Source organism: Alligator mississippiensis, chromosome 5, assembly GCF_030867095.1.
Source record: "Alligator mississippiensis isolate rAllMis1 chromosome 5, rAllMis1, whole genome shotgun sequence".
NCBI lineage: Eukaryota > Metazoa > Chordata > Crocodylia > Alligatoridae > Alligator > Alligator mississippiensis.
In genome coordinates this window covers 155,839,332-155,911,420 of record NC_081828.1, presented here as the reverse complement: position 1 = coordinate 155,911,420, position 72,089 = coordinate 155,839,332, and the positions used below count along the sequence as shown (strand labels likewise).

At 41.5% G+C, this 72,089-nt stretch overlaps 1 long non-coding RNA gene across 2 annotated transcripts; it reads right to left on the bottom strand.

Moving 5' to 3' along the window:
- Positions 1–55,571: 55,571 nt before the first annotated feature.
- Positions 55,572–70,676, bottom strand: LOC109285782 (uncharacterized). Of its 2 annotated transcripts, none has more exons than XR_002093617.2 (3): positions 70,591–70,676; positions 67,139–67,268; positions 55,572–57,789 (listed from the first exon to the last, which is right to left on the bottom strand). It is a non-coding gene; the product is annotated as an uncharacterized LOC109285782 (long non-coding RNA). The 2 variants fall into 2 exon arrangements; XR_009462605.1 differs by lacking the exon at positions 55,572–57,789 and adding an exon at positions 57,798–64,113.
- Between the last annotated feature and the right edge of the window lie 1,413 nt (positions 70,677–72,089).

Genomic DNA, 72,089 nt, shown 5'->3' with positions numbered 1-72,089 from the left:
ATATGAAAGCAAAAATGAGCTGGGATATATCTTTGACTTAGGGAATGAAAAACTGAAGTTTTACTTCTAGGATGTACAGGGTAGGCATCTCTAAATTAATAAATATGCAAAAGAGGATAGAAAGAGAGCCAGAGTGATGCAAGAAGGACAGTTTATAATAGCTAGAGCCAAATTAAGAACACAGTTCTAGACTTTCATTAGTTAGTACTTAAGAGCCAAACCCTGAGGTCCTTCCAGTCTTCATTGTACAGGGGATAGAAGTAATGTTCCTGGTATATTTTTGACTTTCACTACTGTGAAGACTTTCATTTACTGTTGTAGTAAAGGAAAGTAAAAGAGATGATAAGACTTATAACCATAAAAGATCATGACATAGTCTTATTAATTAATATGGCATATTAACATTCACATATAGCATCTAAAATTAATACCAATGGATGAAGGACCAAAAGGAGTTGAATTTGAAGAAGACAGAGGTTGAGGGAAAGACGTGATCTGAAAAAATGTGGGAGAAAACAAAATCCACTTTTATAAGGTGACAAAAGACCTGATCCAGCACCCATTGAACTTAATGAGAAGTTCTCTGTTGATTTCTAGGGGCAGTAGCCTAGGCCCAAAAGACACCATCCTGTGACTGCACCATTTGCAAAAGACGGAATAGTAGAAGACAGAAGGTAGGGGTATGGTTGTAATAAGCCTTGATATTTCAGGAAAGGTTTGATCGTTCATATGAGTTTATGCAAGATAAGCATATTTTCCTACAATGTTTTCAACTGCTATCTATGTACAGAAGTATGGGTGTATATCTTCTCTATTCACTTATGACAAGTGTTTGTTTTCAAATAGAAGCACATTGAATTTTTCTGGCTTTTGCAGATAATGGAGTTGGCTAGGAGTATAACAGCAAGAATTAAACATATCTGTGTGGAAAGAGACAGGCATTTGACTACAAAGTGATGATGCAGATATTTTAGTGATAATTATTTAATTAAACAGAGGAGTTGAGGGTATCAAATGACTCCAGTAATTTATCAAGAGTCAGCACAGAAGGAAGTGTTCTCTGAATCACCCATGTGATAATTATCACTGACATTTCCCAAAGGGAACCACATTTAAAAATTTTTAAAAAATATAATCACCCATTTACAAGGAGGTCTAAAAGGAATAATTTTCAAGTAAATTTCTGGAGATAAAAATGGTGAATCTGCAAAAACTTTGTGGTAAGACGTTGTTGGGTACATTTGAACAACTATGTCATTGCAAAAGTTAACTGAAATACCAGCTACTGTAATCTAATTTCTGCAAATACACTTAATAAGGATCTATGGGCCAAATCCTGTACCTGATATATTTGTAGTATGATGGCCAATCCCAGTTATGCAACCCAACCAGTTCCTTGCCACAGAGGGTATACTAATACATAACCTTTTCTACCTGGCTGCAACACACCCCTACCTGCCAACTCCACCCCATATAAAATTTAACTCCCATGCATCTTGTAGATGACCACATGGTGGGAGCCTGTTAGCCTGAAGTCTGTCCTCTTAGACTTTACTATTGGAAGAGTTTCCTTTCTTGCTGGCTGACATTTAAGATAAGATACCATAAAAAAGATGACCTTAGATGACAACTCCAAAATAATCAATCACTCACAAATACTTTTAGAAGATTTACATAGGAGATCATCATGACAAACCAACACCATTTCACAGCTCTCTTAGGGCAAAAAGCCTTGCTTTCAAATGCATGCCCTTTATTTCTCATGTAGCCAATAGGTGCTTGTTTGTGACAATCCTGCTAGAAGGACAACAGATGATCTTTAGCGAGGATGTTAACTTTTCATATGTAAAGGTGAGGTATGATCAAGTGAAATAAGCTTAATGGATACTTCATTTTGTTAAGCAATATGGACATTATCTGAGACAGCATTGTCTATCAGTTACAGACACCTAACTTGTCATATTCACAGCTAGTAAACAGGTCCAAGCCAGGTATATGAAGCTGTTTTAGCCTTGAATATGAAGCGCGAGTTATAGAATGTTGCACTATGCCTATTTAAAAGCTTTGATTTAGTTATTTAAAAAAATGACCAGTAGTCGAGAACAATTTCTTTATAAGCAATCTATCTAGTTTAAGATTGCAGTCTGTGCACTTACAGAACAACCACTTGGCTAAAGGCTATTTGATCTTACTATTTTACATTAAAGACCTGTTCCTTCTTCAGTTGTGATTCAATTCGGGGTGAGCAGACACAACTTAGTGACATCAACAGTTGTGCCTATGTAGCTAGGCTGAATTTGTCTCAGTATCATAACATTTTATCCCATTTATGGATAAAAATCAGCTGGGATATTTCAGTAGATAAGGAGCAAAGTAGGGGAGAGAAATTAAAATCATATCACCTTCTTTAATTAGTTAAGGGAGAATGTATATTTTAAAGAGCTGTATGGAGTTTAGAATACTGCAGTTAATCCTCTTGGCAGGGGCCTGATTTGCTCTGGCTATTCCCTTCAGCCCTAGGCCCACTCAGTCCAGCCTCAGTTCTCCAGTAACAGCAGCACAGCTGGGAATTAGGCACCACAATACAGATCAACAAAACTCACTCGCCCATCTGGAGTTACATACAGTATCCATTTGGGCCTTCTCTCCCTCTGGCAGGGACCATCCTGTCCTCTCCATGGTAGGGCTCCACTGCCCCTATAGCAGAGGTGTCCAAACTTTTTGAATGTGGGGCCGGATCACAAACTTTTTATCACCCAGTGGGCCAGCGAGCCATATTCAAAGACATCACAGGAAGTGGTATCATATCAGGAAGTGATGTCACGTGACCTTTGACACCAATGAAGTTGCAGGGGTTGATATGGTGCTGGTTGACATGGCATGCATGCCCGGGTTGACATGGTGCTGCAGGAGCCGCTTGGCTACAACTGGGTTGACCTGGTGCTGGAGAAGCCGTGGGGCCAGGCCGGGGTTAACCTGGGGCCTGCCCAGCCTGCCGGTGCCCTGCCCAGGTTGACATGGTGCTGCATGACCCACCTGGGCAGAACCGGGTCAGCACTGGCCAGGAAAAGCAGCATGCAGCTGAAGCTGGCTTCCCATGTGCTGCTGGAGACGGGAGGAGGCCAGCCAGGTCTGCATTGGCCAGCAGAAGCGGCGGCGGAGCCGTGTGCTGCTCAGGACTGACTGGTGCAGGCTCGTCCTGTCCCAAGCGGCACACAGCTCCACTGCCACTTCTGCTGGCCGTTGCAGACCCAGCCAGGCTCCTCTTGCCCCAGCAGCACATGAGAAGCGGCCCCCTTGGGGCCTCGTGCGCGGGTGGCTGGGCCCAGAGAGCCGCAGCGCCCGGGGGGAAGACTGGGCGGTGGAGCAGGTGCTGCCTTGTTGTGGGGCAGGGCAGGGCAGCAGGGCTGGCTTGAAGCGGGCGAGTGAGGAGGCAGGCCGGCAGTGCCAGAGGCCGCTGCTTGGCCTCCCGCGTGGGGCCACTCCCCCAGGCCCTGCGGGGGTAAGCAGCTCCCTTCCCCTCGCTGCCGGCTGGGGCCCGTGGGCCGGCCCTGCCCGTCTCACCGTGGCCCTGCTGGCTCCGCACTCCGCTGCTGTGGCTCCGCACTCTGCTGCCACTGCCGCAGCTCCATGCTCCGCACTGCCACCCTGTGCTCTGCAGTGGCAGTTCCGCGCTCCGCACCACTGGCCCACGCTCTGCCACGGCGGCTCTGTGCTCCACCGTGGCTCTGCGTTCCACCGCTGCCATGGCTCTGCGATCTGCCATGGCAGCTCTGCACTGCCGCCACCGCAGGCCAGATAAAATGGCTTGGCGGGCCGCGTGGCGGCCTGTGGCCCATATGTTGAAAGCCTGCCCTATAACCTAAGGGCAAGCCTATTTACCCCCTGAGCCCTACTCTTTCCAGCCAGCTTGGTATATTAGCTGGCCACAGCACAGGAGATACTAATTAATTCCAGACCTGCCAGTTGCCTTTGCCCAGGCCACAAAAACCCTTCCCTTAAAGTGCCCTCACCAGTTCTGTTGGCTTCGTAGCTCTCCCCCATTAACAGGGAAAGGGTTCCCTGTTACACAGGCCTTATAGTCATATTTTCATAAAAATGCATGTGAAATTATAAAATGTGGCCACAAGTGGCAAGCTATCACAATAATTACATTGTAAATGACCCATTGGACATTTAATGTATTTTGCACATGCTTCTGTGTGTGTGCGCATCATCTTGGAAACTGCATACACGCTTCAGGGGTCAGATTCTATTTCATTTAAGTGGACTTGGGCATCTAATGTGATTCCATTCCATTATGCAAAAAATGGGTTGGTCCTCCTTGCTACTTTTTTGTAAGTCAGTCTTATGGGGAAGGTAATGGTGAGTTACAAAAATAGAAGTATTCCTTGATCAAGATCCTAAAGAAAGGAAGAAAAGAGAACAGCATAATAAAAGCAGTGCACTTGAGAAGAGTCCAGCGGATTGGCTGCCAGGATTCCAATGGAGGCAAGTTAAAGGTGGGAAAAGTTGTCCAGGACACTGCTTCTGAAAAGGCCACATTATGGGCAGAAGAGCAGCATATCTTGATGCAAAGAAAGGATAGAAAGTACAGCAAGAGACCTAACCTGACTAATCAACTCCTCAATAAGTTACAACTCAGACTGGAATCTTACAAAAAGTGGAAACTTGGTGATGTTACTAGGATGGCTATAAAAGTATCACATGGGCATGAAGGGAAAAAATCAGGAAAGCTAAGGCACTAATTTAGATACAAATAGCAAGAGATGTAAAAGATTCAAGGGCAATTCCTACTTTATCAGCCTGATTTCCTTCTGTGACAAGGTGACAGATGGGGGGAGAGCAACAGATGTGATATACTTCAACTTTAGCAAGGCTTTAAACACTGTCTGCCATGATATCCTCATTTGTAAGTTAAATAAATACATGGGTAAGCAAGATATGGACTGAGGGATGAATCCAGCCTGTGGAGCTATCTAATCCAGCAGTAGCATAACACAGCAAGGCAACCAGGGCATCAGCCTGGGGTGCCAACCCCAGGAAGTGGGCAGGGACATGAAAAGATAGAAGCAGCTGTGTTGCCAGGCCCGCTGTATCCGTGTGGTTGGCAGTGCACCTAGTGAGGCTTCCCCTTCCTGTGTGTTGCTGTCACCCAGAGTTTCATAGATGCAGGGTCAGAAGGGACCTTGCAGATCTTCTAGTCCAACCCCCTGCCCTGGGCAGGAGACAAAACTGGGCTCAAATGACCCCAGCTAGGTAATTGTCAAGCCTCCTCTTAAACACCCCCAAGGTAGGAATCAGCACTACTTCCCTTGGAAGTTGGTTCCAGATCCTAGCTGCCCTGACAGTGAAGTAGTGCTTTCTAATGTCTAGTCTGAGCCTACTCTCTAACAACTTATGGCCGTTATTCCTTGTTACTCTGGGAGGCGCTCGGGGGAACAGGGTCTCTCCCATTCCCCACTGGTTCCCCCGCTAAGTTTATAGACGGCCACCAAGTCCCCCCTTAGCCTTCTCTTGTGAAGGCTGAACAGGTTAAGGTCCTGTAGACTCTCCTCGTAGGATCTGCCCTGCAGTCCCCGGATCATGTGAGTGGCCCTCCTCTGGACCCTCTCCATGCTGTCCACATCCCTCCTGAAGTGTGGCACACAGAACTGGATGCAATACTCCAACTGTGGCCTGACCAGTGTTGCATAGAGGGGGAGGATCACCTCCTTGGCCCTGCTTGTGTGCATCTGTGGATGCACGACAAGGTACGGTTAGCCCTACTGACTGTGTCCTTGCATTGGCAGCCTGTGTTCATCTTGGAATCGATAATGACTCCAAGATCTCTTTCTGCCACTGTGCTTTTGAGAAGGGAGTTCCCCAGCCTATAGGTATGCTGCTGGTTCTTACTGCCCAAGTGCAGCACCCTGCACTTGTCAGTATTGAATCCCTTCCTATTCTCATTTGCCCACCCCTGTAACCTGTCCAGGTTCAGCTGTATCCTGTCCCTCCCTTCTAGCGTGCCCACCTCACCCCAAATCTTGGTGTCGTCCACTAATTTAAACAGTGCTTTTCACCCCCTCGTCCAAGCTGCTAATAAAGAAATTGAACACCGCAGGCCCAAGGACCGAGCCCTGGGGGACTCCACTGCTTACATACCTCCAGGTCGAATATGACCCATCCACCACCACTCCCTGAGTGCAGCCCCTCAGCCAATTTGCGATCCATCTGACTGTGTAGGCATCAATGCCACAGTCGCCTAGCTTCTTAATGATAATGGGGTGGGAGACAGTGTCAAAGGCCTTCTTGAAGTCCAGAAAGACTACATCCACCATGACACCTGTGTCCAATGATTTTGTGACCTGATCATAGAAGGCAATCAGGTTGGTCTGACAGGACCGGCCCCTAATGAAACCATGCTGGTTGCTCCTGAGCATCATCCCTGCTTCTGGCCCTTCACAGATGCACTCCTTGATAATCTTCTCAAAGAGCTTCCCCAGGATCAAAGTAAAACTAATGGGCCTAGTTTCCCGGGTCCTCCCTTCTCCCTTTTTTGAAGGTGGGAACCACACTGGCCCTCTTCCAGTCATCTGGCACCTGGCCAGAGCACCACGAGTGCTTGTAAAGCTGTGCTGGGGCCCCACGATAACCCCTGCCAATTCCCTCAACACCCTGGGGTGGAGAGCATCTGGACCTGCTGATTTGAACATATCCAGCCCCTCCAGAAGTTCTCCAACTTGGAATTCCCTGACCCTAGGCCTGGTGGAGTCTATCCTGAGTCCATCCCGAATCTCGGTGGGGGAGTCCTAGTCCCTCCACAAAAAAATGGAGGCACAGAAATTGTTAAAAAGGTCTGCTTTTTCCTCTGGTGCAACCACCAGATTGCCAAGCGTATCCTGCAGGGGCCCCACATTACCCAGTGCATTTTTCATACTCCCTATGTATTTGAAAAAGGACTTTTTGTTATCCTTGATCCTTGATGCTAGCCCTAGTTCCATATCTGCCTTAGCTTTCTTAACAGACCCCCTATAGACCCGAGAGATGGAGGTATACTCCTCTTTGGTGATAGCCCCTCCCTTCCACCGGGTGTATGCCTCCTTTTTAGTAATCAGGCGAATGCCCTTGGTGAGCCTGGGGGGCTTTTGAGCACTCTTGCCCCCTTTGATTCTCGTTGGGATTGTCACCCCTTGGGCTCTGAGTATTGTCTTCTTGAGGAACAACCACTCATCTTGGGCACCCAGTTCCCCTACTCTCCAGGACCCCAGTGCCTCTCCTACCAATCTTCTCAACTCATTGAAGTTGGCGCTCTTGAAGTCAAGGGCTACTGCCTTGCTGCAGGCCCTTGGCACCCTGCCCTGGATGGTGAATTCCAGCAGGTGACGATCACTATCACCCAGGTGGTCAAGAACTTGGACTCCCCTCACCAGGTCATCACCTGTGGCCAAGACCAGGTCCAGCAGGTCATTTCCCCTGGTGAACTGTGCACCTCCTGGGTTAAGTGGAGGTCCTGTATCTCATCAAGGAACCTTTGTGAGCGGTCCGACCTGGCTGACTGCTCTTACCAGCAGATGTCCAGGTAATTTAGATCACCCATGACAACTACATCCCTTGCCTTAAGTGCCTGCACAAGTTGACCCGAGAATTCGCAGTCCAGGTCTTCCCCTTGGCTGGGAAGTCTGTAGTAGACCTGTTAAGTGTTAAGTCCCTTTCCCCATGACCCCCTGTATTCTGAGGTGTCATGTTTCTCAGGTGTCATGTTATGCCTCTGTTGTCCAGGTTGTGGGGCTCTCCATGTGTTCAGAAAGTTGGTGGATCAATTAGAAAGAGGCCAGTGGAGGGATAAAAAATTATTAGTGGGCTAAGAAACATGACATGACAAAATATTGGAAGAACTTGCCTTATTTAGTTTGGAGAAGAGAAAACTGATGGTGGATTTGATAACTGCCTTCAAATACCTGAAGAAGGATTATAAAGAGGGTGGCTGTATACTATTCTTTGTGGCCTCAAGGAACAGGACAAGAAGAAATGGTCTTAAAATGCAGAAAGAGAAATTTAGATTGGAATTTAGAAGAACTTTCTCATTATAAGGCTAGTTAAGCATTGTAACAGATTACCTACAGAAGTTGTGGAATTTCTATTCTTGGAAGTTTTAAAGAGTGGGTTAGACAAGCTCTTGTTTGGAATAGTTCTGACAGGGATGTTTTTGCACTGAACAGGACATTGGACTAGATGACCTCTTAAGTCCCTGGCAACCCCATTTTCTATGATTCTATGGTTTTGTGATACTGCCTGAGGCCAGGAGGCTCTCCTAATCAGCCACTCATAGCAGTATCAGAGCTGAAAGATAGGTCCTCACTAGCCTCCTCCATTTAAATGAGCACTGGTCACACTTTGACCTTCTGTAAAACTGTACAGTATCTAATATAGAGTAAAATATTATCTAGACATTTTCTTTTAAATTATTGCAGAGAATTATTTTTATGGTGACAAGTAGCTGTTAATATAATTCTGAAAGAAATTACATGCTGAAATATTTGGCAGAAACTTACCTACATCAGACTTGAGATAGCTGCCAACTTTTAACATCCCCTGTACTGGATACCTAAGGTCTTGTTTCAAGTGGAAAAGTTTTAGAGCTGTGAGATCATGCTCTTAAGGGGGAAAAGAAAAAGACTTCACGCAGTCTGTATGATGTCAGCTGACCTGGTCATTGACTCGATTTGATTTGACACATCAGAGTGGTGTGATACGTAAGCTGAAAGATAGGAGAGACTTTTAGCACTTTGTCCCCACTTATGATGTGACATCAGCTTCTTCAGAGCTAATCTAAGGTATATGTCCCATTGTCTAAAGAACCATCACCATTTCTACAGTTACGCTGTTAATATTTCTTAGTAAGATTCTGGTTTGCTTAAAATTAAGATGTCTTTTTCTCTTAGAATTATAACATTTGTCTCTCATAAGAGAAGATAAGTTCCCCTTAGATGGGACATGAGAAAGATTTGTGCGATCTGAGAGACTTGCACAGGAAAATCATGACAGTTATTTCTTTCATAATAGAAAAATCCTGAGAAAGATCATTCTTTAGAATACAGATGAGTTTACTACGTTAGCAGATGTTCAACTTTAAATAAAAATGTGCTTTTAAAAGCTCCTCTGAAATGGCAAAATTAATGTCATTATTAAAAGGTATTTTGATATATATTATTCCAGTTGTTAAAATTTCCCTCAGCAATAGGTTCTGAAAGAGCTGCTTTAGCTGCAACACGTGAATTCAGGTTCTTCCTTTTAAACATTGCAATTAAAATATTTCTTGAATACCTTGTGGAATTTTAAACATTTTCAAGAAATGAATTCAATCCAAGACAGTTTGTGTGCAGTTCTGCAACCATGTCTCTCAGCTGTGCAATAAATTGGTGGTGGAAACAATTAGTGTAGAGTAATTTGTTAGGAAGGAACCAAAAATGTAGCTAAAAATGCCAGTACTAAATGTGCTGACAATTAAGAGCAAATTACTTGGCAAAGATGCCATGTGTTCATATGTTGCTTCAGCTAATTTTCTATGATTCTATAGAAAACTGATGTCTAACACCACATTTCATTTAAAAAGTAATTGCCCATTTTGATCAAGGCAGTATCTTTCCTGAAACATGGTGATCCAATGCCATCAGTTTTTAGGCAGAACCCGCCCAACAACTTCCATTATCACAATATCACTTTTTCCAGGGAAAAATATATTTTGGAATTAAACATGACATATGCAATAATTGTTCACTGGTTTTATTTCTCCTGTCCCTCAGAGAGTTCTAGAGGGACATCAGGAGAAGCCAGTAGAAATTGCTACAGGAGAAGTTTCTATTTCATACAATTGGTCAGGAATGCTCGAGGGATAAGGACCATGCTTCAGGTATAATCCTGCATTGATGTACAGCTATTTGGAGCATTAAAGGGAAAGTGTTCTATGACTGAAAGAACAGACATTTAAGCAAGACAATAATCCATGTTGCATAGAATTGAGATCCAGAGAATTTTCAGAGCAAATTTATTTTCCCAGAAAATATAAATGTTTTTGCTATATTCAAAAGAATATCTTTCAGTGTTCTAAGTGATTTCTTTTAATGTTGGTATTGTTTAGGAATAGATTTAAATTTTTCAGAAATAACTAAGTGGTCACGAACTGGATGCCTCTTCCCCGTTGGGGAATTCTTTAGCATAAACCAGATAAAGAGCATGAAGGGCTGGTATAACAGGCTCCTAAACCACTCTTGCTGCCACTCCCTGAACAAGGGACACAGGGCAAGGGAGAAGTATGGGTTTAACAACATTATTTACTGAGCCTTTGCCTGGTTTTGTATACATCAGGGCTGAATGATTTTTTTTTAGGTGGAAATCACGTGAAATGCAATGTTTTGCATGTTTTAGCTTGGAGATTTGGAATTCTTTGAAGCTGAAATTTGAAGTGAAATTCAGAAGCATACAGCAAGAAAAAAAAATGTACAACCTCTTATCATAAAGCCAATCCAAAAGCCCAAAGCTACAACTTAGTGTTCCAAAGAGCATTAAATACATCACAAATGTGTGCTTTGAATCAAGGGAACCATATTGTAACCAGAAAACCTCAAAATCTATTCCTACACTTACATTTCTATAACTCTATTTCATTTGGTTTTAATTCTTTCCTTCTAAGTATGTTTCTGATAAGTATAAATGAAAACTGTGCAGGCACAGTAGAATCAAAGAGCATCACACGTTAGTAGTGTATTCTACACAGCAAGCTCTAGTCAGGAGGGTATACGTGGAAACTCAGTAGCATAACTAGGTTGGGGCAAGCAGGGTACGAGCCCTGGGTGCTGACTTAAAGGGGGTGCCAGTATGACTCCCTCCAAACAGGAGCCTTCCCATAGCATGCACAGCCCTGTACAGCCTGGCCACAGTGAGCTGGACAAGGGTAGTGCCATACCCAGCAGTGTATGTGGGGGAGGGAGGTATGGAAAGGGGATGGAACGATGCCCTTTCCCCACAAGGGGCTTTGTCATGGGAGGCTTATTCCTGTGCCATGGGATGCGGGGTAAAAAGTTTACTAGGGACCTATGGGGAGTCTGTTCTGCTGCCTGTTCCTTAGCAGCAGCAGCCCAGTCTGTCGTGTTACAGCAGCAGCAGTAGCAGCTGCCACTTAAATAAGGACAGCCTGGGCAGGTATGACTCCTCTCCTTCTTCCCCTTCCACTCCTCTCCAGTGGTCACTATACTTCCTTCCCTCACTCCAGGCACTGAAAAAGCCTCTGCCATAGAGGTGTAAGGAATAACATGCCTGATCTGCTCAGGCAAACTGTGTCTCCTCTTCCGGGCCACCAGCCTGTCAAACTGGTAATTTGTGTCTGGAAAGCTGCTTCTTTTACAAATGTGAATCAGGCTAACAGATCCACAGTAGCTATTAGAAATGGGCTGAGTCACATTTGGATCCAGATCAAAGCTACTGTGAAGTTCTGAGCTGTTCAAATCTGAATGCTTACTTTTTGACCTACTTCTCTATCCCTATCTACCATATTGGACACATTTACATGAGATGCTTGATGAGGAGTAGCCTAATAACACTGTGCAGTAGCATGCTGGGCAAAAAACCACGCTAATCTGCTACTGCTCTTAGGCTACTGCACAGTAAGCATCACTAAAAAACTGTGCACCAGTGCTACTGCACAGTAACTATAGTTACTGTGCATTTAGTTACTGCTTCACTAGCAAGTACTAAAGTAAATGTGCAGTAACTACGGTGCATTAATGAATGTGTAGTCGTGCCCACTGAGCCCTATACAGGAAGCATCTATATATTTGTATCTGTACATGCATGTTCAGTCCTTCTGACAAAGCTTTTATGCCCAAATTTAACTCCACCTTAGATGGGTAGGTAGCACTTGCACAGCTAAAGTTACCTGCCTACATAGAATTTCAGTCCACTTACATAGCTACTCCCCCTAGGAAGAAACTTAACTCAATGTAAGTCACAGGAAGAAAGGGAAAGTCACTTCTACATTTTAGCTCAATAGCTTAATGGTTAGACTACTTGCATAAGGAATGGGACACCCAGGTTGTTGGTTTCTCTTATCTAGAGGGCATATAAACCTACAGCATCTGCTTCCAGCAAAGTGCCCTAACCACCAGGCCAGGGGCTATGCAGGGTTAAGAGCACCCTTTACACATCCTGTTCAAGCTTGCCTGCTGGGTGGTCAAGAGGGGAAGAGTTATGAAGGTTGAGTGTCAGGCACTACCATGGAAAAGACTGGGCCCTGGGTTTGGCGCTTGCTTTGCCCCAACTTCTGCCTATCCTTTTTATCCAATGACTATTAAATGCAAAAATCAGAAATATTGGTAGGAGCAGGAGAGAGGGCAGGAACTAGATGAGTAATATAATTTGTGTAGGGGCAACCAGGTTTGAATACCTAAGTAGCTCAAAATGTGACTTATGCAGCTAACCTCAGTTGCATAAATTTTATGGGCCCCTAAAAGAGAAATGGATTTAGATCCTAGTTTGTGTCCCTCTGGTTGTCTCCTATCAAACTCCATTTCATATGGAATTCACAAATACCATATATTTGCAGGGCTAACCATTGTTTATATATTTCCTGAATTATTATCATCCCATACAATATTTTCTGATTACATTTTATCAGAGACTAAATTATAGAAAAGTTAAACCATTCTATACCTTAACGGATGAGTTGTGGACATCACTTGCATATAATAGTAATTTCAATTTTCATAGCAGCATCCACCTGAGGATTTCAAAGCTTATTTACATCCAAACTCTAAAACTCTTTCTGGAAAAGATCTAACAGCATTATAGTTAGTGAAATTCTGTCTGTCCATTAATTCATGGTTAAATAAACACAGTTCATAATTCAATAAAAAATCACCATTCCAAAACTTTCTCCCTTCTCTCTCTTGCTTGAGTCCTTCCAGTCCCATTTTAACCAGTTTCAAAGTCAATCTGACCAACATTATTTATTTAGCTAAATTAAAGTGTTACTTCTCTATCCTTATGTCCTGATCTGAATGCTGCCTTTGTCCTGTTGTTCACTCTCTCCTCTTCCACCTCCTTAGCTTCCATTTTCTCTGCTCTTTCACAGTATTGACTGCTCCTCTGCACATCCTTGGTGGGTCTCTATTCCCCCATTCTGCTTGCTTGCCCTTTGGTATCTTGTCTAAACACTCCCATGGTTTCATCTACCATTTCTATGCAGACAATTCCCAAACTCCTATTTCAGAACCCTGCCTACCCCCAGCAACCCAAAGCATTTTCTCTCTCTCATGTTTCTCCCTTCAATATCCTGTTTTCATTTTAAATTAAATCTCTCAAAAATATCTTTGCCACCTCTTCCATTACCCTTTTTATCTCTATTTACACCTCCATTTTCTTTCCTGACTCCCAGCCCTGCAACCATTTGTGTCATTTTAAAACCTTCTTACCCCTTTATTGTTTATATCAACCCTTTCAGAGCCCTGTTTTTTCATTCTTAATGTCACCTAGATACTTCTTGCTAAGTTCTTGTCCACCTTGTTATTTTTTACCTGGACTGTAATCAATCTTCTCCTCTCCTCTCTTCTTCTATCCTCTAGCCTTACCAGTTCTTATTGCTTCCAAAGCCAGCCTTTGCTATACTCTGCTGTAAAAGCATTAAAAGAGAATTTTCATAGAATAAGGCTTCTTTATCTAGCAGATAAATAGCATCGTAGCATCCAGTAGTGGGAATCTGAAGATAAGCAAACTGAATGTGGAAATAAATCATGCATTTTTAACAGTGAGAGTAATTAATCACTGGAATAACTTATGCAGGATGGGATGAGTACTCCATCATCTGAAGTCTTTAGATCAAGCCAAGCTATCTTCCTAAAAGATAAGTTCTAGCTCAACTGGAAGTTAAAATCTTAACATATGATTTTTTTAATGAAAATCTCTGATTTGTGTTTTGTAGAAAGTCAGGCACAATGATCAGACTGGTTCATCTTGAAGAAATCTTAGCTGGTTGACAAGGTCAGGAGTTTTTTGTTGGTGGGCCAGTAAAGGAGAGGGATCGGATTTTGTTTCTGATGATTTTAAATGTTGTTTGTGACTAATTTTTTCTAAGAAGATGCTACATATGAAAGATGTGCTTCAATTGTCTCATAATGTAAGCAGGATTTGAGCCAGTAATCTTCTCACACAAAAGAGAAACATGACTAAAACTACCACCCACCCACTAAAATCATGAAGCCTGCTGGCTCTAGAGCTGAAGTTCTGTATTAAATCATTGTTCTGTGAATGCACCTCAATCCTGACCTGAAGAAATCACTTTAAGAGATCACTATTCAGCTGCTGGCCTCTCAAGTAATCCTTCCAGCCAGGTCCCCATATCAAGCGAAACTCATGATGGCTTGGAAGTTTTGCACACTTAGGCCACATCCAGATGGGTACAGCTGTGCAGTATGTGGTGCCGCAGACCCTGCACTCCTACCTTGCAGCGGGATGGGGTGGTGGGGTTCAGACCCCAGGAGATACCAGGGTCAAAAAACCCCACACAACAAAAAAGCATGGAGGTACACATGGCGACAGTGCACCCCACCCAAAAATGGAGCCTGGCCTGCTGTAGCCATGCTCTAGCTGCTGACCAGGCTCCAAGCTGCAGGAGTGACACAGCTGCAGCTTTCCAAGGCCCCCACTACCCCAGGTAAGGCTTCTGGGGCCAGCTCACCTTACCCATGGTAAACTGCCATGTGCCAGAAGGTGCATGGCATGGGCATTCCCCAGGGACAAGAAGTGGCGGCACAAGGTATGCCACTAGTTCTTGTCTCCAGGGAACCAAATGCCCATGCTTATGTGGATGTGGCCTTATTATCTGGGAGCTGGTCTCAGGGTACCAAACAACTCATTTTACATAGGTGCTCCTGAATAGTCATTAGATGGTAGCATTATGGATTGTCCTGTCATTAAAAATAAATACAGACAATGTAAGTTCTTCCAAAAATAAATTTGAATGATTTATAATAAATTATGCAGGTTTCTTTTTATGTAGATGCTCATCTGCCAGAGGTTAGACTGAGCCCATCACTCATTTCAATTGTGACCCGTCAGGCCATATTTCAATCCAAGTATCTAGTAGTAAAAGGATAATGCCTTAAACTACAGGAACCTTTTCACCTTCCAGCTACTCTGAATTTACCAAATGAAATACCAGTTTAATTCCAATTATGATCACACAATCAAACCATCAAGTATAATTAAAAAGAGAGATTCATCATCTGATTTTTGCCTGCATCTGCATTCTTGCTCAAATATTGTCCACATGCCACTGTGCAATTAAGCGCCTAACTGCCAAGTAGTCTTTCTGAATCCAGCATCTCTCTCTCACCATCCTGACTTGCATATTAACATCACATCGAAAAACTGCAGAGAATTAGAATATGCAAGAGCCTGTCACACTGGAGTCAACGGCTAAACTCACTCTGACTCCAGTGAAAGTGGTATCAGACACATAATCTGCCACTTTCTTTCCTGTGTTCATACATACTTATCTGTCATTTTAAGGAAGATATTTTCAGATTTGTAGTTAAGGTTAATATTGTTTTAGCTACAGCTTAATTATAGCTAATTAAAAAAAACCCTGAATCAATGTTACTACGCTGTTTGTTACATACTAATACACATGGTAATCTACACTATCCAGAAAATTAAATCCCATTAACCTAATGCTGTCAAGTCTCATCCAGAAAAACAGTGCCTAATGCTAAAAGCTGGCATATAAAGCATGGGTGGACAGATCAACTATCCTTTCCCCTGGGTTCTCTCTCTTTTTTTCCAACTACCCTTCCCAAATAATAGAACAGTGTTTTATGTTTCAAATGTACCATATGGCATGATGTGAGTGCAATTTAATTACATATTAGCATATTCTTATAACAAGGGTTGGCTGGTTAAAGCAGCTTGACAAAATGTGAATTGAAAATATTTGCATTAACACTTCTGAAGTAAACCTGGCTTTGTTACTATGATCATTTTTTTCACTAGTGAATGTGTGATGATTTCATTGAACTTTCACAGCTGGGTCTTGTGAAACAGATATAACATTAGTAGCCTGTTTATCACTATGATTTAAATTGTTGTGCTAAACCATCTTGGAGACATTTGAATGGACTCCAATCTACAATTCTCTATAACTGCATGGTTTTCACCCTCCCTGAAATTTTGTAGGTTAAAAATAAATTTTGTGTAAAAATAAATTTGAATAAATAATAAATTCATTTTATGAATTTTATTTATTTAATACATTTCCTTTAATTTATAAATGGGAACATCTTTTCTGGTTAAGAATGACACATCTTTTGGTCTCATTAAGAATATTTCTTGACTGATACATTTATCTATCGTTATGCTATTCTCAGCTTTTAGGAATGATCAGGCAGGCCGTTTTTGAATTATGAGGCTTTGTTTCCCTCCTTTTGTTTTCTCCCCCTTTTTTTTTCTCCTGATTTGTTTCTCTTCCAGTTTCCTTCTCCTTCTGCCACACAAACACACAAGCAGATTGCCAGAACTCTTGCCTCCAACTCTTGATCCTAGCAGTCAGCATATTCATCCCTATCCACTTGCAAGGGGGCCCAAAGACAGTAAAATCGCCCCTCCTTGAGTCTTCTACTCAGGTTCTTGTTCTCAGTTTTAGTAGCTTCCTCAAAAGTGACACAGGAAGAAACCAATGCCATGTCCTCATTATATGAACAACTGCAATTTTCCAAAAAAAATGGCTTCCTTTTTAGACAACTACTGGGAAGGTTTCCTGGCTGCTCCATCCAGGCTGTGCCATTATATACTACCTGGAGAAGAGAGTACAGATGTGCTCAGCTTCTTTTCATCATGGATTTCCAGCCCCAAAGGAGAGAATATCTATTTAACCTAACCTATCCTACATATATACCAATCACATATATGTGTGTGTATCAGTTGATCCAGTGCGACTGTTTTGTATGTCCACTTCTATCCCAAATAGAACCTAAACCAGGGAGGTTTACACCAGAGTGAAATAGTCCTATACTGCTGTTTAGCTTCCACTTCATGTGAAACACAGCAGACACATGAAACAGTTGTAACAGATCAGCTTAGAAGAGGATAATTTCCACCAGCCACCTAAATTGGCATAAATGTTTCATTTTTTCTAGATCTTTAACTCTCAGCCAGGATATTGGGTATTACCAGATCCTTTGAAAGGTGTCCTGAGCTGCTAGGTGTGAAGAGGTATACGGATAAAGTAAGTACATAAAGGCAGGCTCAGGCTTGTTTCTGCCCAAATGATTGCTGCCCACTTCAATGCCTAGCCTCTCTGTAAGGAGGTAAGCACCAGAATATATAAATTAGTTTTTAAAACTGGGTATCACTCAATTCATAAAAAGTTATGGAGTGGTGCCTCAAAACCAATGAGGGGTGCTTCATATCCAAAAAGGTTGAGAACTACTGCTCTATATCCTTATACATAGTAGAGACTTTCTAGTACCCAGTATGGGAAGGCTTAGGCAGATGTAATGTTTGTAGCACTTCAGAGCTGCTTACAGAGATTAAAAAACCCAAAACATCAGTGCTTTATTTTAAACTTGGCACATCCCTGTGCAAGCCCACCGCATGCCCAGAAGAGGCATCAAGTTAATTGGACTTGGTTTGCCTAATGTCTATATAGATCGAGCACTTCAGCAGGGCTTTTTGATGCTTTTATCTAGTAGCTGATTAAAGCAAATGTTAGATAAAGCACCAAAGAGCACCACAGAAGTTTGGCACACATAGACAGGTTTAAAAATGGTAGAACCCTGTTTAAGGTTTGCCCCCACCCCCAACCAAACTGCAAAAGAGTGTCCTGTTTGCTATTGATCTATACTATGCTGTTTACTAAAAAATAAATAATTTAGATCAATTCTTCCTCAGGCTTTTTGAATCTAGCATTAAAATTTATATAAAAAGTGAAAGGAAAAATGACACATGACACTAAACTGCTACAAATCAGCCTAAACTGTGGAAGACTATTGAGAGGATTATAACACCACAGCCAAAGCTGTCAGCATTCAGGACTCCAAGGCTCAGGACAGATGTTCAAAAAGCCTGAGCCTGAATTGATTCAATCTTTGCAGGTTGGTCTAACCTGGCTAGGCTAAACTGGTTTGTAACTGCCCTCTGGACTGTAAGTCCCCTCTGGACTGAAAAAAATCAGGCACATGCCTGCAGTAGCTCAGGCTAGAAGCCAGGGGGCACTAAAGCATCCCTCCCTTCTCTTCCATAGTGCTGAGCTGAGGGGGGCTATGATTAGGGAAGGGTGCCCTGCCCCTGCCCCCCCAGCAGCCAAGCAGGGAATGTTTATCACCCCTAACTCAGTGTTTATCAACCCATTAAGAAAACAAAGCCTCTCTCCATTACTTTAAGCTCTTCTTAAACAGTTTTTCTATGGAAGGACATTACCAGTTACCTGCTGATTAGCTCCAAAAAAGCCTGTCTGCCTTTGTTGTCTGCTACAGCATGAACTGTAGCCAGCATACAGTCTGCTGGTTAATGCTGACAGGTGTCTGTGTAAAGCAGAGGGGTGGGGGGAATAATCCTTGCTTAGCAGAGAGAAGCCAGCAGATGGTTTGCAGTCTCTGCTGGAGCTCCAGCAAGGGAGCAGAGGGGAGGGAATAGCTCTGCTGTGGAGCAGAGAGCCCTGCCCTGCCCAGCCCAGAGAGCATGCCAGGATACTGGAGGAGTCTGGTTTATCTTAAACCAGCAAGGGATCTGGGACAGACATTGCATAAACAGGTTTGAGCCAAGTCAGTTAAGTCTAATATTACATTCAACCAGGTTTATCTCAAACCAGTTTCAGCCATTTTTAAACTGGTTTATGTGCACTGAAATTGGTTCTGTTACAAGTTTAAACCAGTTTCTGATCACTTAAACTGGTTTATGTGTAATGTCTGTCCCCAGCCCAAGAAGCAGGCTTTATATATAACTGATACAGGTATGTAAACCCTAAGTGGAAGTGTTAGGTTTACAACAGCTACAAGAACAGAGTAAGCCTACTGCTGGAAGAACACATTTCCTTAATTTCTGTTTATCATTACTCTTTTAAAAATTATAACTATAGAGGGGAAATGCTCAGGATGTTATGGAATGGTTTCATTTTGGTACTTAAAGAATAAATTCAACCTCTTTATACTGTATGAAAAATACAACACCAACAGTCACCTCCTCCTGTGCAAGTTTTTAGTGTTAATTTTCTCTGGTCAAAATTGAAAAGTAAATTCTATTAATTTGTTTATAAATTACAATTAACTGATACTTAAGTTCTTTATAACACCTGTGTAAGATTCCCTTTGTCCTGTATGAACTTAATAAGAAAATTATATGGACATGTTAAACCTCCAGTATGGTTAAAATTAATTGAAATGTTGTGAGTAAGCTATATTTGATTTTATTAATGTTCATTGCATTTAATTGTTTGGATTATCTGGCTACAAATGAATCAGGTCAATAGCTCTGATAACTCTTATGGAAATACACAGTTAAGCACTCAACCAATTTTAACTCTTCTCTACAATGAATCTAAAGGGGAAAATATAGAGAACAAAGCTTATTAACCATTTAAAGTATAATGCAAACTGAAACCACAACCATTTATTAAGTTTACTAAATTGTGCTTTAATCTGAATTGTATTTTTATTGCATGTTGTTACTAGTGTATGGGACAAAGTTGAAATTGTCTGGATGCCCTTGTTGTGCATTTCTATGAATGAATGTGTTTTGATTTCTCTTAAGTGTAACCCTGATTCTGAGTTGTAATGCTGGTTTCAGGGATAAGCGCAATATTTCTATAGTAATTTTCACCCTTACTGATATGTACTCTTAATTTTAAGTACATTGTAATACATTTTTGCATTGGGGAATTAGAAAAGGCAAAGGGAAAGGTTCTGTGTACATATATTAGCAAGAGGTTATTGTCTTTCCTGTAATGCAGTGGTTCTCAACCTTTTTAGGCTCAAGGCGCCTCTTGGAAAATGCTTTTGCTTATTTTTAGATTATCAAAAAATAATAGAGAAATTCTAATATTCCAAAGAACTCAGTAAGACCACAACGGGATAGAATGGTTTCGACACTATGGATTCCTATTAGAAATTTCTGGGTTTATCTTGTGAATCATGTGTTGGTATTTGCAAACCTAACTGATATAACATTACGCAACACCCTTAAAGGATGCCATGGCACTCTGGTTGAGAATCACTGCTGCAATGTACTCACTGAATACATCTGAATGCTATTTGGCTTCATATATTGTTTTATGATATTAGATGATATATTAAGCTTTTGTCCTTCAGTATGAAATACACTGATTCCGAAAAGTAAAAGCCAGGAAGTACACATTTTCTACAAAGTTAGGTAAAATGTTGATGGTCAAGGAGCACTGGCTTAGCAACACATTGTTCTAAGCATTGGCCTTTATACATACAACCTATATACCATTAACATGCAGGGCTAATAGCAACAGCCTGCTGAGAGGAATGATGCTGTAGAGGCATCATTCACAGCCCTTAGTGGCATAAAGATGACCCATAACCGTCAATTTTGAAATGGTTACTCTGGATTTCAGTACAGATTAGAGGGGGTACTATTTTACATGTGAATAGACTAGCAGAACTCAGAAAAGAAGGATCTGGAGAGGCCAGGGATCATCATTTGTTTTAGCAGTGCAACTGTAAAATTCCAAAAAAAATGTCTGGACTTTTGCTAATGGCTAAAGTTCAGTTCTTAGTCATGTGATTACATTTATTTTTTGTGAAATCAAATTTATTCCTTTATTTTACTTTATACTCTTGCATTTAATTACATATAAAGTCCTAAAACATGTTTCATGGCTTCAGGCTTATCAAGCTTCATTATGTGACATTTCATTTTGGCCCAGGAAGTTATTTATTTTAAAGACATAAGAGATAAAATACATACCAAGCTTGGACATTCTAAACAAAGAATTAGCAGGACAGATAACTAGTGGTCAAAAAAGCCATTATTTCAACCACCAGTGTGAGAGGATTCTCATCAGAATTAAGAGGGCCTCATGCTGATCATGATAACTAAACAAGTCTGAGTTTTTTCTTTTCTTTCCAAAAGAGAAGAGATTAGATGCAAGTTGTAACATGTAAAGAAACAGCTGTGTCATATATCTTTCGAATCTGCAAAATGTTAGCACTAAATCACAAATGAACTGCCAAGAAATAACTTCAGGAAAGTCTGAATTCATCCCTTTGCAGGATATGCAATCTAATCAGTAGCAAGGGAAAGCAGGGAATGGATTAGAAATAACAGACTCTGTTTATTTTTGTCTGGGAAACTATGGAAATGTACATTTATGGCTTTGTTTGAGAGCTTCTAGTTATAAATACTGTATAAAACTACGTATGAATGTCTACATACTCCTTAAATACCTTAAATCACAGAAGGTTCCATTTGGCTTTGGATAATTTCCTAAAATAGTCTATTTTCTGGTTCAGGTGTAGACCTGGCCAATATTGTTCAATAGAAATTAAGTTTATGAGGTTTCTACAATCTTGGGCAAAAGTCCTACAAAGTAGTTTGCAAATGCAGTGCTGAGTCCAAGCTTGAAATTTAGGGTAGACCTGATTAGGCTTCAAGCCAATCTAAAAAGTCTATTTTTAAAATAGCCCTATTTTAAAACTTACCAATAAGCAAGCCATTTACTTATGCAGTCAGATGGTAATGGCTCAATTACTTAGTAATTTGACTTATCCAGAAAAGCCAAGCATACCACTGAGCTTTCTTTTCATTAGGGTGGAGTAAGAGGAGAAAAGGAGCTGAGCAGACTGCCAGAAAAAAATTATAATTTTCAGAGTGAAAGCCCATATCCACAAACTCTATACCCAGGAAGACACTGTTTCCATACATGTTAATTCAGCACAGCCACAAAAAAGCAAAGATGTCTTTTGGTAAAGACAGATGAAGTCAGTGATCTACTCTACATCTTGGACAAACTATTGATCTTCCTCATTATTTCTTTAAAAAAAGAAAAGGAAAAACATCTCTTGCCCCCACCTCTTTCTTTTGGTTAATTATTGCTTGTAGTTCCCCAAGGAAGTGTGCCTAGGGAAGATATCTGGGGCACCTAACAAAAAAAGCAGAGGCAGAAATGGGTAATAATTACCAGGGATTAATAATAATATGAGGGATACTCATAAAAAATTATTCAGAGATACTTGTACTGAATGTGTAGCCATCAAATACTTAATTTCACTGATTACAGGGCCCAGGTTAGAATCTGTGGATATGCCTTGGCAGCTCAAGTATCTCTCTAGTACACTGCACTGGGCTGTTTCAACATGCCTCAGGGAACAAAAGACTAGAAAGCAGGTTCCCTGATCTAATTACAGTAAAGGCACTATTAAGAAAGATTTATTGTGCCTGAGTGACAATCCCTTCTTAGGCTGTCTACACTGAAGCTTGTGCAGACATTCTTGAACTAGCTTTAAAGTAGCTAGCCCTTATCAGCCCAGAATGCAGCATGACACGTAAAACCTACCTGAGGAACTGCGTAAACACTTGGGCAGTTAGCCCACACTAGCCTTGCTACAATACACTTTTCCACGTACCTGATGTAGCCAGCTGGCAGGTAGCTTGAGTATGTCTGTACAAACTGTATAACTTATTTTATATTGATCTAACTCCAGAACTTCAGTCATGCTTCTCAAATGTCCTTCGCTGTGAGCGACATGAGGCATTTTAGTCTGCATGGTAGCTGTGCTGTGCACAAATTTCAGTTCTCTCGCCCTTTTGTCAAGGCTCACAAAGCTGAGGTAATAGAAAGTAGAAGGCATCATATAGACCAGGGGTCAGCAATCTGTGGCACGTGCGCCAAAGGTGGCACACGAGATGAGTTTGATTGGCATTCAGAGGCAGAGGAAGAAAAAAATTGGGGGGGGGGGTGCGCTGAGGAAGTCAGGGCACACAGCAGCCTCCATTTCCCAGCAGCCCCTGTGGCCAGTTTCCCAGGAGACCCCAGTAGCAGTGGTGCCATGGCAGTGTGGGGCCAGGGTTTCCATGGAGACTGGCCCTAGCAGCGCTGTCAGGGTGCACAGCTGGGTGAGGAGCTACTTCAGGGCCAGGGCTGGGATCTTGCAGTGATGACAGCATGGCTCAGAGCCAGGGCAGAGCTGCGATCTGCTGCCTGTACACCCCATGTGGGCAGCGGATTGTGGCTCTGCCCTAGCTCTGGACCATGCTGTCAACACCACAAGATCCCAGCCCCAGCCTCAAAACAGCTCCCTGCCCAGCCATGACAGCTCCGCCCCTCCTGGGATCTCCATGGAAACTGCCTGCCGCCACACAGGCAGGGGCTGCTGGGAAATGGAGTCTGCTGTGGGCCCAGTCTGGCCCATGGCCCAGACTTTGCCCACCCCTGATATAGAGTGTTGTTACACAGAGATATCACACTATCTGTCCAACGTAGACAGCAGAGGGGCACTGGAAACAAGTGATGGCATATACAATGTTGGTAGAGTTGCAGGTGAATGAACCTTGGATGTTACACTCTTCATTATTTGGTCCAGTGATGATGTAGTCTGTATTCATGTGGGGGCACAGCAGGCATTTGAGAGAACTGGAGTTAGGTAGTTTGTTGTTTAAGAGTGACTGTCTGAGGTTGTGGGGTGTCTGTAAGACAGGACAGGTTTGTCCCCTGTGGCTATCTTGAGATGGTCAACCTTTTCCAGGGGGGGTTGGAGATCATTAGTGCCATGTCTAAGGTGTTCAAGTTGGAGAACTGTAGGCAAAAACCAGAGGGATTCTGTTGTCCTTGTCATGGGGTTGGTACAGCAGGTGGGAGCAATATCTGAGTCTGGCTTAGTTGATCTGAGTGGCAACAGTTCATGAAAGCACATGCGCTCTCTATAGGTTATTTAGCTAGTCTATAAGGTGCATGTGTACTCAGCCTTTTGCCTGATTTGACTAACATGACTAACTAGCTAACTACCTCTCTCTGTAATAGAAAGCATCATTTCCACAGAAATGTGTGTGTGTGTGTATATATATATATATATATATATATATATATATTCAGAGACATTTAGTGTGTGTGTGTGTGTGTATGTGTATATATATATATATATTCCACTGCTAGCCTTTATATTGGTGTAAATCAGATTAAATTCCTTTCAGATCCATGCTCATCAACCTGATGAGACCTAAATGTGAGACACCCACACACACAGAGCAGTGTGTCCTTAATGTGTGTCCTTAACAAAATAAGTTAAATATTTTTTTCATGCTTTCTGGTATTAAAAACAATTGCCTTCCAGAAAATCAGATTCAGTGGCAAGTTCAGCTTTTCTAGGTAAATGAATGACCAAAACACATACCTGATCCAAAACTAAAACAATTACATGGGATAAGCATATGAAAATGTTTGGTTAAGATTAGATGGATGAATAAAACCACATAAAATATCCATTAACAGACTATTTGTCTGGTATTCTAAACTTGTATCATGTTCCAAATTTATATAATGTTTTTTAACTCATTGGGCCTTATAAACTCAACTAGCTACACAGTGAAGGAAAAATCTTGGCGCAGTACAAAGACCAAATATTTAAAACTTCTTCTACCCTTTTCACCAAATAGAGCTTGACAAGATTATTTTCAAGGTTTATTTCTGTTGAATTGTATGTAATTAGATTCCTGCGCTAGAATAGCTAGTGGAAAAATGACTACAGCTGGGATACAGCAGAAATGGCGGTATTAATTCTGATCCTGCAAAACACACGAGTTTTATTAATTCACATGACTAATTACATTATTCATGTAGCAAGGAGTTTGTCAAAAGTATCATTGTACTTCATAAATAGTAGACTCTTAATATAAAACAAAATTGTGTAGGCATTGTGTAACATGGCAGTACTTGATACAGTAGGATTTGGTGTGATTTCCTTAAAAAGACCTCATTATCTGTTGGAGAGTCATATTCATTAGTGAAATAAGGCCACTGAAATGATTAACTTGATTTATTGTGTCTTGTTTCACTTATTTTTCTTTATTATTTATTTACTTTGATTTATAGACAGAATATTTAGCTTTAATGCACATTCTCACACAAAGTTTAAAATCACAGATGGCATATGATATTATAGCAATGTTTGCTAGCTTTTTTAAAGTTCATATAGACACCCTGCTGGTGTAGTGAAAGTAAATGCAGGAGGAACTAAATTCAAACTTACACGCCTTTGTGAGTATTCTAGAAAATAATTTCCTTTGCATCTTAAATGCTTCACAGCACTTCCTCTAATCATAGCTAATGCTTACTTTATGTCTAATGGTGCAAATATCATATATGATGGCATTTTATCTTAAGAGGCATAAAAACAGTGCAAGATATCATTACAGAAAATGTAAAGCAAATGTGAAAAATCAGCAAAGTTTAAAATGAAAAGTTCTATCTTGATTTTGTACATCCTGGCATACTAATACTGTAGCATATAATTAGCATTAGTTGTGCTACTTGAACTGCAGTTGTATCAGCTGGTGTGGCATATCCTTGTGCTCTGAGACTTACTACACGTTCTGACCACTACAGTTGTCTTCGATGCATATTTATCAGATACACAGAGGCATAACGATGCGGTTGGGCGCCCAGAACGGCTGCCACACACAGAGCAGTTTCATTTGCTGTGCTCTGTGATTGTGATTGTATGGCTGCAGCAGCAGCATTTTTTTTCTGCCCACCCATCGCCCCCACGTTTGTGCCAGGGGCAACTTCCCCAGTCACCCAGCCCTATTTATGACACTGATGAAACAATATGTCTAACCACAACTTTTATCCTTTTTCCATGTCAAGTTTTGATTTGCTACATAACAAACTGGGTTGGAAGCATTTCCAGGATCCTTCCATTGAGTCCTGGGTTCCCACTTTTAATAGATGAGGCTATATTTAGGGTCATTCTTAAATCATGCTGAGATAAAGGGTTTTTCATGGCATGCTCACAGCATGCAAAGCTGATTTCATAGGCATTTTGTGGTGGCCAATGCTGATTGACAGAGATGCCTGCCCCATGGCACTGATTGGCAAGGAGGCCCTGGTGGGAAGGAAGGACAAAGGGGAGGCCTTCATCTTGATTGCTGGCTGCCCTGTGGGCAGTACCTGCCTCTCAGTGCTGATTGGCAGAGACCCCGGTAGGGAGAGGAGGGATGAGGGGGCAGACACCATCTTGTCTGCTGCCTTTTGTGCCACCCCACCAGCTGGCACCTTCCCCTCCCAGCAGCAAGGACTGCTGGATCCCTCTGGGGAGCCAGCATTTTATTTTTACTTCGTTATGGTTAATTTAATAAATTTCTTGGTTTCCATGAAATCTGCAAAACCACAAATTAAGTAGGACTATAGCTATATATGAAGATAGATTTTGTGACATGAGGCAAGCAACAAGAGCAGTGATTTGGAACCTGCAGGTGGTCTTGCACATCCTGTTTTAGCCTTCTTGGGAAATACTTTAATAGTAATTTGCTGGCTATGTAACAAGGCCAGGCCAGAACCCTAGACACAGCCGGTCCCAATCAAGAGATCAAGGCAAGACATCTCCTGAACAAGCACCACCTGCAGCAAACCCAGAGTAGCACCCTGATCCTGACTAGGCTGAGGGAGGCAATCAGGGCAGCTAATTCCCAGAAGCCAAAGGCAACAGGCCGTACCTGCTCCAGCTCCTAAAAGCCAGGCCCAGGCCCAGGCCACAGTCTCCTTGTCCAGGCAAAGTTGAAAGCTGCCCCTGACCTTCTGTGCACTTTTTTGCTGATTTCCTGGTTGTGATTCCTGGCTCTGATCCTTGTAAGACTCTCAGCATTCCCTGATTCTGGTTCTCTGCTCTTGATTCTGGCTCAAGCTTAAGCTTTTGGCTTCTGACACCAGTTAACCTCAGTTTACCCTGTCTCCAGCTTTGGCTTCCAAATCCAGTTCTGATGCCAGACCCCCGACCCAGGCCCCAGTTCCCTGGGAACCAATCAGGATTGTACTTGTGCTTTGGGTGTCTAACCTTTAGGCAACACTGCCCATGCCTGGTGCATAACAGAGTAGGACAAGGTTTATGTCAAGCTTTACTGATGATCAGCATCCACTTGTTTCCTTGGGCAGCACTTGTTTGTCAGATGCTCACAAAGTTCAGTGAGCTTTTTACAAAAAAAGGGTCTGAAATATATATTAGTGTAGTCCTGTGTTCCAGAACTAGTTAACAGATGTATTACCAACTTCGTACAAATAGTCCATGTACTTTCTTGAAAGAAAAACAAATAGATGCTAATAAGAAAGGCAAAAGCAAAAACAGAAGTATCCAATTTTCCAAAATAGCATGCATGCTTGTGTGTGTTCTCAACATAGGGTATGTCAACTCCAGTGTGAGGCTGAATATTGATTTGCATGAAGATTAAGAGCTTTTATATAAGCAAAGCAGGATATGCATATGAGCTCAGGCTCTTCCCCATACACTAACTGGGTGTATGCACAAAAGAATGCATGCTATTTTTCACACACACTTTGAATATATAACTCAAGATATCTGGAAATTTTATTTAATGATTCCAGGAATATAATGCTTTAAAGCTGGAGTGTCAAAGGTATGGAGTCCTGCTGCTGCCCGTGTATCTGAGCTCACCTACACACTGCCAAACTGGCCCCAGGTGCAGGGCTTGGGACATGTGCAGAATGTGGTGCCCACTCTGGCTGGTATGGTAGGATGTGACACCTGCCCCCATTGGTCCAGGACTCTGCCACACGTAGTGCCAGCTCCAGAATCCATGCTGTATGTGGTGCCTGCTTAACTGCCATAAATGGTACTGCTCCTGCAGCATGAGTCCTGGCTGACTGAAGTGGGCATCACATGCAGCACAATCCCAAACAAGTGGGACATGGGGAAATCCCAGACTTGCTGGAATGTGCGCCATGTGTGGTAGAAGTCTTGGAACAGGCACCCTGTGGCTAGATGAGTTTCAATCCACAGGGCTAGGTGAGTTTAACACCCCAGTTTTATAGTGAGTTTCATACTGTATATGGTGAAATAAACAAACAACGAGACTCAGTCCCTGATCCTTCAGAATGAAATCATACCATAGAGGCATAACACTCACTAGGATAAACTCAAATGTGGCACTTAGTGTAAAGACACAAAACAGCATACATGCAGGAAGTTTCAAGTACTGTAGGATTTGTCATGCCAATACAAATACATCTGTCTCGATTGAAACCAAACTCCAGTGCCATTGATTTTTTTATTTCCAATTATTTTTAACAACAAAAGTGAAGGGGACACTCCATGGCTAAGTAAGACCACAGGGTGATGAAGGGAAGTAAACATCATTAAAACTTCATGCTTGCTTCACTAGAAATTCTCTTAGCAGAAAAAATGCAAGTGTTTTATTTGTTTCAACAACATCCTTTAACAAGTTTTCAGATGTAGAAGTTGTGAAGAATAAGGAAACAACAACAGACAGACTACATAGGACTCCCAAATACATATCCTCAGAGTGCAGCATCAACTGAACTAAATTTTAATTATATGTACAGAAGACTTGTACCACATCTATATTCTGTTGTATTCCCAGGCACTGTCTCAAAAGGAAAGCCAACTGCACAATGCAAATTTTTATGCACCTAAGTGATATGTGCTCAGAATAGTGATTGGCCCCCTGTGGTATAGGGGAAAAATGAAAATCTTTGCTAATTAGGTATCTTTATAATAAGGAAATTTAATGATTTCTATTATGCAATCAAGTATGAGCATTTCTTTCATTACAGGGAGCTATTCTTCATTGATATGACAGAGCACCTACTAATTTTATTTTCAGATCAATAGTTTGTATGTTGAGTTAATAAATGTGAAATGTTAATGCAGTATCAAATAGCAATTTAGGCCTCTTGGTTCTTGTAACATCCTTCTAATCAGCATACTGGGTTGTGATATATATGAACTATATATAGGGACAGATGAATCATATAAAGCATGGAGCTGCTGCTACTGGCTCTATAGTTCTTTGCTAGTTTGAACAGGTCTCATGAAAGAGATCACAATGGATATTATTCAATAAATGTTTTTTTAATCTTATTTGTCTAATAAAATCTGTGGAATTCTGAAATGTGTTTTCTCAAGAGGTATAATGCACATTTACTCTCTGCTAGTCAGGTTGAGCCAGTAATGATTGCAATCAATAAGAAAGCCTTTCTTCAGTACAGCTTTATTATAGAGGCTTTAAGGGCCTCTAACTATCAGATGAACTCACTCTTGTTGTGTGGGCAATTTACCAGATGTACCTTGTGAGAGCTACTTACAGAAGTTTAAAATTTATTTTAATTTGAGCTAGTGTCAATCCTGACACATCAAGGAATAGCATAGAGCATTTTATTTCTAGACTACATTGATAACAAGTAGGTTCGGTTTTCCAGGAGACCTCACACCAACTTCTAAAATTGTACATACAACTAATATATGTAAGTTTTCACATGCAATTGAATTCATAAAAGTGAGATTTTGGTGTAGGCCAAAACATACATATAACAAACAGAAATCTCAATTTGCAGCCCCGAGGTTAGAGATCAATTTTGAAAGTTTGGCCCTAATTGTCCAGCTTGCTATGCCTGCAGATAGATTCACTGCTAATATATATTTATGGGACAGATGAAAACCACTGTTATTTTTTCTGCTCCTTTTGCCCAGTTCAGTCTGTAGTGTTCATTGACATTTTCCATACGTAAGCAATGGAAGGTCTGAATGTGAGGAATTCTAAGCTTTGGTAGTTCAAATCAAAACCCGCACTCTCCACGGATTTCATATATGCAGTGATTCTCAGGATTAGACCTTCCAACTGGTAGCTGGTAGGGGTCTGCTACAGACCCCCACACCAAGGGGAAGAACTAGATTCGGGGCTCCTGAGGCAGCTCTCGGAGACCATAAAAGCTAAGGAGGCGGTAGTCATGGGGGACCTAAACTACCCAGACATCTGCTGGGAGACGCAGACAGCAAAGTCCCACCATTCACGCAGGTTTCTAACCTGTGTACAGGACCTCCACCTGACACAGGAGGTACACGGTCCCACTAGGGGGAATGCCTTACTGGATCTGGTATTGGCAACGGGGGATGACATGGTAGGGGACCTACAGATCGGTGGCCATCTGGGGGACAGTGATCACCTAATAATAGAATTCTTCATAAGACATCGAGTGGGTAAGGTAACTAGTAGGGTGAAAGTGCTAGACTTTAGGAAAGCTGATTTCAATGAACTCAGGCGATTAGTCAAGGATGCACTGCAGAGTAGTTTTGAAGTGATGGGAGCCCAAGAAGGGTGGCTGTACCTTAAGGAAATGATCCTTCGGGCACAAAGGGAGACAATCTCGATGCGAGGAAAAAGAGGGAAAGGGGCCAGGAGGCTTCCTTGGCTGACCAGAGAAATCCAGGGCAGCCTATGGGGCAAAAGGGGAGCACATAAAAAGTGGAAACAGGGAGAGATCACCAAAGAGTATACCTCCTCTGCTCGTGCTTGTAGGGAGGCAGTTAGATGGGCCAAAGCTACCATGGAGCTGAGGATGGCATCCCAAGTAAAGGATAACAAAAAATTGTTTTTTAGATATATAGGGAGTAAAAGGAAGGCCCAGGGAGGAATAGGACCCCTACTAAATGGGCAGAAGCAATTGGTGATGGACAGGGGGGACAAGGCTGAACTCCTCAACGAGTTCTTTGCCTCAGTGTTCCTAAGAGAGGGGCAAGACAAGTCTCTCACTGAGGTCGTAGAGAGGCAGCAGCAAGGCGCCAGACTACCATGCGTAGACCCTGAGATGGTGCAGAGTCACTTGGAAGAACTGGATGCCTTTAAGTCGGCAGGCCCGGAGGAGCTCCATTCGAGGGTGCTGAAGGCACTTGCCGACGTCATTGCACAGCCACTGGCAGGAATATTTGAATGCTTATGGCTCATGGGCCAAGTCCCGGAGGACTGGAAAAGGGCCAATGTGGTCCCCATTTTCAAGAAGGGGAGGAAGGAGGACCCGGGCAACTATAGGCCAGTCAGTCTCACCTCCATCCTTGGCAAAGTCTTTGAAAAAATTATCAAGGCTCACATTTGCGAGAGCCTGGCAGGACAAATTATGCTGAGGGGAAACCAGCACGGGTTCGTAGCAGGCAGATCATGCCTGACTAATCTAGTCTCTTTTTATGACCAGGTTATGAAACGCCTGGACACAGGAGTAGGGGTGGATGTCGTATACTTAGACTTCAGGAAGGCCTTCGATATGGTATCCCACCCCATACTGGTGAACAAGTTAAGAGGCTGTGACTTGAATGACTACACAGTCCGGTGGGTGGCGAATTGGCTAGAGGGTCGCACCCAGAGAGTCGTGGTGGATGGGTCGGTTTTGACCTGGAAGGGTGTGGGCAGTGGGGTCCCGCAGGGCTCGGTCCTTGGACCAATACTCTTTAATGTCTTCATCAGCGACTTGGATGAGGGAGTGAAGTGTACTCTGTCCAAGTTTGCGGATGAAACAAAGCTATGGGGAAAAGTGGACACGCTGGAGGGCAGGGAACAGCTGCAAGCAGACCTGGACAGGTTGGACAAGTGGGCAGAAAACAACAGAATGCAGTTCAACAAGGAGAAATGCAAAGTGCTGCACCTAGGGAGGAAAAACGTCCAGCACACCTACAGCCTAGGGAATGACCTGCTGGGTGGCACGGAAGTGGAAAGGGATCTTGGAGTCCTAGTGGACTCCAAGATGAACATGAGTCAGCAGTGTGACGAAGCCATCAGAAAAGCTAATGGCACTTTATTGTGCATCAGCAGATGCATGACAAATAGATCCAAAGAGGTGATACTTCCCCTCTATCGGGCGCTGGTCAGACCGCAGTTGGAGTACTGCATGCAATTCTGGGCACTGCACTTCAAGAGGGATGCGGATAGCCTGGAGAGAGTCCAGAGAAGGGCCACTCGTATGGTTAAGGGCTTGCAGACCAAGCCCTACGAGGAGAGAGTAGAGAACCTGGACCTTTTCAGCCTCCGCAAGAGAAGGTTGAGAGGCGACCTTGTGGCTGCCTATAAGTTCATCCCGGGGGCACAGAAGGGAATTGGTGAGGTTTTATTCACCAAGGCGCCCCCGGGGGTTACAAGAAATAATGGCCACAAGCTAGCAGAGAGCAGATTTAGACTGTACATTAGGAAGAACTTCTTCACAGTTCGAGTGGCCAAGGTCTGGAACGGGCTCCCAAGGGAGGTGGTGCTCTCCCCTACCCTGGGGGTCTTCAAGAGGAGGTTGGATATGCATCTAGCTGGGGTCATCTAGACCCAGCACTCTTTCCTGACTGTGCAGAGGGTCGGACTCGATGATCTATTGAGGTCCCTTCTGATCCTAACATATATGAATCTATGAATCTATGAAACTATGGAATTAATGTATGATAGGAAAGATGTAAATTTGATAGAGTCACTCAACATAATGGATTTACGATACAAGAGTGTTGCCTACTTTTACACTTCTAAGTCTTATCGGGTTTGATATTTTATATAAAGCCCCAGGTCCTGGAAACAAGTGATTAAGTGACAATTCTTTTACATCATTTTCATAAAAATAAGTTTATAGCCCTCATGGTAGTGGACAAAAGCTTGAAAATGTCACCCAGTGCATTCTGAAGTTTCTAAACCCAGAAGTTTAGACTGTAACACCACAGTTATTGTTTTAAAATATCATCATTTTTAAAGAGTTGATTTCATGATTTTTTTAAGGCCTTACTCTTGATTTTTTTCATGTTTGGGCAGTAATGACACTCTGGATATGTCCAGACAAGTGTGCATATGTGTTTTCCCAGGGACACATAGCAGCAGCACATAGTTGTGCTACAGCTAGGTGTCCCCGGGGAATGCCCATGCAAGCTCACTCTGGTTCACGGCAAGTTGCCACACATGGGGGTAGGGACGGCTGGGGCCAGCATCTGGGCCGGCCTCAGCAGCCTTACCTGGGGTCTTGGGGGCCTCCAGCAGCAGTGATCTGTGGCATGCAGAGCCTGGCCAGAAGCTGAAGTGTGGCTCCAGCTGGCCAGCCTCCAGTTTCGGGTGGCTCACACTACTGCCATGTGCACCATGCCGTTTTTTTTCTGCCATGGGTTTCTTTGACACCAGGATCTCTCACTGTTGGAAAAACCCACACTGCAATTTAGCAGCATGGTGAACGCTGACATGTGGAGTTTGCAGTGCTGCAGATGGGGCTGCAGCATCACAAACCACATGCATGCTCTCATCTGGACATGCCCTATGAGTCACAACAGTGTTCTAACTTGTATATTAGTAGTAGTGGCAGTAGAAGTAGTAGGGGTACTATCATCATCATCTTGATATTTATGACCTACCAAACTAGAGCACCATTTTGCTAGGATTTGTGCAAAAAAAAAAAAAAGTAAAAAACAAGCAAAAAAAGAAGGTCACTATACCAAAGATACAGAGAAGATGTTACTTTGAGTTTCAGACTTTAAAAACAATGTCATTTTTCAATCAAAAGTTATAGCTGAAATTCTTCCTGACATTTTTGGGCTGCAGAATCACCATAGTGCAATTCATACAAATATAAAACCTCTAGGTGCTTCCAAAACATAATTTTCTCACAATAAGATTCCTTAATAAGGAAGACAATGAAACTAAATGGAATGCCTTCCATGGGTGTTTGTAGTACTAAGGCCATTTGAGTCTGATGTAGCAGCCCATTCCTATTCAACAAACTGTACAAACAAACACTTAATTGAAATAGGACTTAGGCATATGCTTAACTTTAATTGTGGCCTTGTGTGTGGTATAGTAGTATTCAAATGTAATTAAACATATGCTAATCTCCCCCCCCCCCCCCCGAAATGGAACTTTATGGTACCCTTGAGTTGTAAAAATTTAAGACAAATATTATTTAAATATATATACTTATATCTTTTACCTAATAGGCAAACTAAAATAATTAATTGATTTAAATACTGTATATACAATCCTAGCATAGTTATAAAATGTGTACATAGCACCTTATGATATTTAATAATGGACTATTCTGTCAAAAGGAACTTTTCTATTTGATTGACTATATGAATGGCCAGAGAGATCCAAGGTCAAATTCAAGATTTTATTAAGATTCTGAGAAAAATTACCTTTCAGTGGAAGAGCCTGGGCTGAATTTAGCCATTACTAGAATAAATTGAAATAAAAATGCAATATACATGTTGGCATATAGGCTGTTATTTCCATAATGTATAAACTCTCATAAAATTTAAAAAGACAAACAAAAGAAAAAGAAATAGGAAGTATAGCTTTAAAACAGCAACAAAATCTAGTCAGGTATAAATGATCCTACTAGAGATTTGAGGTAAATGTTATCACTTAATACACTTGTATATCTACAGGAAATCTTCAAATTGAAACTTTATCTATGAAATGCTCCTTTTAATTATCCTTCTACCTTGTAATAATACTTACTTCCAGCAGAGCAGGATGGGGAAGTGATACAGCCCAATGGACAGGTACTCTATGTGGTAATCATCAGATTCACAATCTGTGGCTGGCTCTTCAGTTTTCTAACCTTAGGCATGTCACTTAGGTTCAATTTTTAAAGGTATTTCAGTGCCTAACTTCTGTGTGTATAATTAGAAACATATTTCTCTGCCTTTGTAAAGAGATTTGAGATCTGGATACTGAAAGTACTAAATAAGTGATAAATAGTATTAGGTTTCCACGAATAATTAGGTGCTTTTTGAAAAAATCCTTTGAAATGCATTGTGTAAGTATTTATATATTATTGTTTTCTATTTTAAATATTTAAATTAAACTTAAACTATTAACCACTCCCAACACATGAAACATAAGCATTTTATACTTGATTGTTTCTGTCAAATATCCTTCTGTTCTGTCTCACAGAATATTGGTAATTGTTGATTTTTAATGGCGAGTACCTTTTATATGTTATACCAGCTGAATTCAGATGAAAACATTGTTTTGGCACTGTATGAACGAGTAATCCAAACTGCCAGGAACATGCTATATGCCACAGTTTGTTTGTTTTTTAACTTGTGTAATTTAAATCCCCAGAATAGTAATCTTTAAAATCCATTAAGGTGTCCTTTTATAGAGAAAAATTCCTTTAAAGGCAAATTCAAGCTAACAAAGTGATCATTTATCTTTGATGGCTTATTGGATTTGGAGAATAAAGTCACATGTATGATCAGATACTATTTTGAAGAAAAAGCTGTGTTACACATGTATCCTCCAAAAATACATGATATTATTCTTATGAGCAATGAGATGTAGTCTGTTGACTAACTCTTTTGCAGCTATACCTTCTGAAGGTGACCTTCAGTCACATTTTAACAGACAACTTGCACTCCTCTAATTGCCCTAGCAGCCTTAATTGCTTAGGGCTAGAGTGTAGTATGCTTAGTTACATTCAGTAGTACCCTACCCCATGAATAGTTACACTGACTCTATTTTTTAAACAAAGCACTATTCTGTGTTTGGCCTTAGTTGTTATTTAGGTGCAAGAAGTAGGGTTCAAATTATGGGGGGAACTTGGAGCAGGCGGGGGGGGGGGATGAGCCCCTCCCCCCCATAACAGACAAGAGCTACTTATAAGATTTGAAACTCATAACCTGGGGGGATCTCCAATTTTATTAGGGTATCATGATGGGCTGCCCACTTTTTTTGCAGATCCCCGCAAAGTCAAAGTGTCATTCAAACCCTGGCAAAAAGGGCAGAGAGGAGGGGGCCTCCTGACATCCCTTCATGCTTAATACAAAAGTAAGGACTATATAGAGACTTTGTGCTCATGGGACTGTTACATCTGTGTACTTCTAGAAATGAACATGGCTGGTAAAGAAATGGGAAGGAGTTAGCATAATGGCCTCGCCCCTCTTCGTATTTGAGGGAGCTAGCAATACTACAGGGCATGAGCAACTGGTGCCACCTTAGTCGGAGGGGCATGTGCCCCCCCAGCAACCAGTTAGCAACCGGGAGGGGATGGATTCCCCTGCAGCAAAATTCACCGACCGGGAAGTGGCCACAGCGCTACATCCAGTGCTTCCATTCCCCATCTGGTGCTCGCAGGGGGGGCACCGGCGCTCCCGCCTGCCCCCCCTGTCCGTCACCTATGCAGGGAGTGTGGCCTGTCAGGGGGTGCACCAACACTCTCAGGGGGTGCATGTGCATCCCTGTGCACCCTCTATGCATCGCCACTGCTACAGTGAACCTCTAGAGCAGTTTAGCTTCAAACTACCCTTAACACACTGGTGCCTCATATGGTGCCTTATGAACACCAATAAGCCCTGAGGTATAAGATAGGTATTTGGAAGAAACCATTATTTATTTTAGCTCTGATTAAATCAATTTTACATGTCTGGCAGTTTGGCTAGTATCTGTCTGGAAGTATATGCCTGGCAGTATCCACTGCTGTTAAGCTTGGAAAAAATGTTTCCACCCCAAACCTCTGTTTGCAATGACCCCTAAGATTGACTTTCCCACTTTAAAAGTTTGGGTTACTACTTACACATGAATGTAAGAATGGTTCTGTTGCTTTTGGGTATGTGAGGGGAAGCCCTTACATGAAGCACATCAAAATGTCATCACACTGCACTAGAAGTAAGAGCAAGGCTCCTTCCTGAACTTGAATGAGGGTAAGCACTAAGTACCTTCTGAAAAGAATAGGAAGCTTTAAATGCTCTGTGCACTGAAGTCCTTTTCTAAAACAGTGTAAGAAAAAAGTAGTGTAGGTTCTGTGTAGAGACTGGATTGTTGTACTGAGACATAGCACTTAGCTATGGATTTCCCTTTTGACCTTACTTTTCAACAAAAGAGAAGTAATTTTGCAACACTTCCACTAATACAGGATCAGACTCCCCGTGCTCTTTGGTGTACTCATCACATTTTGCTTGGAATATCTATGGGCAAGCTTTGTATGGGCAGGATCAATTCAGCTCCCAAAGACTCTTTCTTCCTCATCCGGATTAATTTTAGGATGCCTTGCTTTGTAGCTATGTTTCCAAATCATAACAAAACAAGTTCAATTTTAACACGAAATGAAAGGAAGCTGTGGAGTCTTTGGATAGGAAAAGTACCTACCAATTTTAATACTTTATCTTAAAATATGGTGGGTTTTGCAGAGCTCCACAAATTGGCAAATATTTATTGCATTAAATATCCAAAAGAAATACTTACAGAGAAAATACTGCCCCAACCTGACCTCCTCAGTCAATAATAGTTTCACAAGTTAAGCAAAGTTACCACATTAATTTTTCTATCAAGTAGCTCTGTAGTTTTATACTCCTCATTTTGCAGGTGACCCTGTTGACCTTCAGCCACTGGATATTTCTGTGTTGTTGTGTGGATGTCATTAAAATATAACATTTACCTGCTGAGAACAACATTATACTATTTATGAAACCATATAATTTCAATAACCAGACTCAGCAAGATTTTATTGCTCTTTCTACCTGTAATTGAAGAAGAGCTGACTCATCAGTCCATAATCACGGCTCACCAATGAACTGCTTCACTAAAATTTGCAAAGTGACTTGTTTTCTCATCATTCTGCATAACCTTTTTTTTTTGGCAGTAAAAGAGCCCTCTCCCAAAGGTTGTAATTAATTAAAAGCTTAGATTAACACCAGGGAAACATTCATGTGACAAACTCTTCACTGCTTTGCTGATCAAAAAGATCTATATTTTTAATAACATAAAGATAAATTAAAATTCATGAATATCTTTAAAACATTTATAGGTATTTTAACAGTCAATTTACTTTTTACCTAAGCTGTAATAAAATAATCCGTCCTTCAAGGATAGACACAATTTCCTCTGTACTTCCTTGTTCCCTACTATGGCACATTTGCTTCATCACAAATTTTCTTCTGAGCAACAGATTGTTCCATCTGAAATCCTTTGATGATTGGCCTCATCATTTAATGATCTGGCACATTTGTTATGGAATAAAATATCCAAGAATTTACAAATTCCTTTGTTGTTTCCCTTCCCATAAAATGGGTTTAAACTACAGGAAAACAGATTTACACTAAATCTCAGGGAAAGTTCCTAGCTTTAAGAACTGTGGGCCAATGGGCCAATGTGACAATGGAAGAAGCTGCCCAGGGGACTTGTACATTCTTCTTTGTTGAAGGTTTTCAACCTAGAAAGCCATCCGTCTGGGGTAGTTTAAGACAATCCTGCATCTGTGTATCTGAACTAAATGACCCTCAAGCCCTTCCAACTTCATGATTCTATTAAATTTCCTGCCATTTCAGGGACACTGGATATTAGTAACATCTCTGAGCCATGTTGTTTGCAGCATACACAATTTAACTTCCCAAAGACTGAAGTGTTTCACTCTAACACAAGTTATTGGACTCAGTATATGGTTAAGTAGGCAAAGTTCAATGCCTTATGATTTACAGAAGATCAGACTTGATAATGCAGTGGTTCCTCTGGTTTCAAACTCTATGAAACACGGAAACCTGCATAGTGTAGAATAGTAGTTTTTTACCTGCTGGGAAAAAAATAGTATTGAAACAAAGGGAAGATCACAGTGCATAGGTGACTCACCAAATCCAGGATCCAGTTTCCAAAAGTGGCTCAGCTAGATGCTCCAGAGGAAGTTATCTTTTTTTTCACCAGTGTCTCAGAAGAACTGTGAAAAACTAAACTGTTTGGGGTGGTGTATTTCTTCCTGATTACAAACTAGTGATCTGTTTATAACCTAATGCATGAGAATTAGCCTTTCTAATTGTTGCCTTAGAATGTCACTTTAGAATCATTCTTATTCATAAACCTTTTATATAGCATCACGGGTGTGCACATTTGAGATAACAGAAGAGATAATGGGCCAAAGAAAGGGTTGATATAAATGACACCACAATTCATTTTAGTGTTGGATAAGGAGTCAATAAGTCATGTTGAAGTAGCACAAGCAAACAGTAGGAGAGCATAAGAAAATGGGAGAGCAGCAAGGCAGGCACACCTGTGGTTTGTTTTTCTGGCAGCTGAGTCCCTCTCCTCAGAGAAGGGGAGTGCACATGCCAAACCATCCAGTGGAATGACATAGGGCACATCTACTGCAACAAGCAGTGCTAGAGAGCACCGCTGAGAAAATATGCCCTACCCACTCACTCCTACTCCACATGTAGGTCCTGTTCAAAGACAGCTCCATTCTCAGGAGCATGCTCAAGACTAAGATCCTGAAACCTGAGGCAGCACTGGGCACACCCTGGGCACACTTTTTCCATATGCGGCGCAAGTAGAGTGAGAACAAGTGCATGGGACATATATTCATGACAACACTTTCCAAGGGGATGTAGGCTTTCCGTCAGTATGTTCTTGCTCTGAAGCCAACCTACTAGATGGTACAATTGGAGAGGCTCGGTAACAGCCTATAGTTCCATTTCTTCCCTACTCCCCTTTGGATGTTGCATAGCTGGGAAAGCAGAAGAGAGCAAGCCCTGGACACTCCTGAACAAAGGGACTGTCATAGTCTCTTATCTTCATATGGCTCCAAGGAACTTCAGTTACAGAAGCAAACATAGATCTAATATAAACCAGTTAGCTTCTTCAGCCAGACTGCAACACAGTCTTACTTCAAAATGCGTGTACGCATCTAGGTTCATACTGGGTTCCTTTTATACCTGTTTCCAGTATGAAATTTGTCCCATAAATGCAATTTCAAAATGCAGAGAAGGGAATAGGGGACCCATGCAATCAATCCCTTGTTCCATCCCACAGGAGACAGCAAAATCTGGCTGCAGCTGTCCAGCTCTGACCATGTGAGAGTTTTCAGCTAGTGTAAAATCTGTGGTACATGGCTCCTACACCAGTCTTTTGCTCTTATTAGCATAGGGGAGGTGTGAGTATAGGTGAAGAACAGGGTGTGGCTGGGAAAGGACAGACTGAAGTGGAGTCTTCTATGTAAATTCTCTGGCAGTATGTTCTCTCTTACCAGCTGTCATAAGCTAGAACAGTTCTTGGAGAACTCTGCTTTACATCAGAGGTACAAAGAGGGCAGCTTGAAAATCAGAAAGCCATTACTATCTCTCTGATGTTCCCTTTAGCTGGAACCTCTGCTTTGAATGTATCTTGACAGCACGGAAAATTTCTTCTATGTACTTTTGTGGAGAGTTATCGTTTTTCAGGAAATGTAATTTTTATTTCTGTAGTACAAAACTTGCGTCACAGTATTCAGCTGTAGTAGAGAAATTGTATCAAATGAAAATTCTCATATCAATTTATAAAGCACTGAAAGATAAAGGAAAAAAGGCTGAGTTTATATATGTATATACATACACATATTATACAAATAGATCACATGTTTATACACACGCACACATATATATGTACATAGATTAGAACATCAGCTAGCAAAAATGGTGATATCACCACTGACTTCAACAAAACAAGCACCATTTTAGGATCCACTGCATATATAAAAAATGTCGGGAAAGCCAGTTTATTAGTCATCTCAGGTAAACTGAAAGAATGTTCCGAAATGAAAGACAACACCCTTTATTTGACTTCTTCAAGATATGTTTTTAAGCATTATTGTTAATTAAATTAAAAAGGAGATGAGTAATAAAGATATTGGAGCAGAGTTTATTATGAGAAAAAGTACACTTTAGGAAGAGTCCTCTCCCACCACTTAGCTCAACACTTTGTGTACACATCCTTCCAATCAGATTTTTTTATGACTGTTTGCCTAGGGAAAAAGTCCCTGTTAAAAGAATGCAAGCGGGAGTGCACTGAGTCCACTTTCCAGTTTTCTCTACATGTATGCATCCAGGTAGATCCCATAACTCAGCAGTTTTCTGCCAGTCATGATTGTAGACCCTTCAGTGGGTGAAATTCAATACTTCCCTTACAAATAAAGAAAGCTGTCTAACAAACCATATTCCCCATACCTTTTGTGGGCCATTCAGTGACTTTATTTTACTGAGGGAACCAGGGGAAGTTTATAATAGGATCAGTTTTGTTTGCAATTTGTTTCTAATAGATGCCAATAAGCCAGTTAACTAGGCTCTAGTTAATGGAAATTTTATTGTTTTTTCCCCTGCAGTGCACATGACCTTTTCTTACAAGAGTTTGTGATTCTTGAAAACATGTATCTGCTGCCTTGCCTCAGGCTCTCCTGTAGCAGGGATATGACCACAGGCTCTTCTGAACTTGTTCACCACCCCTCTGCTTTTGAATAGACCAAAATACTTTGATCATCCTGTCAGTGGCAAATTTACAGCAACATTCTGGCTTTTGTTCCATGTGTATTTCTCCAAATATAATATCTCCCTCAAGAAATCAATGATAAGCTGTTAAACTAAAGAACATGGTAACATCCACAGAGCAGTAAATTAATGGTCTTTTGTGGATAGATGGTTACAGATTTCATCATAAAAAATGGATAAAAGATTACATATCACGCAGAGCGAAACTTTTAATAACTCAACATGACTTTTCTTAATGGGTTTTATTCATTTTAATCATTATAGTGTCAATGATGATTATAGCCTTATTAGATTCTAGTGATTGAGGAGCCTGTTTATGAGATATTGAAAATCTTAGCCTGCTCAGAAGTGCAGTTGCAGTCTGCGTAGGTTTGATGTGTAACTTCATCTGAGGGAGTAAGGCTTGTTAGAGGAGTTTCAATTAATACTTTTACTAAATTGCTCTTGTCTTTAGTGACCTAGGTCAGAGATGACTTAAGGATTCCACAACATCAGCTTCTCAAAACAGTACACTAGCAGCAGAGTAAATCAAAGAGAGCAGTGGAGATTGTTTTTTTTTTTTTTTAAAAGAGCAAAGTACATGGTGCAAAAATGTGCTAGTCTCCCTCTCCTGTATTGCCCTCTCATTCTCCGCTAAACCTTCCTTCTGAAAAACAGATTATCAGTGTGAAGGTGGAATTCAGTATATGCACACATTCACCTTAAATTAAGATTTTTATATCCTTTGACATGCCGTGGGATATGAACAGAACAGATGCATAATTTCAAGAGTAATTAATAGTGTGTGATCACTGTTGTATTCTGGGAAGGAAAATTACATTCTGCAGAAGAGGCCTTACATTGGTTTTCTAGCATAAATTCCTTTTCATCTGAATGGGAATTTATTACACTATTTGTTTGGTTTTGTATTGATCCTTCATGAGAGAGCAATTCTCTTTTTAAAGACTTTGGTACTATCTAAATGCTGAACTTTTTTTTTTCAAATGTTTGATCATAATTAAAGAAACAAGGTATGTTTTGTACTCACATATATGTCTAATAATGTCAGGTCAGTAAACATCCTGGTGTTTACAAATGAACTTCAAATGGTTTACAGCTCTGGTTCACATAAGAACCCAGGAACTTTTAAGTATGCTTATGTCTTTGAATTATTTAATCTTTTGGGACTTGAAAAATTGTTGAGGTTTTTGAAAGAGCACTTTTTTCCTCATGTTTACTAAACATGTGTGTCCAGTAAGGCTGGAAATGTTGCTGATTGATTCATGTCTTCCTCACAGCCTCTTTGCTCTGACTGTACAAAAGGGTTGAATTGCAGTCACCTTGCTCTCTCTTGCCCCTTAAAATTCCCTAGTGTAGAAGAAAGCCTGTCACACTGGCTAGGGACAGACATTCAAAAGCCTGAGCCTGAATTGATTCAATCTTTGCAGTTTAGTCTAACCTGGCTAAGCTAAACTGGTTTGTAACCACACAGACATCTCATCTGAACTGAAGAAATGCAGGCACATGCCTGCAGTGGCTCAGGTTAGAAGCTGGGTGCTAGAGCAGCCCTCTGTTCCCTTCTACAGTGCTGAACTGAGGGGGCATGGCCAGGCCCTGGCAGGACGCTGATTAGGGAGGGGTCCCTGCCTTTGGATAACAGAGCATTGAGTTACACAGCAGGGAGTTACACAAGTTGTTGTTAGTATGCATCAGCCCATCAGACAAAACAAAATAGCCTCTCGTTAGTTCAACCGGTTTGACTCAAATCAGTTAAGTCTGATACTACATTCAACCAGGTTTATCTCAAACCGGTTTCAGCCTTTTCCAAACTGGTTTATGTGCACCGAATGTCTGCTCTGTTATAGGTTTAAACCAGTTTCTGATCACTTAAACTGGTTTATGTGTAATGTCTGTCCCTAGACACTATGTTCAGCATTTGCTCTGCCACTACAAAATGTAAGAAGGGCTTTGTCTAGGTAGTGAACTAATCCCAGCAGTCCCATAACTGAGGGAACAGAAGCCATCCCATCTCAGTCCATGCATGGAGCACTGCACTGGTGCAGGGATGCATTAAGGGCTATTGAGAACAACTGTATATGGCAGTGGAATTGTATCTGTAGCAGGTACAGGAAGTCAGGGGGAGGGGCACAGTAGAAGTTCTTATGTAGATATGGGAGACCAGGCTTGCAAAAAAGACTTTGGATAAGCTGTATCGCTTGAAAGCAGCTTGTTCCCAAAATGAGCACTACACTCTAAATCAAATCTTCACTCTGCCTTACACAGAAGCAGGCAGGATGTCAGCCTATTTCAATGCATACAGGAACTTCAAATGAGCTCAGCTGATCAAACTTAGGATAACCAAACTGGTATAGAAGGGAGTCTGGCGTTGTTATAAAGTGATGCCATGCGTGAGACATAACACAGCTACTGAACTGTTTGCTCTGTCAGGGAAAATCAAGTTTGCAGAGCTCTATAGTACCTTGTGTAAATTCCCTCTATGCACAAGTCTGCAATACAAACAAAAAAATTATAGTGGAACAAAAGCGAATGTCTGGATCTGCAAAAACTTGTGCAGATTCCCACTTCGCACTGCTCCTGCCCATTCCAGGAAAAGCAGTACTTGAAAATAATACAGAGGCATGGAGAAATCCTGAACTGATGCAAAGCAAAGTAGAATCAATACTGGACCAGAGTAGTAAGGTTAATGTTTTGGTTTGCATTTTAGTCAATCTTGAAAGTTCAGCACCTCCAAAAGTCAAGTCAGAGAGCACAGACACCAAGTCGGGAGCAATGTATAGCTAGCCAATAGGAAACACTAAGCCGAAGTGTGTTTCTGAACACCTGTCTCTCTCCAGACATTAGGCACCTACTCCAAGCTGACCATTAAATGCCTCTGCCTATTCAGGATCAGAGTCTCTTTTGGAGCATAAGCATCTAATAAAGTTGGGGTGGCACTAGACACCCTCTCATGGGGGGGCACCAAATCAAATGGAAGTAATTATGTAGCAGCACATTGGAGGGGCTGGGGGGGGGGAGGAGGGGGGCGTGCTCTGCACATGACCTGCACCAGGCACTAAAATGCCTGGCTATGGCTCTAGCACCACCATACTGCTATCCATAGCATACATACTACTATATTTTCTTGCATATCACACACTCCTAAATAAGATATGCCCTTTGTTTTGGGAAGGCAAAACGAAGAAAAAAAAGATTTTTCCAGAGTCATGGCCAGATGCTGACCAAATCTACTCTTTAGCATCACTCACCCCCAAAAGCTAGGGTTTAAACCCTCTCACAGCTGAATTGGCAGCAGCTTTGGCTGCCATAGCATGTGATGAAGTAAGATGTACCTCATCAAAGCTCATGCCTCTCTGATGTTGTAGAATCCTTATAGAATTGGGATTCTTTGCCCTGCCTTTTGCCTAACAGGGAATAGTAACAGGCAACTTGCCATCTGTCAACAGATAGGACACAAATGGATGCCAAAGGAAACAGACATGAAAAGAGTCTTTCAAAAATGTTTATACCAAATAAGCACGGAGTTACTATCACATACAGTAGCTCCAATTATGTTTTATTGTTGATTCACTCTTATTTTGTATGCATAGCAGACAAAATGCTCTCGCTACCTATCACCCACTTTATTCTTACAGATAGCGAATGATGTTGAAAGAAAAAAGCCAATTGAGAGTCCTTCTGATTCTCCACTAATGCCTTTTTTCAGTGCTCAAGATTCTGTGAGCCGCTTCAGGTGGGCAACAGGACGTTCTGACTATACTGCTGTGCCAGACAAAACACTCCATAGCTTCAAACTGCAGTGATTACTGCAGCATGTGCAGTTGATTTTCACAGTCATTACTTACCTTTTTAAATATACCTAAAAACTAAATGAAGAGTGGAAGGGGCAGAGCATGCTTATTTTAGTCTATATCTATGGATATTTTTTAATTAATCCAACCATCTCCTAATAAACTTGAGGGCAGACTCACCAGCCAAGACCATCCAAATTAAAGCCCACATGCTCAAGTTTATGTCCACGTCCCTTTCCTCAGGGCAGATGTATATTAGTCAACCAAGAGGATCTCAAGTTTCAAAATCATGCCAAACACTTAAAAGCTTTTCCTGTCTTTTAAAAGCTGGGAAGGGGGAGGGCACATCCTTCCTTCCCCTTTGGTAGCCCTTCCTGGCCACTGGAGAGTCCCTCTTGCATCCTTTCCTGACATAGGGTCTCTCCTATATGCCCCTGGATAACAGGTAGCCTTGCTGTGATTTCATGTCATGCACATGCCTGTGAGCACACACATGCCTGTAAAAGACCCAAAGGCCATTACAATTACATACTGGTGTATGTGCATGTGACCCAAGACCCAGAGCTGTTACGCAGCTTAATCTTGGTTCCTTTTATTCTACATTCTAAAGATAGCTATGGCCTAAACAGATAACTTGCTCCTAGCATATAGTACAAGACTGCTTAGAGCTCTACTGCCCCAGGAATCAAGGGGGAAAGTAATTTACTGCTCCTCTTTGCTCATAACAGGAAGTAGAAGCAAAACTCCACTCATTCACTTGCAGGAGGAGCCTTCTCTGCCTGTTAGGCACAGATTGGCGATGCAGGGAGGCCACCCAGGGACTATTATACTCCTTTATTGCCTTGTGTGGATGCCTAGGCAAGTGAAGACCTGGCTATAAAACACATACAAGTAGAAAGCATTAAGGAAGAAACTCAGAAGCTATCTCTGCTTTATCTTTACCAGGAGGACCTATAGAATTTAATAACAATTAATAGCTTTTAAAAGTATAATTCCAAACGACCCACTGGAATTTCATAGGGAATTGCAACCTTGCTATATATAACTCTAAAAAAGGCTGAAGAAAACTATTCTATATTTTTTAGACTAATTTCTCAAAAGCTCGATGGATTTTTTTGGTCTCTAGTCAGTTTTACAGCACTCTCCCAAACTGGTAAAAAAAACCCCAACCAAACAACCCCCTACCCCCCCTGCCCCCCCCCCCCAATAAAAAATTTGGTTGGCCAAAATAAGGAGCCAGACCATATATTTCTGAATTACATGTGTATGAGGAAAATAGGATTTGGGCAAATACGCGAAAACCTGTGTAATTACATTCTAATTACTGAATAGGGAACTTAGTAGCATGTTCTATAAAATAGTTTCCCTTTTGGATGAAGTATTAAGGGACCTGTAATGTAAGCAAATAAATGGTGATTGTGCCTCACTGCCTGATCAAAGCCATTAAATTAATGTAGAATGTATTGGTAGTAAATTGTATGATAAAAGAAAATGGTTTAATGTGTCTACAGAGAGTCAGCCAAAAATATCTACTCCAAATATTTGGCTATTTTTATTAAGGTCAAACAGCCCATTTCATTTTCCAGAATTTGCTGATAGGTTCACGGTTTCATCCTTTTCCTTTTTACTATGGTAATAACTAATCGTTTCTGTTCTATACCTTTGTCATATGTAATTGCCATTTTATTGTTCCCAGTGGGCAGTTTTACTAAGACTTTTAAAAAGCTGAATTTAAAATGACTAATGCTGATTAAAAGAAGGAATTCAGGGTTGCAAAGCCTATGACAGCCTTGTGCCATTTCCTGTGGTTGTATTTTAAGGTAATTAAGAGCAGATCTCACCATAGTGCATCTTTAGTAAAGTACCTCTGCAAGTATATTAAAACTCAGGCCTATATGCTAAATATTCACACTTGTTTGTGAGGTTGGGAGGCTTTTTCTTGACTTTTTCAAAATCCTCCTTAACTTTGTAACATGTTTCAATAAAATCCTACTTGCTACCTGTCACCAGAATTATTTTTAACTGCTTCCCACTTAAAAGTCAGATGTAGGGAGTGGGGCATGTCATGCACCCAACAGCTTGATTCTACATCCCTTTACTTATATGACCAAAGCTAATTAGACTACTCATGTGAAGATAGATGATTCACACGGGTAAGGGATTTCTGAATTGGATTCCATATCCATAGTTTCTATTGCTTTATTGAGCTTGAAAAGATTAGCTTCAAAATACTACATGGAACCTTCATATCTCTTAAGTAAATGCAAATAAAAGAGAAATTTTTATCTGTTTAAAGATATGTATCTAAATGTGGCCTGATTTTTTTCAGAGGTGTTAAGCACATATAGTTCTCTCAGAGGGCAGTCAGATCTGTTGAAAATTTGAAAATTAAGTTAATGGTTCATAAAAATATAGCCTCGAATGCTGCAGCTGCAGAATTCTCTGTGAAAAAATATAATGTCAGTTTGCTATTTTATATAGATATTGATAGTAAACTATTCGACCCAAACCTGTAATGTCTGAGTGTGGAACTCCCATTGAAGTCAATGAGCCTTACATATCTGGAGTACTCGCAGGATTCAGCTTGTTCATTTGTTGAAGAACCTGTTTTTGTTCTAAGGTTTTTTACCTGTCTAATCTAAATTTAGAAAAACAAAAACAGCATTTAAAAGTTCTAGATATACACTGATCTCTATCTGAAACAAAAATGATAAAAATATAGTATATGAGAACTATTTTAGGCTATAATAGTTATGGTTTGTTTGTTTTTTTACAGTTTTATGATGCATTTTTCTAATGTAATGTAAGAGTAATTTGAATCAGGCTCATATTAACTAAGAAAGGTTAAACTCTCACAAATGGACTCACAAAGAAGTGTTAGTCATTAGTAAACAAGGTTTTATAGAAAAACCATAAAGGATGGTGTCAGTCAAAGCACCTAAAGTGCGAGCGTGTGTAATTTATCTTGTATACTCAACACATTGAAGGGAGTCTAAGAGAGGAGAAAAATACAGTTGCTTGTTATAAAGTTTTCACTAGCTGAAAGGACTTGCCAGCAATATGAAATCTCAGCACATCTGTATCATATGCATTTTTGCAGAATCTGCATGGTGGATTATTAATAAAAACTTACAGAGCAAAACACAGCCAAAATGGGATATAAGAGTTATCTAGCATGGACATTGCTAGATTCATATTACACTAACCACTGTACAAACAACTGCCAGGTTTCAGATTACAACAACTATACTGTACCACCAGTGAGACCTGAGTAATGCAGAAGGAATGGAGCATATCATTCATTTCTGTTGCATAGATGCCTTTCAAACAGAGTAACTAAGAAAGCCACTCACTGATGGCTGTCTGGCACTGCAGTGAACTGTTTTCCTGGACAGTGATATTCCCACAACAATTATAGGTATCAAGTACCATACAAATTACCTGGAAGAAAGCATTTGGTTTGACACACTATGATGGTTCGACATTTGGCACACTCCTTCCTAATTTACGATTAACAAGGATTAGATTGTTTTCACTTTTTGTGATAGCTACTTATAGTTGACCCTACATCCACAAGGTATCAGTGGCATGATTTTAGTTTTAAAATATAGCCACACTTCTACAGTCATTTCAAGTGAATTAAAAAAAGAGCTGAATATAAAAATACAAGGAAAAAGTAAAATGCAGTAACAATGCCTTGCATTTATACACCACAGAAACTCAGAAGAACCAGAACCAGCCCTTCTATAGTGTACCTACCACTCAAATACAGCCCCTTTTAAGTGGCTGCCTCCTTTAAAACACTACAAAGCAGCATAAAACAGAAATTTAAGAATAAGTATGCACTTGAAATCACAGAAGAAATCAAATGACTCACTCTTGTTCCTCATTCAGTTCAATGGGAATTTTATGACTGGATTCAATGGGAGTAGGATAAAGTCCAGAAACTAGTTGTCTGGGCTGGAATTTGGCAGGGATATCGGGTTGAGAATGCATTTGTAAATTCTTGAGTTGGATCGCTGTGTGACGCCTGGACACAGGAGGAGGGGTGGATGTCGTATACCTGGACTTCAGGAAGGCCTTCGATACGGTATCCCACCCCATACTGGTGAACAAATTAAGAGGCTGTGATGTGGATGACTGCACAGTCCGGTGGGTGGCGAATTGGCTAGAGGGTCGCACCCAAAGAGTCGTGGTAGATGGGTCGGTCTCGACCTGGAAGGGTGTGGGCAGTGGGGTCCCGCAGGGTTCGGTCCTTGGACCGATACTCTTTAATGTCTTCATCAGCGACTTGGACGTGGGAGTGAAATGTACTCTGTCCAAGTTTGCAGATGAGACAAAGCTATGGGGAGAAGTGGACACGCCGGAGGGCAGGGAACAGCTGCAGGCAGACCTGGATAGGCTGGACAAGTGGGCAGAAAACAACAGGATGCAGTTCAACAAGGAGAAATGCAAAGTGCTGCACCTAGGGAGGAAAAATGTCCAGCACACCTACAGCCTAGGGAATGACCTGCTGGGTGGCACGGAGGTGGAAAGGGATCTTGGAGTCCTAGTGGACTCCAAGTTGAACATGAGCCGGCAGTGTGACGAAGCCATCAGAAAAGCCAATGGCACTTTATCGTGCATCAGCAGATGCATGACAAATAGGTCCAGGGAGGTGATACTTCCCCTCTATAGGGCGTTGGTCAGACCGCAGTTGGAGTACTGCGTGCAATTCTGGGTGCCACACTTCAAGAGGGATGCGGATAACCTGGAGAGGGTACAGCGAAGGGCAACTCGTATGGTCAAGGGCCTGCAGACCAGGCCCTACGAGGAGAGACTAGAGAAACTGGACCTTTTCAGCCTCCGCAAGAGAAGGTTGAGAGGCGACCTTGTGGCTGCCTATAAGTTCATCACGGGGGCACAGAAGGGAATTGGTGAGGATTTATTCACCAAGGCGCCCCCGGGGGTTACAAGAAACAATGGCCACAAGCTAGCAGAGAGCAGATTCAGACTGGACATTAGGAAGAACTTCTTCACAGTTCGAGTGGCCAAGGTCTGGAACGGGCTCCCAAGGGAGGTGGTGCTCTCCCCTACCCTGGGGGTCTTCAAGAGGAGGTTAGACAAGTATCTAGCTGGGGTCATTTAGACCCAGCACTCTTTCCTGCTTATGCAGGGGGTTGGACTTGACGATCTATTGAGGTCCCTTCCGACCCTAACATCTATGAATCTATAGGACAGTGGCTACAACAAATATATTATCTGGGATGTGTGTTAGGTTACCAATATACAACCTTGATTTAGGATCTGATTTTTAAAAATGCTCTTTGTTTGCATAGCTCTACTCCCATTAATCCTAGAGGCATAAAAATCTCTACATTTTTCTTTAAAGAAATAAGGCATGCATGTAGAAAATGGGGAAAAGATTCCCTTCCCTCCATTTTACCCCTCCAAAAGAAGATGGCTGAGAAGGCTGATCTGGGATTGACAAACTCTGCAGCAACTTGGGCATGTTTTCCATGCAGGATGGGTGGCTCTGGATTCTTGATTCAGTCCACAACACAGCGTTTCTGCCGTTACCGCTTTTCCGCCTCCTCTTGTCGTCATAACGTTTTGAAGTACTGAGATCCTTGCAGCAGCCTCTTCTTCCATTTGGGTTGGTCCTGGGTAATAGTCTCCCGCATGTTGATGTTGCTTCACAGATCTCTGCGACCTCACTGAGGGGTGTCATTAGTTGCCTTGATAGGCCTTTAGTACGGGGTGCCTTCAGTTTCTAACAAGCAATTTTTCCTTGTTGAATGATCTCTGCAATTGCTGCTCATTAAAGGATAATTGGACATTAAACAGCCAGGGGAGACAACCCATAGTTGTCTGCTTGGACCCCAAACTTTACTTACTTTCCCCAAGGGGCTTCCTTTTTAACCTCTTCTCTTATTCCATATGGGTTACAACCCTGATAGAGCAGCTATGACAAGCTGTGTCCTGTGCCGCATTGCTGCTTTTGTCACTTCACCTTCCCTGGTTCTCTATCCTTGCGTACCTTGATGTGCTTTGCCAAACTATACTCTCAGCTTCTGGACACTCATTTTCTACCAGTTTCTTCACTGTCTTCCACAAGTTTCTCCTGTGGTGGCACATGCACATTATGTCTATATTAGGCCTGCAGTCTTTTTCCCTTACTTCAACAGCACAAAGCAAACTTAACCCTAAGGCCAATAATTATTTATTTAATTTGTTGCATCTCAACAGTGTGCTCCAAATAAACCCTAGAGAATCAGAGCCCAAATATCTGGTGACCAGCTCTGATTGCAATTGCAATGTTCGGTTTGCAACCAGCCAGTCCCATTCCTTCACTTTCCTCAGCTCCACTGAAAGAGTTGTCAGTACTCACCACTCAGCCCTTCTCATCCATTCTTGATTCTTTCCTTCCTTATTGTAAAGGCTACCCCACAGTCATCAATTCTAGATCACTATATCCAATTCCTCTGTTCCTGTGCCACTTAATTCCCCTGGAGAAAATCCCTTGGTCACACAGACTTCCTCCTTCAAACATTTGTTCTCTTCTATTTCATTCTGACCATTTTTCTTGGTCAAACAGATTGATTATCCATCCTCAGTGGCTTACCATCTTTCTTACTTATTTGAAGTCTTGGATGGTTTCTATAAACAATACCTTGCTCCAACACCTACCTCTTTCTTCATGCACAATCTTACAGACATTTTCAAAAAGACCAACAATATTGGTGCTAATCTGTTTCCTCTCCTATTTCTTTCCTTTGCCTTTCCTTTCCTAACACACATTTCCTTCCCTCCGTTTAATTGCCAATGAGATTTTTTTGTGCAATCTCCACTCCTAATCCTACCTTTTGTCCCAATGACCCTTCCTTTTCTGTCCCTAGACTCCTTACTCCCTTCCTACCTTCATCCTTGCCTTCTTCATGAATTTCTCCATCATTCTCATCTTTGACTCGATTTTCCCTTCAACCTGAGGCACTGATGCTCTTGTTCCCCTCACCTCTAAGCACATCCTCTCAGTTCTCTTCCTCCAGTCCATTACTAGATCCTACCCGATCTGACTTTTGCCAATTGCCTTGTTGTATCAGGACAGGGACAATAGCCAAATGCCAACTATATCTGCACGTTGCACCCTTCTCCCCTACTTTCCAGTTCTCTGTTCTGTCTGTTCAGATGACGAGCCCTTTGGAGAAGAGCTGATGCCACACCTAGTATTTAGACAAAAAACAAATAACATCAATACGAACAACTGTCATTGATGTATTGCAGAATTTAGTAATTTCCCCTAAAGAAATTCAAATCCAAACAGATGCTTGCTGATATTAGGAATACTGTTTGTCTTTCTAGTAACGTTCCTAATGGTTGCTACATTTGGGCCAAAACCTGCTTTTGCTTGAACCAATGCAAATGAGGAAAGAGTTTGCCTTGGTGGTTTTATACTTATTTTACAGGCACTCATGTTCCTTAGAAATTATTTTTCATGATTGTACTCTTATTTTCCCATGACTGATTAGTTTATCAGTTATGAGTTATTACTTTTTGCTGATAATTTAGCTACCCTTTTCTGTAAATATTTCTCAAAGTTTAACAAAAATAAGGTATGTGAACTCTAAAAAAAATTAATCATACCCAAATTTAACACAATGTACTTTAAAAAACTACAAGATATATTAATGTATATTCTTTATTATTCATTTTCCTTAGAAAGCATCAATGAGCATGTAAATTACCAATCAGTTTTATCATGTAAAAGTTCCAGTTATCCTGATTTAAAAGTAAAATAATTCTTTTCACAATTGCCCTCTCTTCCTAGAAGAGAACTCAGCTAGTGGAGAAACAAATTCAGTATAAATGGGTTCTGTTGGATCTCCAAGCCTTCATCTTAGATTAGGGCAGGATTTTAACTCAGAAAATGACATATCTGAGCAGTGATCAGTTGTGCTATCCAGGCAAGTCTATTTAAAAGCACTTTCCATTTTAAATATGGCAATAAAATACCAGACTAGCAAACCTTCTTGATAAGGGTAAAAGCCATACATCCAAATCCAATCTAAATTTGACATTGCCTAGAACAAGAATTCACATTGATAAGCCAGGGCTCATTTACAGGGCCATAAATGGGTGGGTAGCTATAATTTGAGTATTAAACTTGTAAAATATATTGATGGCATGCAAGGGCTAAATAAATAATTTACTACAAGAAAATTGGAAATCTTTACACAGTACTTAATTGACTAGCCACTCTTCCATGTTCTTGATGGCTTCCTATTTTGCATTTTCTTATTTTTCATGTGCTGAAATTTTCCCCATGTGTATTTTATTTCTAACTGCAGTGAATAATCGTAAGTTACTCTATTTCTGAAAACATATTCCATTTCCATCTTTGTTTCATCAGCCAATTGCATTCCTTCTGACATTTTCATTTGTTTGTTTAAAAGCATGAATGAATCAAATGCACTTTTCTTTGCTGTCTGGTATCCTTCTGGGAGGATAAGTGAAAGGGGGGAAAGAATGGCTAGATACTGACAAATACAATCAAATAGCTTTATTGGGCAAAGCGTGAGTAGTGGTTTATGAATGTGACTCTCACTTTTGTGTAGCCTCAAGTAATCACTGCCTCCCTTAATGTGAACTTAATATGAGACCTTTTCCCATTGACATCTTGTTTCAGAGTGCCAAACATGCAATCTGGCCCCCACCCAGGCCCCAGAATTCACCCACCCGATCCTAGAGAAAAAGATGAATTCTTATCTCTCACCCTGTCCCCCACACACATCCACTCCCAAGCAGTAGATCAAATTACTATTGAGAGGGAAGAGCAAACACAACAATTGATAGCCCTGTAGTCAGAAGCAGGACAAAGTGGGAAGTATAATACTTAAGGCCATATTTCATTCTGTACCTGTAGCTATCTTAAACCAGCTTTATATAGGGGTATCATCAGCACTCCCCCATCTTTTCTCTATTTGCCATCTCTTCCATAAGTGAAAGGAAGGAGTGGAGAAATATTCCCTTCCCTTAACTGCTATCAGTTCTTTGGGCATACGTAACACAAGTGTACCTGCTCATTGCCCCTTTGATACCCTTGCCTGGGGAGTGGAATGGTTTATCGCCCAAAGCTGCATAATTTTCTTCTGCTGGGTTAGTGGGAGAACACCTTTTCCCCTACCTTTGTTTTAAAGAAATGTTGCAAGCCCTCAAGGCAATAGCTGATGTAGCATCTTAGAGCTCTACCTGGGATTGCAGTTAAAAGCCTGCAATCAAGGAAGAGGAGGAAGGAAAAAAAAGAGAGGATCAGTGAGAGTCCCTAAAAAGTTAATCAACAACAACAGCAATATTATGAGTAGTGATGCAGTCAAAAAGACAGGAACAGCTATTTATTTCCCTGGACCCTTACTTTTATAGAAAGGTTAAAAAAAAATATATATATATATATATCTGTGTCCAGACACAATTTAAAGACTTTTTTGGACAGAACAGCTGACTTCAGGGTCTTTCTGGCTTGGGTTTTAGTTCATTCACATTTCTAGTTGTTCTGAATGAAGCTGGGAAGAAAGGGATTTTCTATACCACAAGAATTTATGAGAAAATGTTTCCATCCCAAATTAGGAGTAGAAGTTAAAATCTCAAAAATATTCAGGAACTGATAACCCTTTGTTTGATCTTCTGAATATATATATATATTTTTTTTTTTTTTTTGCTTTTTCAGTATCTATTAAATAGCATTTTAAACTATTTAAATATCAAAACAGGAGATTTTGACATATCAGAAACTTTTCAAAATTTTCTAGATCAGAAGATTAGGTGAAGCCAACCTTTCCTAGAAATCACTTGGGTTTAAACAAATCATTATTTTCCAACCAGAAAAAAGGTTGAATCAGAAAATCCCATCTAGCCCTAGTCATAGGTGTCCACAGCAACCTAACCTGGAAGGCTAAGTACTATGGCACCCAACTGAAAGAGGTGGCATTCTTACTGATCTCGGCCTTGTCTATACTAGAAAGGGTTTATCAGTGATACACATACCCTAGTGGAAACCCTCCTAGTAGAGAGACAGGTTATATGAGAGAGAAAGAGTTCCTTTGTTGGTATAGCTTACACCAGTGCCTGAACAGATCTAAGTGATACTGGCAAAAGATCTTTGCCAATGGTACTGAATTTACATTAGTGCTTTTTGCTGGGAAGGTCACACCCCTTTCAACATAATTATACCAATGAAAGTTTCTAGCATAGACCTAAGTCTAGATAAGCATTGTGAAAGCAATGAACAAATCAGAATGGTTTACAGAAAATTCAAATTAACCAGAGTTGCTTTGTTCCAGCTGCTCTGGGCTGCAGCCATCACCCCCCTCTGTTGTTACAAGAGCTCTGAGGCTCCCAGCTAATTCTTTTTTCCACCTGCCCTCCTCAATAAATTTCTTTTACAGAGACTGATAGTATTTTTTCTACAATTATTCCACTGTTTTTCCTGGCATGTAACCCTTTCTTCCCAGCTGAGTGCATGACCTTATTTCATCAAACTGACAAAACTTTCACTATCTGCTACACAAGACTTTATCACTTTGTGTTCCACTCCTGCAGATCCAGAAATGTCTATACAGAAAAATATCCTTCCAGGAAAAAGTCCTTATCCAAGTTCCTTGACAGATGGATAAGGACAGAATTCTTGACAGAATATTGGCTGGGAGCTTTATATGGGAGCAGTAAAACGCAAATTAAAATCCTCAGATGTGTGAGGGGGTATGGATTAATCTGATGTACAGTATATGCTGAGGAGCCAGAAGAAGGCATCACTAGAATGTTTTACTTTGCAATGAGATTGTGACCTGCCTTAGGGAAATAAGAACCCCTGCTACAACCCTAACTTGGCCACCCAGGTCTTGGAGCCAGGTGCACAATGGTAAGCAAAATCAAGCATCTGCTTATTTCCTCTCTGGGGTGAAGGTAGAAGAGAATCGGAAATAGACAGACCACTCACTATCCAGTTCAGATGAGGCACTGTCTTGGGAGGGGGTGGAGGAAATCCATATTTTTAGTTCACTATAATTCAGAAGTAAATTATTGCCCCCCTGGGTAAGGGAGGGAAGATGTCATTCTATTACAATGCTATGTGGACTTCCTTTTGTGATGGTGCAGTTTATACAACACCCTTTAATGAGCATTGTGCTCATGTCCCTCTAAATTCATTTAAGTTCACAGTTGAATTTGACCTTCTGTCTCCAAAACTCCTTTAAAGAAAGTACCATATTTTTGATGAGAAGTGTCTTTCACAAAATGAATTAGATGTTGACTCTGAGCTGAATTCCTTTTGTATATTTGGCATAGTCAAAGAACCTTTGCTAGTATTTATTTGAAAGTATACAATGAAAAAGTTAAATTGCATGGGAGGAAATGCCATAAGGACCCTGACATGGACTTTTCCACAAATTGTTGCATTCAGATACAGGTTCTGAACAAGAGGAGACCCTTCAAATACCTAGAATATCCAGTATCCTCCTAATATTCAGGACCTACCAACTACTTCCTATCAGTCAAAGCTGTCTGACATAGTTGCTGTGAATAACCACAAAATCTAGCTCGTTACTGAGTCCCATAACTTGGGTGTCATCTTTGTCTCAAACCTCCATAGATCCCCTGACATCCAGGCTATGTTGAAGTCTTGAAAATCTTTCTACATGAATTATCTATGATATGGCCTTTCCTGTCGATCAACATAGCCTACATTTTTGTTCAGGCAGTATCATCTTCTTTGACCTTAACAATTAAATCTTGTCCCTCTTGCATCTATCCAAAACACTGTTCCTAAGCCATTTTCCTACCTCAGTGCTTTTAATTCATCACCCTTTTCTATGCTTCTAAGGCTCCCTTTCCTCTATTTTACCAAACCTAAGATGCAGGTCTTTTCTTTTGAACGCCTTCCTAGTCTATTGGCAGACAAGGTTCTTTGGATAAACGTGATACCTTTTATTAGAACAACTAAATAGTTGGAAAAATGTTCTTTGCAAGCTTTTGGGCACAAACACCCTTCTTCAGCCAGAGAGAATCTGCTTCTATTCCTGGGTAGAATAGACGTCAAAATGCAAAAATGCAGGTCTGTGAAAATGCAAATGCGTGGCAGTGAGAATCTTTCTTCCCACTGAGTAGGATGTCTCTCTTTCAGTACTGAAAGGTCACCTCTCACCCCTGATCCATCTATGATGCCAGACTCCATTACCCACGTGTTAGATTTTCAGTGTACTTTCATGCAAGTTGCACCCACAAAATGACTTTATTATACATCTTCGAATACTCCAAACTGTCCACTGATTTATGTACACAAAAGTTAACAAAAGTTGGAATGCCAATGGGCTGGGACTACTACCTATCAATATTATCTCATCATTTCCTTGTGCTTCCCTATCAGCACATCTCCTGCCTCTTGGTTTGTACCTATATTTTAACCTGTCTGTGGCAAAGATCATCTTTATATCCCATGTTTGTATTCTGCCTAGCACAACACAATCCTGGAACATGACTGCAGCTCCTTGGCATTATGGTAATGTAAGTAATACATGACAATAACAACATCCTGAAGGGCCAGGGCTACTGCACAATGTTCTATATTAAGTCTGAGATCCTGTGACTGCTTCTCCATCCAGGCTGCCTAGGCTTCTTCCAGGATGCTCTGATGAAAGCAGGAAATCTGTGCATAGTGGGCTTCTTCCCTGTACTGATCCATGGGCAGCAGGTATGGTAAAACTCCCCCTCGCCAATGTAGTTAGCCACTGTTAATGGGAAACTTATTACTTCATGATGCAATTTTGTCCCTCCGTATACTTTCTTATATGTATACTGAATATACAGGGGAGATGCATCTTATTTACTGAATACACAGGTGCATTGCAGTGTTTGACCTTGGGCTGTTTGTGAGAGAGAGCTGTGTAGAGAACTTTGCACAAAATAAAGTTTAGCCATCCTGGTATGTACCACAACAATGGTACCAGTACCACATCAAAGATATTTAAGTGCCTCTTCCAAAACTATTTATGAAGTGTGCACATAAGAAGCACTGATCCACCCTTCTCTTCCTTCCAAGGAACAACTTTATATTTTATTCCAAGCAGCAGAGGTCAAATTTGCTTTGTCATTTTTGAGGGAGGAAAATGCAAGTGAAGGCAATAGTGAATGATAAACCCAGATTTAAAAAAAAGAAGAGGGTTTTTGATACTTCCTTTCATTCAAAGGTTTTGAAGTACTACTTCGATGTGTAAACATTAATTCTGACAACACTACTGTGCAGTAAGTAAGTGTGATGTCCATTTACAGATGGGTTTGACTCACAGAAAAAAATAAGAAGGTGCTTACCCATGGGTACATGGACTCATTTGCAGGAGTAGGAATAAAATTTAAAAAAGTCTTGATAACTTAATCCCCTTCAAGAGCCACTTGATTGTATTTACTTTCAGATGCATTAACAGGACAAAAAGGGGTTTAACCCAAGAGTCCAAACTCAGCATTGGACAACTACTGCACTTAGGAAAGGACAGGCTGGTGTGAATCACATTTCAGCTTGTGTTCCATTGGCAAAAAAACCAGCCAGATAGTGGATCATATTTTAAATCACCATTAACAGTAAGCTTTGAAAATGCTGTTCCTTTCCTACTGTGCTTTCTAAAAAATACACAGTGCAAGTGTGCTCTGAACACAACAGAACTAATTGAACAATTGCAGCAAAGGAGGTCAAAACCCAACAAACAGTATAGCATCTAAAATGACTCTAGAGAATTTTAACAGATGGACACTTGTAAATCTAACAGGATTTCCTACTGGTGAGAATGCCTTAGGTAAAATGCAGAATGTCTCATTAAATTGTCAGCCTGCTAAGAGTTGTTGCTCATGTGAAAACAACAGCTATGTAGAGCTCTACTGTAAATATATACATCCATATATTAAGATGGATTGGAGTTGCAAAATACAGATCTGAATGCAGACTTAGAATCCTTTCAAAGGTGAATGAGGTTGAGATGCAATGTGTTGATTCAGGACCAATAGGGGCAGAGGGGTTGGGAGAGAGAGATGAAAACAAAGATCCTGATCTTTTAGAAACTATTCCCCTCCTTCCTATTGTACAAGAGTGTTTGGTGGCAGCCTTTTACATCATTCCACACAGCTTAGGAAAATATTCTGGGTTTAATTTCAAAAAAGGACTTTTTATTATTACTTCCTTGAGAATTGAACTGCTTACACTGACAGCCACATAGGTGCTGTTACATCAGTGATTTGAATGTAAACCACGGAAAGACAGTGGTTACACATTTCATTTTAACAGTAATTTGGGTAAGAGCAATTCTCTTTTAACTCCTTGAACTATAGCAAATGCCTCTTTACCCCAACCTCCTCACCTTTTGCTTTTGAGACCTATAAGTCTTCTGTTCAAAGTCACATTCCTATTCAACCAACTTCCCTGGTACGAAATAGCCTCTGCTGGTTTTATTGGCATTTCTCACAGCATGTGAGTTCAAAGAAAATGATTACAAGTTAAGGCAGATCTCTGTTCTTTAAAGAGCTATAGTGTATAGATCTGTAGAATGATATATAACATAAAAACCACTTCCAACTGAGGAAAGCTTAGCACAGCTAGCTCAGGGATAGTTGCTCAGCTGCTAGAATTACTGCTTGCAAATAAAGATTCTGGTTCAAGTTTCAGCTACATGGGGGCATGTATGTTGTGCATACAAGACCAGGCATAGAGTGGGGTACCAGCCAATTAGCTAACCTCAGCTAAAGAGCCTTGCAACTAGCAGAAAGGCAGAATATGCACTTTCATGGCTTATCAGTGGTTACAAAACAACATAAGACCAAAAAGAATTGTGTGAAACCACCAGTTTTAGCCTTGTGATTATTAATACACCCAACTGACAGGCTTACTGCCTGTGAAAACTGCCCTTCATTTTTGTGATATTTTTGGCACATGAGCAGCCTGTAAATATAAACAGATTATTTCCCGCTCACTGAAAGACCCACATCTCTTGGGTGGAATATACTACATGTTTAGCAGTGTCATAAACCCTATATAAGAGTTTAAAACTGGCACTGAGGGGAAAACCTTATTGCCTAATAAGCAAGAGTGTTGGGGAAGGACAGCATTAGTTCATACACCCAGTAAAATGCTGAATGTACTTCTATGTGAGACCAGTTGTGCTACTTGGGTAAGGCAAATATGAGGGCAGGGCTGATGAATCTGACTATTGAAACACTGACCAAATCTCAAGCAGAGAATAGATACACAGAGCCGTTCTAATGCTATAGTAGTAATTGTACAGGACATTTGTCACTCTGCACCCTAGGTACAAGATTCCATGTGCTATACCTCAGCCCTTGGCAATCTCCCCGGTGAATAGCATTTTTTCTTCTGTGCACTGCGAAAAGGATTTGCCCTTAAATCTGTGTGTGAGTGTGAGAGAGAGAGAGAGAGCACTTTTTATTACTTTCAGATACCACAGATGCAAGAATTAGTTTGCAGTGTTACCACAATTCATGTGTAAATGTTGCATAGTACATTGTACATTATATAAAGCAAAAGTAAGCCCACTATCAGATTTAACAGAGTGGCACAACTCCCAAATGCCCTGGGAGAGATCTCCTGGTTATATTTACTAAAAGTGGTCAAAAAGGCTAATCAATTTAATGAGAAGTATAGGTCAAATTTCTACATTTACCATAAAAAGTTCAGCTTTTCAAATGAAAAACAAAAACTGTTTAAAAAAAAATCAAATGTCTAAAATTATTTTTGGTAAAAAATGTAATAATGTTATTTGATTTGGCTTCCCTTTTTTAACCTGTGTGACTCCATTTCTTCTTTCTCTGACACCAAGAATTTTACTACAGTCATCTTAGTACAAAGTCCTCTGACTCTTATGATTCCACCCAGCAAATTCTGAGGCCAGAGAACTCAGGCAGAGACAAAGAAGTTTTCCTGGCAGTTCCTTTAAAATTTTTATTTTTATCAATATTTATTTCTGCAGAGCCTGAAGGGAATTTCTCTGCTTGGGTTGTTTCACTATTTTCAGCTTCCTTCTGAACTGACTGCCTGTGATAATCTACTTTTATTTGACCTCTTCCATCATCAATCAAGTTCTCAAGCACCTATTAGCATATTATTGTCTTGTCAGAGACTTGATGACTTCAATCGATCCCTCCTTCCGAGTCCTCCACCCCCCCACCAAACACTCCTTGTGTTTCACCGTTCTTCCTGCTTTAAAAAAATATCTTTTTTCAGGTGCCTAAACTGGAAATATAACACTGAATAAGGTATGAATGGTTAAAATAGTGCTAAATTTTCAGAAAAAGGGTGCTAAGTAAAATTTTATCATGTAAACAGACACCCCTTAATGTCTGCACAAACGTGGAGTTTTTACAAGCATTTACTTGTGCATGGTCTGTTAGAGTTCTGTCTTACATAAAACCTAGGGTCTCCACTATGAAGCTGATCTTTATGAGGCTGACTTACATATCACTTGTGCTGATGTAAGTCAGGAAAAGTCCTGAAGTTAAATGAAATTACAGGGCATGTCTATAAGGTACAAGGCAATTCTGCACAGAAATACCCCATGCTAGCTCTGCATGTGCTAACTGTGGAACTGGCATACCCACCATAATCTGGCATGACACCTGGGCTAATGAGTTCCATTTCTTATTCTGCCCCTTTGAAATCTCTCTACTGGGGAGAAACAAATGGAAATGTTTCCACATTTGGTGTAAGTGCCCTGTTGGATCTCTATGTTGGGTGAGTTTTATCCAACTTTGACAGACATCCTACAATTTGACACTTTGATTATGTATGGCAAGTTCTACAAGTAGAAGACAGGATAGATAGGCACCTTTATAGACTAACTAAAGATATATAGAGAGCATAAGCTTTCGTTAACTCAAGCTCGCTTCATCAGATGCTGTGAAAGGACAAATATAGAGTAGTGTATAAAGTGGAATGATCTGAATATAAACGATGGGAAGGGAGAAGGGAAAGGAAGGGGAGGGGGGCACAGCACTGGGAGAGGCAAACAAGAGGAACCATAGGGACAAAGGAGTCATAAAAGCTAATGCAGGTAATGGGACAAGAATCCATAGTCCCCATTTAAACCATACTCAACACATTCCAGTCTGTTGATGATCTCTTGTTCCACAATTTCTGGTTGAAACTGATTTTTAAAATTTTGCTGCCCGAGAACAGCAATCCTAAATTCAGCAATGAAATGTCCAGGGAAGTTAAATGATTCTGCCACAGGTCTTTGTTTCTTTCTGCAGCTGATATTAGATGGTATTCATTCACTCTCACATGTAGAGATTGCCCTGTCTGTCCAATGTGGATAGTAATGCGACACTGTAAACAGATGATGGCATATATGATGTTAATACAGTTTCAGGGAAATGAACCTGAGATATTATACTCCTTGTTGTTTGTTCCAGTGATGACATAGTGTGTATTGATGTGGGTGCATAGAAAGCATTTGGGTCCTGGTGCCTTGATGAGGATGGGAGTTAGTTAATCTGTTGCTTGAGTTATGCTGTTTTAGATCAGGATACTGTTGGTAATCCAGGATAGGTGTTGTCCCCCCATGGCTGCCTTGAGATAGTTATCCATTTCCAGGAGGGGTTGGAGGTCATTACTGATGTGTATAAGGTGCTCATGCTGAGGGCTGTAGGTAATGAACAGAGGGGATGGTGTTGTTCTTGTCATGGGGTTGCTACGTTCGCAAGTTGGAGCAAGGTCTAAGTCTGGTTTTGGTGATTTGACTGGCTGAAGTTTTGGAATTGTATTAAGATGTTCATCTTGGTTGATGAAATCAGAGTAGAAATGGTTGTAAGGTAGAGCTTGGCTGTAGACAATGGATCTAGTGGCATGCCTAGGGCAAAAGCTGGTGTTGTGAAGGCAGCTGTGGTGGTTGCTTGGTTTCAGTTGCAATATGGTAGTGATGTGGCAGTGATCTGGCCATTGCAAACCTTAACCCTGGTGTCTAAGAAATGAATCTGCTGGGTAGAGTATTTCAGAGTTAGTTTGATGGAGGGATGGATGTTGTTGAAGCTGTGATGAAGTTTCTCTAGAAAGTCCCTCTTGTGCATCCATATTATAAAGATATCAACAATGTACCTGTGATATACCAGGAGAATGAGAGGGTAGCTGCAGAGGAAACAGACATCAAGATCTATCATATATATGTTGGCATACTGGGGGGTCATATGTATGCCTGTGACATTACTTCCCATTTGTAGGTATAGCGAATCCCCAAATCTGAAATAGTTGTGTATAGACAAAACAAGAGAGTGCAATGGAAACAGAAGCAGTTTCCTCATTGGAATAATGGTCTTTAGGGCTTGTAATCTGTTTTGTAATCCAGGTAATGTTGGTGGGTAGAGATATTACATCCATGGTAGCTAATATGGTGTTTGCTAGAAGTTTTTCAATGGAGTTCAGTTTCTTTAAGAAATCTGTGGCATCTTCCAAATAGATGGAACCTCCAGTGGCAGATGGGAATATGAGGGAATAGACTCAAGTCAATATAGCCAGAAACACCTTCGATGATAGTGTCAATGCCAGACACAATGGGGTGTCCTTGGTTACCAGGTTTGTGGATCTTGGGTAATAACTAATAAGTAAAGCTGCCTGGTCTAAGTTCCTGGGAGATGAAAAGAGTAATTATCTCCTGTATTTCCAGAAGAAATCCTTGAGGAGTTTATCTAGTTCCCCCTGGTTGTGCTGTGTAGTCCTGTCAGGAGTTTGTAAAATACTGTTGGAAAGTTCTTTCTTGGCTTCTTGTATTGCAGGGTAGAAAGAAAGAAAATGGAATAGTGAAGACACTTCAGTTAATCTGAGAGTGCTGTTGGATAAGTTGATTATAGTATAATGAATTAGAAGGTTGTTGGATCATGGAAGCAAAACTCTCTAACCTTGCTTCTTCTTGAAGAAGTGAAGGCTTCATGGATGAATGTAGAGCTCTGCTCCTGGAAAATGGCTATTACATCTCTGAGTGGTTCTGTATCCTCTTGGTTAGTTCTGCAAGTCTGCTGTTGATTTGTTCCAGTGTTTCACCAATAAGGTGGTTCATCAATTTCTGCATGAGAGTGAAGCACAGCTTGCCAGAATACACTGTGTGGTATGTAGGATGGAAGGAATTAGTCACCTGGAATCCCTTGAGTATCATATTAATTTCCTTGCATCTGGTCAGAAATAAGATATCTGAGTATACTTGAGCAAGTTTCTTGTGTATATTGACTACAGGCCATTTCATCCAGCTAAGCATGGTGCCATCCATGAGCAGAGAAAAGGTAGTTAGTAAGGGTGTGTAAAATGGGCTGTATTCAATTTGGATTTGGCCTGAATCAGGGACAGTGATTTGATTTGTTGATTTGGATCACTGTCCTTGATTCGATTTGGCTGAATCCAAATTTTAAGATTTGATGCTGATTCAGAGAATCAACGATTTGGCCATAGACACAGCTTTAAATGTTTTTTCTACATACCTTGAGGTACCAGGCATGGCTTGTGAATGCTGTGATGCTGGGGTGGATGGAGTGTCCCACAGGAGTAGGAGTGTGTGGGGGGAGAGGGTGGGGAGGCACGCGTGCTCAGCTGCAAACCCAGAAGCGGATCAGAAGTACTTTGCCAAGCCAGGGAGGCATGGGGGCTCTCCAGTGTGCTCCCCAGCATATCTGGAAATGGACTGGAAGTGCTTCTGGTCCACTTCTGGGTCTCCTGCCAAGTGTGCTGGGGAGCCTCCCGCGCTGCTGCGGGACACTCCATCTGCCCCACTATTGCAGCATTCAAGAGCCACCTGGTACCTTGAGGTATGTAGAAAAAATATTTAAAGCTATGTCTATATCCAAATCGCCTAATCTCTCCAAATTGATTCAGAGGGTTCCAATTCACTTGAGAGATTAAAGGGTCTCCCAATTCAATTCAGATTCAGAGATTCGGCCACCGAATCGGGCTGAATCTCTGCCGAATCAAATCAGGGTCTGAAGTTTGCACAGCCCTAGTAGTTAGCCCTGTTAGTCTGAAGTAAGGCAGAATAGATATGCATTTTATAGAACAACTGAGTAAGACATACATAGAGTATAAGATTTTGTGAATTTGAGCTTCCTTCATCTGATACTGTGAAAGGAAAAACATAGAGCAGCATATAAAGTGGAGTGAATCATTTGAATACTCTACGAGTCAACATGTAGGATGTCTGTCAAAGTTGGACATATATAATCAAAGCCTCATTGACCTTAATTGAATAGAAATCCAGGTTTAGATTTATTGAAACAACATAGCATTCAGCTATATCATTATAAAAGCATACTCAAGATATGAAGCCTGAAGTCTGGCCTTGAGCCTGTAAAAAATGGCATGGTAGAAACCCGTGTGAATTTTTTCTCATTTATTCCACATCAATTCCTTCTACCTGGTAGTTTTGCAGATGCAACCTGGGACTCAGTCAAGCTGTATTCTTATGTGTCATGCATAATCACCACTGGGGTTGCACAAGCATAACAGGATAAAATGTGGTCTGTACAATTTTTGGTACTGAGGACACAAAAAGGAAAGAATCCAGCTGGGAGTCATAAAGAATCTATAGAAAATACAGAACCCAACATTGCTGTTTTCACAGAGTTATCGGTAGGAATAGAACAGCATTTTTAATCCCAACTTCTGAAAATTTGAGGCCATCATATATAAATAAGATTACAGATTCTTTTGAGCCTATATGGTAGCCCATTTCTACAACATAGAATTCAGGGCTTGGTTTTGCAAAATCATTTTTTTAGTGCTTTCATTTTGCAAAATTAGAATGAAACTAGATTCATTTTTTTTTTTCCAAATCAACCATTTTGGGGTAGTTTGGGTTTATCTTTTATAGGGATATAGTAATGTCTTGTCAGCTTCCAAGTCATCCCCATTATTTTCAACGTAACTGATGAATAGGGATAAAAGAGTAGTCTAAAAAAATGTGCCCATTTTATGAATGTCATCTTCTTTATAATGAAAGCATCACAAAACTTTCACAAGCTGTTTATTCTCAGTGTTCTGGATATTGTTGCTTGTATTAGTGGCTGGGTGTTGGAAGTGGTGATTTTAGGGATTCCTTTTAACAACTGTCTGCAGACACAGAGACCTGAACTTAGGGGCTCAAAGGGCCCCTTTCAATCCTATACTTCTATCGTTGATGTATAGCACATTCCAGCACTGTTGGAACAATGCAAGCAGTAAGTTTTAGCAATGACTCTGTTTTTACTAGCTCTGCATTTTGCTGCTATACCACTGCAGATGAATGGAGCGGATGAGAAAGTGGGTTCAGAGGAAATGTCTGAGAGTTTTGCTTATAAAAAAAAAAGAAAAGAAAAGAAGTTTCAAGCCTTAATGAAATGTCGTTTCCTACCCAAATATACACTTTAATTGGTTAAGGAAAGTAAATAAAGTCAGCAGAAAAAAAAAAATCTCATTTTGAGATTTTTTTTGTTTCTATTTTTGCTAATTAAAAATTGAAACCAAAACAAAGAAAAGAAGAGGAAGGACGAGAGAAACCAACCCAAGAGGTTGGTTATTATTTTGACAAAAACATGTTAATCTGCTTCTTTCTGCTGCTCTTCTCATTAACCTTTTCTTGCTGAAAACTCACAGCTTAACAATAAATACAGTACTAGAGAAGACCTAATTTAGTCCACATATCAAATAAGTAGCAAATACAGTAAAAATAGCAATCCCTACCTAGGGAATGGGAAGGAAGCATATAATCAAATGCTCTTGATTGATCCAAGTGGAGAAATATGAAAAGATACAAAACCTGATACTATCTATTAGCTTTACATGTCCAGAGTTAAAGATCATCAAGAAAGTTAAAATACTATGTACAGTATTTTCTTGGGATAAGAAAATTACAAAAGTGCCATTCTCTTTTTATGAAATATATGTATATAGGGAGAGATAAAATGTTAAGAATAAAGGCTATCCTTGTCAGTAAGCTTATTTTGGATGATTTATTAAGAGAAATTGAAAGCTTTATATTCTAAAGGAAAGCAGAATTTAGAACAGAAAAAAATACTTTGAAATAGCAGGACATCTTTTCTAGTCATGTGCACCCAAACAGCACCTACCTATAAGAAGAGGCATCATTCCAACATGCAGTTTCCACTTTCCCTTTGACACGTACTAAATAGGGCTGTGCAAAGCTTCAGCAGCCGTTTTGTTTTGGAGGTGTTTCGACCCGTTTTGGCGCCAGAAGCTCTGAATCAGAATGGGAGACCGAGAAAAAGCTCCTTAATGAAATGAAAGCATCCAAAACGTTTTGGAAAATGTCAGTGTTTTGGAGCTTCTGAGCTGGGCTTGCAAGGAAACAGAAACTAAGAGGGAGAGGGAATAAGGGGAGAAGGACTGCTCTGATATTGACATCTGTAGCTGGCCAGTGTCCGCGATCTGTCCCTGAGGTCCTTTCCAATCCCAGTGCTCTGGGGGAGGCTCAGAGAAACAACATATAAGGCTGTGTGTGTGAAATCCTCTCTGCCATTTCTCAGCTGTGTCTGTGTTTGCAGCATGAGCAGCAGCAGAGAGCAGCATCTGCAAACTTGCAGTTTGGTAATCCCTTCCTACCAAGTTGTAACCAATCCTTTCCCACTTATCCTTGCCTACCCTCCCTATTGTTATCCCTTTCAACTCTTTCTTCCCCAAAACTCCTGTTATTTGTTCTTATTTCCCCCCCCCCCCACCAAACAAAAAGAAAGTGGTGCTTTCCCTGGCAGTGCCTTATCACTGTGCAGGAAAGCACTACACATATACACACACTCAGACACACTTTCCAGCACACCAAACATGAAGCATGCTGGAAAGGCAGGAGCCAGGTCTTTTGGCAGAGAAGTGAGAGGGGGCAGAGGGAGAGCTGTAAGTTCCCCCCGCCAAAACTTAGACACACCCTCTTTTCTACCGGTCATGAGGCTTCTGCTGCTGTGGCAGCAAGGAGGTGGAAAGTGTCTGCACCTGCACCACCTCCACTAACACCAGTTATAATGACCACGAGCTCCAGCATGACAGTCTCCTCCACTCCAGTTTCAGTTCCCAGCCTAAGCCTTCCACTGCCAGAGGAGGAGCTGGGTCTGGAAGCAGAGGAGCCGAGTGCCATTGCCAGGGAAGTTCTGGGGAAGGAAGGGGAATCTGAGTTTGTGTTTCACATCCCTCAGAGTTCCCCTAGAGCCAGGTCTCCTTCTCCAGAAGGCATCTCTGAGGTTGAGGCTGAGAGACACAAACTGCTTTTGAGTCCACGAGTTTCTGTATCTAGGAAGTTGATGAAGTGAAGTTCATAGGGTTGTCTGTAAATTCAAACAAGCACTGAACCTCACTAACCTCATCACCAGAAACCAGCTTCCTACAGTCCAAAACACACCAAATGAATCCAGACCGTGCCATGACAAGAAATGCAAAACCTGCCAACTTATCTCCAGTACCCTCACAGTTACTACACCCCACAAAAGAACCAACACCATTCCTGGATCTTATACCTGCACCTCCAGAAACAGTATATATCTCATCTAGTGCACCAAATGCCCTGCTGGAAAATATGTAGGAGACATCCAACAGCAACTGTGCACCAGAATGAATGTAAAATGACAGACAAGAATACAGACAAGAATACCCAACTCCTTGCGGGGGTACATTTCTCACAAGAAAACCACTCTCTCTCCAATCTCTCAGTCCTGATCCTCAAAGGAAATTTACAAACTACTTCTTACAGATGGGCCAATGAACTTAACTTCATCAACCTCCTAGATACATAAACTCATGGACTCAATATAGACATTAGATTTATGACACACTATAGCCTGCCTGACATCTGACTCCCCAGGTACCTCTCCACTTTTACCTGCTACATCCTCCTTCCCCCCACCCCCCCCAGCCTGTTTCTCACCCCCTAATGCCTCAATTTACACTTTCACTGACTGACTTTCTTGCCGGCATGCCAGCCTCTGGCTTTTTTACTATTCCTTCCATCCAGGAAGGGGGCACACACCAACTGCAGATGCTGCCTCAGGCTAATAGTAAGCTTTTCAGTTTAAAAACCCTTCAAGATATATTTCTCTAACTATTCAGTTGGTCTAATAAAAGATATCAGATTGACCCAAAGAACCTTGTCTGTGTGGCAGAATGGGAACTCCATAACCAGTCACAGTGCTAGTTTCTCCCACCTGCCTCTGGGCACACCGCCCACCTGTCTCATCTGCCATGCCTTGATGATATCTAATTAGGATGATAATTAGGTGGGAGGCTGCCCATTCTTACCCCGATGCTAGGGGGCACTATCTGCAGCTTCATTTCTCTCCTATGCCGCAGCCCAAGCCTCACAGATGGCATCCAGGTGACAATGCTCCCAGCCTACAGCCAAACCAAGCTTAGCCCTTGTTGTCAGGCCTCAGGCACACAAACATTCATACCACCCTTCTCTCACTAGAGCCTCTCACACTCCACCCACTCTCACAAGGCTCTTTAATGCCTCAACAACTTATACTGCCTTGCTCCCTCTTGGAGCAGGCCCCTTCAGCCGTAGGCTTTATCTAGCTCATGCCTTGGGTGACAGACATACCATCTTTTGGGTCTCTCCCATGACCCTCACTGGGGTAGTGGCCAGCCAATTACCTGACCACTGTCAAGCTTGCTGTGGTCCCTTCCAGGGTGACTCTATACACTCAGACATACTGGGCTCCCAGCCTTCTAGTTTCCCCCTCACTGAGGCTACTCATCTTGCTCCCCTCCCTGGGGCTCTACATCTCCACCCCTGTCCCTGAGGCTGCCCCCTCACTAGGGCTTCTCATTTTCACCCCTCCCTGGGTCTCTACATCTCTGCCCCCCTCACTGAGGTCACCACCTCACTGGGGCTACAGGGCTTCCCCCACCCTGGTGGGGCTCAGGTGGCTGTAGCTATGCCTGGCCCCTTCTGGGTCTTACACCCTCCCTGGGCTCAGGTGACTACAACCATGCCTGGCCCCCTTATACCCACCATTGTTAATGTCACCGGTGCCACGCTGAACCCCCAAATCCTTCCACTCAGACCCCAACTGGATCCCTCCAATCAGGTGGCCCACTCCACCTTCATTCTGGGCTGTCTAGCTCCCTGAACTCTCTCCCATCTCGGGTATGGTCCCCCCAGGACCTTTGGCCACACAGGCCCTGGCCTCACATCCAAGGCCAGTCAGAAACCCCAGGCCCTTTGCTCTGGGCATCCCTCACAGTGGGCCCCTGGCCCTTTTGACTCTTCTGATCCTGGCCCCAGCATTGACCAGTCGAGGGTGTTTTGAGTCAGGCCTCTGATCCTCTAGCCCATGATCTCTCTCCTGGGTCTGCCTTCTTGGCCCTACTATGGGGTAACCCACTCAGTTGTGGGAGCTGGGGTTATTAAGGTGCCCTGACCTGCCTTTCACCAGGGTAGTAACTAGCCTGGCATTTCCTGGGGGCTCCCGCGCCACAGAGCCCCACCAGGCCACCCATTCCTGGCAGGGTGCATTTTTAGGTCATGCCCAGGACCAGGAGCCTCCAAACCATCCCATTAAGCTCCTGCCCTTACCTTCAGGATGTTGCATTCAGCCTTGTAGTCAGGCGATGTTTCTGCCTGGCCTGCCAGCAGCGAACTGCTCTGTTTATACAGGCAACCAGAGATCTAAAATGGCCACCGCAATCAAGCACCTGCTGCCTGCTTGGCTCAGCTCTTAAAGTGGCAGGCACCAACAGTGCCCTGCCACCGACTGCCTATGTCCTTAGACCAACACAGCTACAACCTATACACACTCTTTAACACACACAAGTGTCACAAGTTTTGCTTTGAACAGTTTGAGGCATTGGGGATGTGTAGTTGGTGCACATACACCCCCTGAGATTGGCAGTGCACCCCCTGAAATCAGCGCCACCAATGCTGCCAGCAGCACCTGCAGGCAGTCACCGCTCACCACCCTCCCCTTGCCATTGACACTCGCCACCCCCTGCTGCTGACACCACTGAGGCCACCTGTGGGAGCTTGCTGCTTGCCATCGCCATGCCGCCACCACCACCACCACTGCTGCCTGCGGGCAGTTGCTGTGCCCCCTCAGCCTCTGGGGACACATGTTGTTCATGGTTTGAGGTGCAGTTTCACAGAATTCCCTTCACCTACCTCCTTGAAACTTGGCAGGCTTCATGCTCCCGTAAGGGGCTACCATTCCTGCTGTTTTCATCTGAATCAGCCAAAAAATGACAATGTTATAGGTATTTTAGTGATTCCCCATTATAGTCTATGGCTGAATCTCTGAATCAGTGTTGAAATCCTGAAACAGATTTGGCTGAATCGAATTGGGACAGTGATCCAAAACACCGAATCGAATCACTGTCTCTCCGAAATGGCCCAATCTGAATCAGAACAGAGCAGTTTTGCGCAACCCTAATACTATATACTTTATTGACTTCAACAAGAAAATACTTTTTATATAAACTTAGTGATAACAAATGCATCACAAATTTCTGCCATAGTATGTCATGCCATAACATATGCATGACAAATTTCTGCCATAACAAATTCATGACAAATAAACATTGCAAAAGGAATAAATGTAATTTGTCCTCACTTGGTCAGTTGAAAACTGTTCTATTAAAGGCCAATTCTCAACTAGTGAAAAGTAGATTGAGACAGCTGCTGGACCAGCTTTCCACCAGTGGAGGAGGTGTGCTGAAGGAATATTGGGGCATGGTGGAGTTATATTTCTGTACTGCAGTTGTTGCTGGCATATGTTTTCTTAGGACCACAGCAGATGCTATAAGTAGCCCTTAGCTGCTGTAACTTATGTCAGAGTTGGAGGAAACAGACTTGGAGCCATAACCAGTGCTCTGATAATTTCCTGTCCAAGTCCCACTTTAAGAGTATCTTGGCACAGAGAGAATCTCATCCCATATGTTAAACATATGTAAATACTCTGATGACTTGCATTGTTTTCATTGTCATTATACAACCCCATGAGATTTTTAAGGAGAACAGGTTATGAACCATGTTACTAGAAGCCATAAGAAATCCAAGTGGTGGTGATTGTAGCAATCTAT